Source organism: Cornus florida, unplaced genomic scaffold (genome assembly GCF_030987335.1).
Source record: "Cornus florida cultivar Cherokee Brave unplaced genomic scaffold, ASM3098733v1 CherokeeBrave_3.0.0_Hap2_Chr06, whole genome shotgun sequence".
NCBI lineage: Eukaryota > Viridiplantae > Streptophyta > Magnoliopsida > Cornales > Cornaceae > Cornus > Cornus florida.
In genome coordinates this window covers 71,110,452-71,176,655 of record NW_026775576.1, presented here as the reverse complement: position 1 = coordinate 71,176,655, position 66,204 = coordinate 71,110,452, and the positions used below count along the sequence as shown (strand labels likewise).

The window sequence follows — 66,204 nt, the reverse complement described above, 5'->3', positions numbered from 1 at the left end:
TCAATGAATGGTGAGGGATATTGATCCTTCCGAAGAGAAACAAGTTTGGTCCTAGGGGATTTGAGTATCTCTTGTAATCTCATTTTTTTTATTTTCAGATTTAAGCAAAGGTGTTGCTTGTGCGAGATTATGGAGTCGCTTTCAATGTTATTGTCTTGAATAACAACGGGAGGATCATGACCTTTCATATTTGCAATCTCCTAGTCACATACCTCGTTATACTCAAATGGTTCGTTCACATGTTGAGTATCTTTGACAATGATTATAGATTGGGCTGGAATGATAGGAAGAATTTCCAGTAAACTGTCAACATTCTCCTTACCCTTTTTCGGTGGTCCACCCTCAAAATATTGAGGTAACTCTGGTGGAGAAATGGAAGGAGATGGAAAATCCCAAGACAGAGATGGATTCGGTGCTTCCCGTGAAGGAGAGGGAAAGTGTAATGGAATATCAAGCAAGGAGTTGACTTCCCGAATTGATTTCTCCACATCAAAATCCTCAAAATCAAAGTGGACCAAGCAAGCTTGTAGGGGATCTTCCGTTGAAGGAGGTGGGATTGGATTTTTAATAAGTTCATCAGCAATACTGACTGTATAACACTCACTGTTATCCAGAGAAAGTTACACAGCATTGAAGATATTGAGCTTAACATTCATATTCCCAAAAGAGATATCCATCAATCCGGTTCTACAGTTAATGGAAGCATTAGCTGTAGCTAGGAAGGGACGTCCGAGAATTATGGGAATGTGTGTTTTTGGGTCATGGACTGGTTCCGTATCAAGAACCACGAAGTCTACCGGGAAGTAGAACCTATCCACCTTTATGATAACATCTTCAATGATTCCCCGTGGTTGCTTAATAGATCTATCAACAAGTTGCAACACTATCAGAGTTAGTTTAAGCTCTCCCAACCCAAGTTGTAAGTAGACTGAATAAGGAATCAAGTTCACACTCGCTCCTAAGTCAAGGATATCTTGTGGTCACCAATGACACACAAGATTGTCGGGGCGCCCGGATCCTTATACTTTAGAGGAGTGTTGTGCTGAATTATTGCACTCACTTGTTCAGTTAGTCTTACTTTTTCGGTAAATGACTTTTAGAAGTGTGTTTTTTAGTACACGGATCCTTAAGAAATTTGGCATAGGAAGGAATTTGCTTGATAGCATGCAAGAGAGGTAGGTTGATCTTCACTTGCCTAAAGACCTCACATATGTCCTGAATTTTACAGCTTTTGTTCCCAAAATGTGTCGACTCTTGAAGACGTTGAGGAAATGGAGCCTTAGGCTCATAAGAGGTCTCCACATTTGGGGTAATAAGTTTCAAATTTTCAGTGCTGAACTTTGGATTTTTTTGAGTGAAGTTTGGATTAGAGGAACTGAGATTTAGATTTTTAGGAGGAAGAACTGTTTCATATTTTCCTCCATCAACCTTGTTGTCCACAATTCGACCACTCCGAAGGGTGATGATTGATTGGACTTGTTCATTTGTAGGCCCACTCAGAGGAGGGTTTCGTCAATCACATGAATTGTAATACTCCTAATTTCAAAAGGATAGTCTTGGTATTTAATTTATTCTTTTAATTGAATTTTAAATTATTTAATTGTTTATTTGACATACTTGTTACTTGTTTAAATTGGTGTTTATGTTTCATGGCGTGTTCAAATGTCTTATTACTTGAATTGCTCGCATTATTTGTAATTAGTAAATTTATTATGACTTGTTTTATTTAATTGTTGTATTTAATTCTTTATTTTTGTTTAAGTGGTTTAATTTAGTTGTTTTATTTGAATTAATTTAATTGAATATAATAGTTTAATTATTTTAATTTAATTGTTAATTGTCTTGATTTAATTATATTTAATTAGGGTTTTGTTTTTAGAAGTCACGTTTGTAGCCGACGTAGGTTTTTAATTAAGTATCTTTGGGCCGATTAGGATTCAGCTTGGGGCTTGGAATTAATTTAGGGTTTGGTATAACTTTATAAATATATAGGTTACCTCTGTTTAGGGTTTTAGGAAAAGAAAACTAAGCCTATATACGTCTGTGGAGGCAGAGGAGGAACGGAGGAATTTTTCAGTAGGAATTGCTGGGAACCTTCGAAGACGGCGTAGAGATTTTGAACAAAAGTCTTAAAGGCAAGTTCTGTCTTAACTCTCTCCCTTAGGCTTCGTGTTCTTTGCATACTTAAATAGTTCCAGGATCAATTACATGTTTAAAAAAAAAACGTGGTCTGTTTTCATGTTTAAACCTGGTTCTTAAGAATATTTTGTGTACACTAGCTAAATTGTTTAAACATGAATGTTTCTTGCATAAATCTCTGTTTAAACTCATGTTAGTCATGTAATAAGACTCAAACAAGGGTTAGAACCTATTTATATCAAGCTAGAAATTTTGGGAACCCAAATACTGAAGTGCAGAAAGCGTAGACGATGCCGAAAAGCGAGAACACAGAGCAAATGAGGGAGAGAGCCGGCTCTCCCTTGGAGGGAGCCAGCTCTCCTTGAAGAAGAGGTGGCTCCAAAACCTTTGGAACCGGCTCCAAAGCCAATGGAGGCGGATCCAAGGATTTTTGGAGCCTGTTCCATTTTGGTTCCTTCAGTTTTCCACGTTCTGTTTATTTTCTTTTTAGTTTTTAGTAAGGAAGGTTTTTGGTGGTTGATTTTCTAAATTATTTTGAGAAGAATAGATATTGTAATGGATGTTCAGAGACTGTCCAGAGGAAGATTAAAGTCTAAAGGAACAGAAGAACATAGATTTAGACACCGAGTTTTAATCGTTGAAACTGTATGGAATTTGTATGTGCTTGGCAGACCTATTTGGTTTTGGATAGTTTATTTCTTAATTATTTTAGAAGTTTCTGTGAGAGTTGTTCACTGCTAATTTCATATTCAAAGAATATAAATAGTTGCTAGGAATCTATGTTTTCTTAAGATTAATTGATGATTAAATTTCTAAAATGCAGTGCATCAATCTGTTGAGCAGAAAATTATAAGTATGATAATTTACTTATATTTATGTTGCATGCCATGGAATTGAATGAGACAATATTTATTTAGGCTCTGTTAATTCTGTGGAAACTGGGAATAGAGTTATAATACAGATACAATCCTGTGTGCTCAAGTTATGGTTTCTGTATTGGTTTAATTAAGCATGTTTGTTAATCTGCTGTAACATGCTTAGTTTGGAATTCTTGGTATTGACATTTATATGATCAGTATTTTATCAACTGTTAGTTTAATTAAGCATGTTTGATAATTTACTTTAATATGCTTAGTATGGAGTAGTTGATATTGATATTTCTATTTTCAATGTTAATTAATTATTGGTATTATTTAAGAATGGTTGCTAATACATTCTAATATGCTTGGTATGGAATTGTTGATAATGTTATTTAATTGTAAATACTTTATCAACTATTGGATTGATGAGATTGTATGCACCGGTATGGGACGGTGTCATACTAGGTTTGGATTAGCTCAAATTGCTAAGTCCTACCTATTTTGGAATAAGGACACGGGTTATTAAATAAAATCCTCTTTATATTTATGAGTCGGTGCGGTTGAATACACCGAACGACTTACTGGATTTATTGTGGATGGTTAGGAACGGAGTTTAAATATAGTTTTATGATACCGCGATGTGAGCTTGAGTCTCAGCGTCGACGGTTAGGGTGCATATATGAAATAAGATGCGTAGCTGGCTGTGAGGGTTGAGGTATACCCTGTTTAGGTTTAGGTACTCATACCCACTCAGGTGCGTTCTGTGTAATGTCTTCTACTCAGGTTGAGATCCTCTTCATAGTCTAGCGAGAGTCCAGTAGTGTGGATATATTTATGTATGGATTATTAGTTATTGTTGAACTATTTAGTATGTACATGCGTATCGAGTCTCTGCTTGGATTGTAGTAGGATAGAACTTGTTCGTGGGCCTGACCCACTCCTCTTTTTCAGGTGTACGTCAGTTCTAGGCTTGAGTTTGTTCATGCTGAGCAGAAACGATCTTCCACTCTACTGACAATGTAGGACTTCTTTCCAGATAATAGATTTGGATTTTATCTTCAGCTTTACTTTTATTCAGTTTGGGATTTTTATTAGGGGTCCACTGGAGATGGATTCTCGAGTTGTTTAACTTATGGAGTATTTGGATTATTGAATTTTTAGTATTTAAATTATTAAGGATTATCTTTTAGTTTTCTTTCAGCTCTTAAATTTTATTTTTAAATTCATTTTGTATTCCGTGTTCGTTATTTAAAATACCTTAATTGTTCGATATCCCTCGGGTTTGGGCCTGGGCCTGATCAACCGTGTCTTGGATCCGAGGGGTATCACATGAATCCCTCTAGGAGTCTGAAATGGTTGAGCGAGAAGTTTTCCCTTTTCTCTTTGAAGAAGTTGGTTCACTGAATTAACTATTTGTCCCACTTGGTTCTCAAGTTTAGCTATTGACTGAGTATGTGAATGAACCATTTGGAGAGTGGGCTGCAAGGATGCCAAGAGTTGCTTGTTGGATTCCATTATTTGCTTGTTAAGGGATTCCATCATTTGCTTATTTGGAGTGAGAATCTCATCAGTTGGAAACATAGGAGGTGGAGTAGAAACATTTAGATTATAGGGTGGACGGTAACTTGAAGAGGCCTGAAATTGCCTATTTGGAAATTGAGAAGAGGGCTGATTTTAATGCCCTTGATTTTGAAATGTCGAATTTTATGGGGCAGGTTGCTTCCATGAAAAATTCGGATGATCTCTCCATCCCGGATTGTAGGTATTGGAGTATAGATTATTTTCGGGCTTAGAAAACGTAGCATTTGCTTGCTCTTGATTGTTACTAGGAAATTGCTCCAGTGTGGGGCAATCTTCCGGGAGATGGAATGGGCTTGTGCATGATGCACACACCGCACTTGCTGAATTTTGAGACAAGGAAGGAGAGAGATGTGGTGCCATTATGTAACGACCCAACTAGATACCAAAAGAATAATAATAAAATAGCTAAAATTTTGGCATGACCTCCGCAGAAAAGTCCCTCTACAACCTGTTGAAATACCAAAAAAAAATACAATGGCCTCACTGGGCCTTAAAAATAACATGTCCTGTCCCAATGCACAATACAAGTATTATATCACATTCCCAAAATAATTACATACATATCAAAAATCCTCTTCCACCACTTCATCTAAACAGATACACATCTTAGTTACATCAAGTTACAGTCCATAAAATGTAGCTAGAATTTAAAAATCCATAGCTTATAACATTGTACCCATTAAACTAGAGTTCCACAAAATAGTTAAGAGTACATTTCAAAATATTAAGGTTCTAATACAAAAGATAGCAAAATAAAATGGGTTTTCAAACTCGTCTAAACTTGTGGTGGATCGTCGTCCACCACCTCTTTTTCATATCCTGAAAAATGTTAAAAAATAATGGGGTGAGCATAAGCTCAGTAGGAAGTGTCTAAAGACACAATTATTATATCCCCGTGAATCCCACACAAAGAATGGATAAAAAGCATGGTATAAATAACATCCAACCACAAATTTCCCACATGTACCGTGAAGTGCAATGTCATGCCTATACCACTCCCCGTTTATGAAACAATTCCGTTTCAACAACCAAACCGTTAGTGTAATCCGACCTAAGGCACCTCCAAGGCGTCACGAAAGGAAGGTTGGTTAACTATCCACGACCACAAGGCACCTCCAAGCTAGTTAACTCAACTACATTCCCTTCTAGACTACACCAACATCATGGACCACTAGGCGCCTCCTAGGCGTCCGGTTATCGCAACACTTTTAGAAAATATTTTCCCCAAAATAATTTCGTTTGTTCTAAAAATATTTTTCCCCCTTTCTCTTTCCCAATGAATGCATGAATGTGTGTGTTTCGATTTATCAATTCAACTATAGGCTTTTACACATTCTATTTACATCATCATCACAATTTAATAAGAATTTCTAGACATTCATTTATTTTATTTATTTATAACTATAGCATCAATTTTTTTTCAAGGCAATAAATAAATAATCATAGAACATACAACATATCAAACATTAAGCATGCTCATTTACCGTAATGAAAATAGACATGTAAATGAACTCAAATAACACATGGAACACATTTATCATTTTAATTACACATAACTACAACAGCAACAAGCTAGGTAATCAAAATTTAGCATGTTTAGGATCAAATTTAAGGGGAAAAATTCACAAAATGCCAAGAAATTGTAGATTAGAACACCCCTACCTCAATTTGATGAAAACCCCCAATTTGAGCCCAAGAACCTTAGAATTTCAAACTTCCTAGAATGCACCAAAACAAAAATTGCTTACACTCACTTGAAGATCTCACCGTGCTCTCCGTTTTGCCGCAAACGGCTCCCAAAAATTCCAAGAATGGAAGGAGGAATCAAAGCTTGAAATTGTAAAAGAAAAAAAAGAAAAGAAAAGGGAATCCACTGGACGAGAGAGATACGCAGAGAGAGAGAGAAATGGACCTGGTTAATGGCCATTAGGACTTATGTGGTGTTTAAAATGTTAGTGGGGCCCACTACCTTTGTTGTTTTTTTTTTAAAAAAAAAAAAAACTAATAACTATATATATATATATATATATATATATATATATATATATCCGTAAAACATTACACATTAATTGATAGAATTTGTGAGTTATGACATCCACTTGAGAAGATTCTTCCCTCATTGTCTTTGGTTGACATAGATTGGTGTTCTTTGCATTGGTTGAGGTTGGAGCCCTACGAGAATTATGTTGCAATGAGTTTTCACTCAAATTCTCGGGTAAGGTCCGAGCCTCATCCGCATTTTTAGACATGAACATCCCTCCACATGATGAGTCAACCACAAGTCTATGTGGTTCAGTTAAACCATCATAGAAAGGTTGCACCAATTGACATTTAGGAATTAGGTGGTGTGGACATTTCCTAAGGAGGTCTTGATGTCTTTCTCAAGTCTCGTGGAGTTGCTCCCATCGATTTGTGAAAAGCTAAGAATAGAACGCCTCATTTGATTGGTGTTACTCACTGGATAACATTTTTTTTAGGAATTCTTGTTGCAATTGTGCCCATGTAGTGATGGAATTTACAACAAGGAAGTTCAACCAATATTTTACCGTATCTTTTAAGGCGAATGTGAAGAGACGCAAATGGAGTGCATTTTCAGGGAAGCCCCTAAGCTTGATGGTAGAATAGATTTCAAGGAACTCGTCAAGATGCTTATAGGGGTCTTCATTTTCAAAGCCATGCAAGGATGGAAGCATTTGAATTGTGCTAGATTTGATCTCATATTGGGCTGCATCGATGTTTGGCATCACTATGCAAGAAAGAGAGGCATAAGTGGTAGGGATGAAATGGTCCCTAAGAGTCATAGGTACAACATTTGGAATTTCAGCCCTATCATTATTGATTCCCTCATTCCCAACATTTTCTTCATTTCCGGCCATTGTATTAAATTCAAGTTCAATTCCTCTTATATTTTCATATTCCCTAAGGTTTCTTCTAAGAGTCCTTTCAAGTGAATTTATGTCAATTGGGGCTTCAAGAGTTGGCAAAGATAATGACCTACGTCTCAACATTAACAACACAATTTACAACAAGTACAACACTTCTTCACCATGACATCCACATACAATGTTCTCTTTCTCCTCAATTATCAACAAGACAAAATAAATGGCCACGACAAGGACCGATGCTTTGCAATACAGTAAAACAGGAATAACCTCGACCAGGGCTTCACAATCAAAAATCACTAATTTAACACATGCTAGATATTCACAATTTTGAGACTAGAACTTTGAAAAACTTATTGGGAGTCTCTAGACTTACGATTTTTTCAGTTTTCCCTCGGCAAGCTTTGAGTCCCTAGAATCTCACAAGAATACTTAAAACACCATATCACCAAAACCAAACAAGATAATATACACAAAACACAATATTCACAATCAAACCAAAGTTAATCTTTGAACCTCGGTTACAAAACCGTTTGCAATCCCCAGCAACGGCGCCAAAAATTGGTGGGTCTCGATATATGCTACCAATTATAATCAACCATTGCAATAGCACAAATCATTGTAAAATAGGACTATCATAGGACTATCACAGGGGTAAGTCGAACCACAAGGACTGTGAGTTTATGGCAACCAAGGTCTTAAAAATCACTTTGTTTGATGAAAGAGGTGTAGAGTTGTTTTTGTTTGTCACTTAGAAACTAGAATTAAAAATTGAATAAAACAATAAATTGAAAGAATTTAAGAGGAGAGAACTTATGTAGAGAAGACTAGGGAAGTGAATCAATTACCAACCCTACAAACATGCTAGCTTGTGATTAATTTGGGAAACAACTTAAGTACATGGCAATGATATGTAGCAATACAAGATTGCTACATTATCTTCAAGAAGTTCATAAAGTCAAGAATAATGTATAATTCCTCAAAGTTCCACATGCTTGAACTACCTAAATTAGAGTGTAGCTATAACATGCTTACTAAACTAGGGACTATCAAACCCTTCACTAACTATGGTAATAGCACATGAAATCAAGAACCAAGAATAATCCATCAAAGGGAGGCCCTAAGCTATGGACTATCAAACTTCTCAAACAACATGCTATTAAAAGCCATTTCATGATCTCATTTCCATTCTCACTATGAAAATGCAAGCCATACAATCATGAGAAAATAAGATCTAAGACAAGATAATAGATTCAACATGATCATTTATAGAATTTAAGATCCATTACAACATGTAAAGTGCTCTAGATTATGAAAATACTATATACACACTTTATTCCCCAAATTAAACAAAACTAAAACATGCTTACAAAGAAGGGATTCCTCACCTCCCTAGAAAGGGAGTTAGTTACCCATAGAAGTAAGGGAGGGGGAGATTGAGAGGATCAGCCCCTCCATTTTCGCACCTAGAGGCAAGCTCCAACCCAAAGCTCTTAAGAATAATATTTCTCTCTCTAGAAATCCTTACAATGTGAGATCATTCTAATCCAATGCTTCAAGCCTCTAATAAGCAACTATATCCTCCCAACAACTCTAAATTCGTGGCTCATAATCCCTATAAAAGAGTGGAGCCATTCATTTAGTCAAGGGGACAACTTTGAGCAAAACAATAGAGTTAGTAACCCGCTGTCTATAACTTGGCAGGGGCCTGCAGGGTGTCACAGCTGGTTTCCACGAGCTGGCAAGGGGGCACTTGGCTCTACTGATGGCCAATAGCGGGGGCCTGCAGTGCATGGCGGGGCCCCGCCAAATTTGAAACCTACTGGAATGTAATTTTTTCTAACTTTGGAATTTAAATCCAATGATCACAAAATGACGAGCACCCGTAGGAATTGTGCATGAGGCTGGCGGGCGCCCGCAATGCTCTTGGGCACAAAACACCTCTCTAAAATTGTCTTTTGGCTCGACCCGATGACGTTAACTTCCTTCTTAGCACGATGCAGATAATGCCCTGAGTTCAATGGCAAAAATTAGCTCCGCAAAACAGTATATCCCCAGCCCGGCATGCTTTAATCTTCGAGAACTCATCAAAACATTATTCTTATTCCTTTTTGGGAAACAAACCTGAAAATAAACAAAGACATGCAAATGAAGATAACCTATACAATAAAACTAACTAATAGACTTAACTAATGCAAATAAGGACGCTTAAATATGCAATATTCGGTGCTTATCAGAAGGGAGAAAGAGTTTAACGAGAGACAGAGCTGCAGAAATTTAAAAGAGAAGGTTGAACAAGAATATACTGAATAATATTTTGCACCCCGTTTGAACAAAACCCCTAATTTTGTAGGCATATATACTGGATTAGTTCTTTCCAAAGGGTGGGGATATCCTCTTGAGAATTTTAAAAAGAAACTAGAATAAATTACACTGGACTCCCTATTTCGTAAACGTCTTCCTTATTTGTCAAATTACATTTACTTTTCTTAAAATCTGTATATAAATAATATATACCTCCCATTCGTTAATAATCAATGATGAAAAATGTTATTGTTAACAATTTTGTAACTTTCAAATTTCAATCTAACATGTTTGTTGCAATAAAATATAATATATATGTATAAGGACAAAAAAGTACGAGTAATTATAAATTCGACAAGTCTACCAGAGGAAGTTAATGCAATTTGACAAACAAGATGTGAGATTAATGTATATTTGATAAAATTTCAGGAAGTCAGTGTAATTTACCCAAGAAACTAATGTTATCTGAAGTTCAAAGAAACTTTAAATGCTAATTTATTGAAAAATAAGACTTTTAATCAATAATTCATCAATTTAAGAAAAATATTTTCAAATTCAAATGTAAAACTTAAAATAAATTTTTTATTTATTAAATATTTATTTTTTAAAATTAAAAAGAGGGAGATTAATTTATATTGACAAAACTTTATATGAAATCAGTATAATTTATCAAAAAAAAACTAACGATATCTGAAGTTCAAAGAAACTTTAAATGTTAATTTATTGAAAAAAGAATAACTTTTAATCAATAATTCAAATTTTAAGAAAAATATTTTCAATTCCAAATGTAAAACTTAAAATACAATTTTTTAAATATAAAATGTTCTTCCTTTTATGATAAAAATAATTATTCAAAACTATTTAAAATTTCAACATAAAAATATCATATATATATATATATATATATATATATATATATACACACGCGCGCGCGCACACATTTAATTTTAATAACATGTGGATATTGTTTATTACAACAATGCTGACTCTATGCCTCAAAGTGTTGCTTAGTAACTCAATTAATTTTATTTTTAATACTAAATAAATTAAATACTTATTCAATTCATCATCGGACACTGAACTCTTTCTTCATTTCTTTTTATTTCCAATCATCTCTTTTAATACATGTCGGCTAAACGTTAACTCTTTCATACAAAAAATTTAAAGATAGATGAAAGGTAATTTATGGTGGTCCCTTAGGATCATCTACCTCTTTAGCTGGTTGGCTTAGGATCAAGCCCAAGTCAATCATAGTCGTTGGGGGTGGAGATGGTGGTGGTGGTTTGGGGGTGGGGATGGTTGCGATTGTAAGGTTATAGGATTGAATGAGTGCTGAGGGTAATTTGGTCATTTAAATATTTTGATATTTTATAATTAAAATTAATAAAATAATAAAGGGTAAAATGGACTTTTCACATGTTTTAGGTTCTGTTTGGATGATAAATTTCATCATGGGGTGTGATTGTCCCAAAATAGGTAAACTTTCATTTAGGTATCCTTTTGACAAACCTCAGGAGGTGTCTATGTACTTTGCCCATTATTTTATTAATAAGTTTAAAACTATTAATCGGGCATAATGGGAGACGTCAAAGATCAAATGGATTCGTTGGTCTACCTTATGCAATCCTAAATGTCATGGTGGGTTGAATTTTAAAAATCTTGAATGGTTCAATGCAGCTCTGCTCTCAAAAATCGCTTGGAAATTTCATATTGAAGAGAATTCCTTCCTCTTTTCAGTTTTTAAAGCTCGTTATTTTAACTCGTGTTCCTTTTTGTCATCAGTCTGTAAACCTTCATCTTTTTGGGCTTGGAAAGGAATATGCTCAGTTAGAGAGGTTATTGCTCTTGGTTGGGGGTAGAGGGTGGTTGTTGGGACTAATGTTGATATTTGGACGAACCCATGGTTGCCTGATCCTAAGAACCCTTTTATTTCCTCACAACGTCCCCCATTATGCCCGATTAGTAGAGTCTTTGACTTAATTTTTCACGAGTTGAAATTGTGGAATCTTTCTCTGATCACAAGGTTTTTTAATGACAAAGATGCCAATCTTATCCTTCAAATTCTTCTGAGGTCTTCTAGGCTTTCCGACTTTAAAGTTTGGAATGGTACATCAACTAGATCCTTTACTATAAAATCGGCCTACAAATTAATTGAAAGCTTAAATCCTCCTCATATCCTTTCAATGGATAAACCGGAGAGCAGTCACATTCAAGAATTTAAAACACTTTGGAAGGATTTATGGTCCATTCAAACATAGAGGAAAATCAAGTTCTTTTTTTGGCAATGTGCTCATGATAAACTTCCAACAGGCTGAATTTGAGAAAATGGAGGATTTTTTACGATCCTATACGTAGAGTATGTGATAGGGACGTGGATTTTGTTTTACATCTCATCTTTCTGTGCCCATCTTCCCAAATTGTCTGGAAACTTAGCTCTCTCATATTGGATTTTTCCAATTCAAATTTTAAATCATGGAATCATCTTTGGTCCTCCTTGTCTGTAAGCTGGAAGTCTCTTCCTCATTCTGGCAAGCATTTCAGTTTAGCAGCTTTTATTTGTTGGCAAATCTGGAAGAGCATGAATGATTTGATTTTTAGTTCTGTTAAGTGGGATCCGGCTCACATTCTTGAACGAGCTCTCCATAATTTTTCTGATTTTTTTCACTTTTTTTACCTTGATGGGCGTCTTCAACTAACAATGATTTCTAATTCTAGACCTCAGAGTTGGTGTGCTCCCCCTACTGGAATGTTTAAACTTAATTTTGATATAGCCTTTTGTAGCAACTCTAAAGAGGTTGGGGGTGGCCTCATTCTCAGAGATGATGAAGGTCGGCCAATACGTGTGGCATCTTTTTTCATTATAGGGTTTCATCTCCGGAAGTAACAGAAGCTTTGGTTCTTAAAGAAAGCCTCCATTTTTTATCCTTTTGGGGATATGAATTTTGTATTGTTGAGGATGATTGTTTAAATGTGATGCGCAATTCCCCTTCTTCCCCCATCTCAGTTATGGTCATGGAAAAAATCCAACTTATCTGCTATTCACATCCTCGCTGGTCCTTAAGTTGGATCCCTCGTCACTGCAACGGTGTTTGTCATAAAATTAGTCAATGGGCGCTGGCCCATAAATGTGGCTACCTGCATTGGTCTATTTGGCCTTCATGGCTTCTTCATGCCATTCAGGAAGATCTTTCTTTTGTTTGTTCGGGTTCTCTTCGCCCTGTCTTGTAGTTTCCTTTTGATTTGAAAAAAAAAAAAAAAAAAGTAAAGAAAATCAATTATTTTATAATCTTTACGAGTGATCAAATCATTTCTTTAGTAAAGCAAATTTAAATATAACTTATTTTTATTTTTTTTTTGTGAAATACCTCACTAATAAAGAGAGAACACCTAAATTGAATTATTATTATTTTTACAAACTTAAATATATATATATAATGATCACGTGAGTTTGACACGTGATAACATATTAACATCACCACTCTCAGTTCATATAGGTCGTCGTACATATGTTATGCCCTGCGTCTCAGAAACCAAACCTCCAAAAGCCAAGTTGAGAGAGTGAGCAAAGCGAAGATGGCGACCAAAGCCATGGATTTTTGGGTGAGAAATCATCCATTATCAACTGGCATCGTATCAACTGGCATCGCTTCGAAATCACCCAAATTTAGGGTTTCAAACGTCAGGTGCTACTCTGCTTCTCCCTCCATGGACGGTGCTGCCCTTGGTAACACTCACACACCTTTTCCTCACTCTCTCTATCTCTCGTGTGTGTATATAACTATATAAATGTATGGATTCATTACTTCATTTGTTAATTTCTCTGAATATGTGTATATATTTAGTACACCTCTTTCTCTCCCTGGTGTTTGTGCTTATAGAGCAATAGTTTGAAGGAATATTAATTTATTCTCCATAATTTCCTCAGTAAAAATGCTTTCTTTATCTGTATGATATATTGTTATTGCTTTTGTATCTAGAATTCGTGTAATCAATGAAGTGAAACCTCCATTTGCTTATATTGAGAAATTTTTTTAGGCAAGAGTGAATTTCAGGTGTACTGATATTTAAAGTTAATTGGAGCTGTGTAATAATTTTCCTCAAGTTAACTGTAATTACTCATCAAGAAACAAGGGGCTCAAAAATATGAAATTTGCACTTCATTTATTGTGGAAACTAAGAGTTGAAATTAAAGGAGCTGAGAGTAAATTGATTGGCTCATGATATTGGAAATTGAATGGAATGTTCAGTTTGAGCTGACTGTGCTACAAAACAAGAACAGTTGATAACTGTATAATTGATCACCTATTCTGTGTTGCCTTGTAGCTTGGCATCTCTCAAAGACTTAGGGCCTGGTGGTTTGCAATTTAGGTTTTTTTCTTTACTGTTTCAATTTTCAAATGATTGTTTTCTTTTTATTTTTTATGATCCACATATTTTTTTGTTGTTATTTTCCTCTTTTTTCTTTTAACTAATTTTTTTTTTTTTTTTTTCTTTTAAAAAAAAAAAAAAATTCCCCCTCATTTCTGAATTAAATGTAATATAATTGTTGAATTGATTTTGCAACTGAAAAAAGAGTAGGAATCTAATGGAGTCTATATACCTATTCCTTCCACGAAGGCATGTCCTAGAAAGTAGGGAGCTATTTGGGTTTTGCTTCTTGTGTTTTTTAAAACGTTTTGTTCTTTTGGCCAATGAAAAAATGTCAAATGAACATAAACAAATATTTGTGGTTTAATTGAGACTAGACCCTATATAGAGTAGAGCGACAAAATAAGATTCATGCAGCTATCTCAAATAGTTGGAAAAAGACTTTGTTGAGCTGTATTCTTTTTGCCTCTAATATTTGCATTTTTTTGGAATGTTGGACCGCCACAGTTTATATATAGATATATATAGTTGTACACGCATACACATATAAGAAGAACTCCATTGCTATAAAACAAGGAATACAGTAGTACAAATAGCCACAAAAAGTCAAAAAAGAAAAAGGGAAGGAGGCAAGGCACACCATATATTACAGGCAACAACTATACAGACAACAGATTCAGTTGATTAAGACTGGCACAAGGGAGATCAAGTGTAAATGGCACCTCTATCAAATACAACTGTGCATAAGGGCTGATAGAGAAGTGTCCATTGTCACCAGAGATATAGGAAGGTTTGAGTCACTATGTCTGCTAACATGATAAATATCATGAGATAAACCCCACTGAGGAGCATGAAATGTTTCCGTGGCCTGAGCAGAGAGGAGATATGAGGCATGGCCAGAGACCAGGTCTGGAACTCTAATACCTGCCCCAATTTTTAAGAGTCAAGGATGGAACTGTTTTTTTTTTTTTTTTTTTTTTTTTTTAAATAATATTTAGGTTATCTGTTACCCGTGTTTGCTTTTATTTTCATGTATCTCTTACAAATGTAATTAAGAGATATTTGTGTGCAAATGTACAGGTGATTCAACATTCAGAAAATCAAAATCTGTGGTAACATTTAGTACATCATGGTGTCAAAGCAACTTGGGAAACAAAGATAAATTACTAATTGCTTGGGTGCTTATTATAAGCAAGAATCTAAAGGGGATACCTAATGACATGGGTTATATGAAAAATAAACGTGATATGCTTATTCACTGATCGTGATGGATTTTAGACATTGCAGATTTTAGTTTGATTTCAATGTTATACTTAGTTGAATAAGATACATAACTGGTAAGCCACTAGTTGAGCAGTCTAGATTGGGGAGTAGGTAACATGTTACCTAAGGTTTTGATTTAGTTTTATATTGTTGAACTTTAACAGAGTATCTTCATCATTGTGACATTGGCATATGGGGTTTCTTATGTTAAGGATAAAAAACTAAATGTTATCTTCCACTAGGGATCAAATAAATGGGAGTCATCTTTCCTACCTCTGTTGCATGTCTCACATTCATTGGATTCTTATACCATTTGATGCATCAAACTTAGGGTGATCTAGTCCAGCAGAGCATATTTCAGCTACATGACCTGCTTTTCATTCCTTTGGACAGTTTGTAATAATTGGTTTTGATTTGGGTTCCTTTAAGAACGGAAATGTGGCTGCCACAAATCATCTTAGGCATGCTTTGCATAAAAATTGCATCCTTACACATCAGCTCTATGCCACTTCATGGCAGAGGAAGCTAGTGTGTTCATTACTTAATGACTTTATCTCTTTATTTCTGTTATTAGATAAGTGGTAGTGCAGTGTTTGATTCTTCTTGCAGATACATGGTTCTTTTTTGCAATTTTAGTTTTGATCTCCTTGGCTCTCTCCATCTCTTTGTGTTGATACAAAGTTTTCTGGATGAGCCTTAGGTTTGGGGGAAAGACCTTGGAAGTTAGCAGATGCCAGACTTGTCCTGGAAGATGGTTCTATTTGGAGGGCGAAATCATTTGGTGCTTCTGGAACCCAAGTTGGTGAAGTGGTTTTCAATACATCTTTAACGGGGTGAGATGATTTTAGTTGCTTTATATGTATAATTCGTGAACTTAAATTCTTCTCTTCATATCATAATTTTGTGTTCTGTTCTCCATGTAAGACCAAAAAAGGGGTGGAGATGGCCCAGCTGGGATATTGGCATTTTCATTGTTTGAGTGTCTAATGCTCTTCTTATTTGATTTTATACACTATGGATTCTAAATTGACCACAGCTTATTCTTTCATTGACTTCCCATGTTAATTGGAATCCTTAGACAATGTTGGCATATTTTATTCTGAATATATTGAGATCCCTCCGGAAACTTGTCTCTATAATCCATCAGTTATTTGTGGTTTATGTTCTGATCTGAAAAAAATTATGTTACCATCTGTGAGACATCGTGTCGTGCACATTGCACCTGTGATTGCGTTCAGCCAGTGTGACATGCTGCATATGATATGAGGACTAGTGCATGATTATTGCAATAGGACATGCCGACATGGATGTGAGGTGTTAGTCACTCAAATGTCTTAAGCTGGAGATACAGACATAGTATAATGAAAAGGTTGGCCTTATCACAAGCACATATAACATTTGTGTCTGGGCATTAATGCATCATAAGCTATCAAATAATGGAGAGAGTGGTTAATTTCATAGGATTACAATATAAATGTTAGCATATTGGTCACATTTACTAAAAATAAAGTTGGCCTTGTTTATTAAGTGCCAAAGCTGGTATTGAGTGCATGCAGTTGCATGGGTCATGTTGGCAAGTGTTTAATAATATGTTGGGAGTAGGTTTGTTATATCACTTACTCAGGAGTTGATATGTGATGAGCTAGTTTGAACAAAATAGATATTATATTTATTTTTATTAAGGAAGAATGGAAGATGATCAAGAAAACATATATTAAAAATGCCCATGTTTTCTGTTAATTTCAGCAGCTGGGTTAGATCTGTTCCCTGCTCAAAAGAATATAAATAAAAAAAGAATTGAATAAGTAAATGTAAAAAGGTATGGGGTCAGGGGTTCTATGCTCTATCAAGTTTCAGTTAAGATTCTCTTCTTGTTCTATAGAAGAGAAATATAAGGAGGCAAATAGGAAGAGGTTGCTAATATTGTAATGTAGAGCGGAAGTGAAACATATTCCTGGTTGTGGATTCTGCTCATGTTCGCTTGGGTAGCAAGGGTGTTTGGTAAAACTATTTTATATTATTAAGAAGTTTAAGACCTAAAGAAGAAAAACTAAAATGTAATCAAGCCTTCCTATTAATTAAGACAGTGCAATTCTATAGGTGTATTTTTAATACAAGTCATTTTGAAACCTATTCCATATGGTTCCTCTCTGCGCGGCTAATATCTTGTAGAGTTGTGTCATGGTTCCTCCCTGTGCAGCTGATATCTTGTAGAGTTGTTGTGTTAGGTTGCACATAAATCCTGCTCTATAATGCAACCTGCACCATTCAATTTATGCACTTCTGCCTCCGAATTTTTTATTTTTATTTTTTAATTTTTTATTTTTTTTTTGACTTAACGTATGTTTGGTTGGAGGGAAGGATGAGAGGGGGGATAAAAAAAAAAAATTGTGTTTGATTTGAGGGAAGGGAAGAGGGGGGAAACAAGGAGGGATGTTGTATCCCTCCTTCCTTTGTACTTTTCTATCCGCCCAAAATTGGGGGGAAGAGGAGAGAGAAAGAATGATAATAACCAACAAAATATAATTTCCATTTTTAACCTTCCTAAAAGTTTATTTTTTAAAACCCTACTCATTAATAAGGGTATAACAGTGAAAAAAAATTAAAAACTCTCTTTCCCTTCCTTCCAACCAAACAAAAAAAAAAAAGTGTCACTCTATCTATCCTTTCTACTATCCATTCCATCCAACGAAACAAAAAGTGAGGGAGACACCTTCACGTCCCTAGGGATGCCTCATCCATCTCTCCCCTTCTCCCTTCCATTCATTTTTCCATCCCTCCAACCAAACGGAGCATTAGAGTCGTTTGTGCTTCATCAGGGAACTTTATAACTATCAACAGCTCAAGAATATGGGAACCAAAGTTACCAAACTGATCCTGCTGGTTCAGTGGGGATAAAATTTGGTTTGGTGATTATTTTATTCGTTTGTTTCTTTCTTCCAGTAGAAAGGAAAACCATTAATACTACAGCGAAGAAAACATACCAGCTGTGTCCACCAAAAGTTTACATTTACTGGGAGATAGAGGTGAACAAAAAAAAAGGCTTGATGAGTTGACAGGTTTTGCCTGATCATATATCATGTATGATTTATTGTTTCATACTGCAGGTATCAAGAGATTCTTACAGACCCCAGTTATGCTGGCCAGTTTGTCTTGATGACAAACCCACATATTGGCAATACCGGTGTTAATTTTGGTGGGTAAATAATTTTCATTCATAGTTTTACAAGTTATGTGTTGCAAACTATGTGGAATCTAAATTAGGTTGCCTTGCATATCAGATGATGAAGAATCTAGACAGTGCTTCCTTGGTGGTTTGGTAATCAGAAGTTTAAGTATCAGGTATGTTGCTTCCATCCATGTGGCTTTATTAATGTGCTTGTTTTCCAGTTGAATCTTTTTAGAATTGCAAATATTTTTATGTATCCGAATGTCTTTCAGTACTTCAAATTGGAGATGCACAAAAACACTTGGTGATTATTTAGCAGAAAGGAACATTATGGGGATATGTGAGTTATAATTTGCATCATAGAGAATGCTTTACTTCAAAGAAATCATTGGTGTATTTGTAACTTTAGCCTGTGAATAGCTTCTGACCTTCCCTTGGCTCATTGCTGTTCCATTATGCAATAGATGATGTTGATACTCGTGCAATTACCCGGCGAATAAGACAAGATGGAAGCCTTATAGGTGTACTCAGCACAGAAGAAGCCAAATCAGACGACGAACTTTTGGAAATGTCTCGTACTTGGGACATTGTTGGTAAGGATTTGTTCCAGCTTGTTAGGGTATTTGGAAATTTAGTACACTGTAGAGAATAGTCATCCTTGTTTTTCTTGCGGTAATATTACAGGTGTGGACTTAATAAGTGGTGTCTCCTGCAAAGCCCCTTATGGCTGGAGTGATAAAACAGATCCAGAGTGGGATTTTAATTCTAAGGAGAGAGATGGAGAGACTTTCCATGTTAGTATTATTTTGTTGATTTTGTATTGGAACTACAAGAAATATACTTACAATTTGGGAATTCACCCATCCTTATTTGTGCTTGAATAAAGGTTATTGCATATGATTTCGGTATCAAGTATAATATACTGAGGCGTTTGGCATCCTATGGATGTAAAATCACTGTTGTCCCTTCAACATGGCCAGCATCAGAGACTCTAAAGATGAAGCCGGATGGAGTCATATTCAGCAATGGCCCAGGAGATCCATCTGCTGTTCCTTACGCTGTTGAAACAGTCAAGAATATAATTGGAAAGGTTCCTGTTTTTGGAATTTGCATGGGGCATCAGTTGCTTGGTCAGGCATTGGGTGGTAAAACCTTTAAAATGAAATTTGGTCACCATGGAGGAAATCATCCGGTCCGTAACATTAGGAAGAACACTGTTGAGATCAGTGCTCAGGTGTGTTTACTTGAGAAACTCTATTTATACAATTTTATGATTTCATCTATGCATCCTTCTTTGCCAGGGAATATATATATGTATATATCCATGCACAAGTCCGAGATTCCTCCAGGCAGAGACCATGGAATGGGGGACCTCTCCCTACTACCACCACCAAACCAGTTGTATTTCTTGAATCAACCCCTTCAATATTTAAAGACTGCTTCAACAAATGTTTTAAATTTCCAACAATAATTCCATATCCTATTCTAGCATAGTTTCCTAATTGTTAATTAAATCAGAAGAAATTTATATATGATGCTACAATTTTCTCAAATGTTGTTGATATCGTTGCATCTTTAATTTGGGTTTTATTAGAACTTTGGTAACGAAGGGTGGTCCTTTTTCTTCTTCTTTCCAGTAGACATCTCATTAGATTAGGGCTTTTTATTTTTTATTTTTATTTGGTGCTCTCTTTGGTGAGAACCTGGTAGTCAGGCCACCAGGAAAGACAGACCTTAAAAAGGAAGGGAGAGCCCTCAGTCCTTTGCTATCACATCATCACTGTCGTCATCTTTCTTGCATTCTCACTATGTCTTTCAGATTCTTTTCTTAATCTTCTTTTGCGTGAGTCTATAATTCTTTAATGGTTTCTTTAACTTGAAAAATAATTAGAAATCACTATTTTTGTTATTACCATCATTTTAGGTTCTCTTTTTTGTTGTTGTTGTTGTTGTTGATGATGACTAGAACAAATTATGTGATTATAAAAAAATGTATATTTATATAAACAATTATATCACATCATCACTGTCGTCATCTTTCTTGCATTCTCACTACGTCTTTCAGATTCTTTTCTTAATCTTCTTTTGTGTGAGTCTATAATTCTTTAATGGTTTCTTTAACTTGAAAAATAAATAGAAATCACTATTTTTGTTATTACCATCATTTTAGGTTCTCTTTTTTGTTGTTGTTGTTGTTGTTGATGATGACTAGAACAAATTATGTGATTATAAAAAAATGTATATTTATATAAACAATTATATCACATCATCACTGTCGTCATCTTTCTTGCATTCTCACTACGTCTTTCAGATTCTTTTCTTAATCTTCTTTTGTGCGAGTCTATAATTCTTTAATGGTTTCTTTAACTTGAAAAATAATTAGAAATCACTATTTTTGTTATTACCATCATTTTAGGTTCTCTTTTTTGTTGTTGTTGTTGTTGTTGATGATGACTAGAACAAATTATGTGATTATAAAAAAATGTATATTTATATAAACAATTATATCACATCATCACTGTCGTCATCTTTCTTGCATTCTCACTACGTCTTTCAGATTCTTTTCTTAATCTTCTTTTGTGTGAGTCTATAATTCTTTAATGGTTTCTTTAACTTGAAAAATAATTAGAAATCACTATTTTTGTTATTACCATCATTTTAGGTTCTCTTTTTTTTGTTGTTGTTGTTGTTGATGATGACTAGAACAAATTATGTGATTATAAAAAAATGTATATTTATATAAACAATTATATGTATGTTACCATTTTTTTGCACTTGTGGGCTATGTTACAATGGCTTGGGTATGAGTGTTGGGTCAGGTGTTTGTCTAAGCTTTTGATTAGTGAAATCTCCAAACCAAAAGACATCATCACACTAACATATTCAAATATTCATAGTCATATTATTATATAATTTTTGTTTATATTCTAGAAAAAATATTGTTTTTGTTTTTGTTCTTGTTTTTTGTTTTTCACCCCCCTTGTTTTAAAGCAATGATGCATCAGAAGGAACCTAATAGAAGACATTCAAGTACAAACGTCTAATAAACTTGAATTATTGTAGATGCAAGCCCAACCATACTTTTTGGACATAAATCCAATACGCATGTCTGAGTATTCATGTGTCCGACTCGGGTACTTCACACTTATTTTCAAGAGCGCATGTAACATGGCTTATCTTACTACTGACCAGTATCCCATGCCCATGTCTGAATATCATGTGTCCGACTTCTTGTTGATTATGAATTTTGGCAAATGTGACTTTTTGTTAAACTAAAACTTTTTTCTAAGAAATATATATGCTTGACATACGCTTTATTCAATTTAGTCTGTGTGTATGTATACTCAACTACAAGGTTTTAAATAATCTTACAGTTTGTTAATTTGTTTTGGGCAAATTCTTTTCTTTGGACTCTCTCCCCAAAAAAAAAAAAAAGGAAGGAAAAAAAAAAAAAAAATAAAGAGAAGAAGAAGAAGAAAGAAAAGAAAAGAAAAACTTGCCAAGTTACAGACACATTTATATGGTTTCTTCCTGGTTTACCCTCTTGATTCCAATAATCTGAAGCTTCTTTTGACATTCTCCTTTTTTCTACCTTCATATTGACATACATTTATAGTAAAATCTTGAATGTACCGCACATAATTTCTTGAAATTCAGTGAGATGTCCAACTATTCATTTTTTTGTGGCAGAATCACAACTATGCTGTTGACCCTACATCACTTCCCGAGGGTGTGGAAGTTACCCATGTCAATCTCAATGATGGAAGCTGTGCTGGTCTTGCGTTCCCTCAACTAAAGCTCATGTCTCTTCAGTACCACCCTGAAGCATCTCCAGGACCTCATGATTCGGATCCTGGTAATGGGGCTCTTTTTACGTGTACACATACATATGCACCATCAAATGTCACATATTATTGATATGATGCACTCACTGATTAGAGTAAAGTCTTGCAATGAAATCCGAAGCAAAAAATGGAAACCTAAATGTAGATCTTAAAATTTTCTTTTATTGAACAGCTAAGAAGACGAGATCATGACTGGGAGTACGACTCCTATAGCTTTTCTAGGAGCCAAGATGATGGCTTTCAGTTCAGCAAGACATTAACTACTAATAGATTTATTTAGTGAGCTGGCTCTCAGTTTCCTTTGGCCAAATACTTGATCAAAAGGACGTTAGGGGCTATTTTATGCTTGAAAGTAGACATAAACATGTATTTTTAAATCTAAGGTCAACATTTATACGTGGAACGTGTTTTTTTTTCTCCCTTTGCTTGGCGTGCACTGGTGTATGCTCTGTGTGAAGGAAATTCTTAACTACCAAAAGGCAAACAAGAAATTTGGTCCTATGTCGGTTCATATATTATGTTTAATGTTCATTATTAGGTCACTGGAACATGTAAAGAAATTTTATTCTCCTTAGTGCTAACTCAATGTATTTATTATGCAGCTTTTGGGGAATTTATAGGGCTTATGAAGCAAGAAAAACAAAAAGCAAGCGGAAAATCCGCACGAATTTCGTACATGGTTTGATATTGGCTTCGGTGGAAATAGTTGGAATGTGATGATGATGAAGAAGGTGATTAGGGGAGAGACTGGTACTGAAAATCAAGCAACTTATTCACACAATGAGTTGCAGTGGTGGAAGTTAATGCTCCTTGTGGTCAACATTGGCTAGAGCATGCAGAGAAATTTTGTTAGTGTCTATGATATTGTAGTTATTTAAAAAAAGAAAAAAAGAAAAGAAAATAGTAGTAGAAGCTGAAGATTATTACCCAGTGTTGTTTTTATGAATCCAGGGATCTGGGAGGGTCAGGTTGGATACATACCTAACATTTGCTTGTGGAATATTTTATTATTTATGTCATTTGCTACGATTAACCAGTCCTTGAAGATATGTATTATGATTGCACAAGGTAGTTTCTCTCCTGATAAAGAGTTTTGAGTGGTAATTCTATTAGATTTACCTTTCTTCTGTTGTAAATTTATGACCTATCAAAAAGACAGGCACTAGAAATAGATATATTATTGTTCTTAACATTTGCTTGAACTGTTCCCTCAGTGAATTTTTCACACCCAAGAAAAGAAAATTTAGCTGAATAAAACATATTTTCAACTATTTGGATCAACTTTTTTAAAGCCAAGAAGAAATAAATCATGGTCACAAGAAAGCTATTGTTTATGGTAATTAACTGGTTTCAATCTGGTGTGAAAGAATAGAATGGAATGAAAAGAAATGAAATAAATATTTTCGTTTCATTATTTGATTTGATAGCTGAAACAATTAGGAAAGAATCATTGGACTTACTTTGTTTAATTATTTGAAAACAATTTCGAAAACCCTCTAAAAGCAAAATATTTTTAAAAGACTACGGGCCTGTACCCTCGTAACGGACTTTAAGGCCTAAAAAGTCTTTTACCAATAATAAAGAGCATTTGGTAAAATTTCTGAAAACGGACTTTTAAAAAGTCTCAGTGATTTAGAAGTCCGATTGATTAAAACCAATAAAACATGCTTCCTGATCGACTTCCCGCAAGCTACACACTTTTTTAAGTAATAAATATGAAAATCCTATATTGTCCATTATTTAATCTATTTTTATTTCTGAATTTCATTGCAAATTTTATCTCTCTTTTTGTACCATCTTCTTCGTTCGTTCTCTAACCAAAAAAATAAAAAATAATGTTGAACAAAATTTCACAGAACTTTATTTAAAAAAAATATTATTGAAAAACGATTTAACAAAGGAAGAACAAATAGATTGAGGAGTTGCAGCAAAAATTACTATTAACTCCTATTTGACTTCAAAGTCAGAAGAGTTCCAAGATTTATGAACTCTCGTCCAAAATTCAACCTGATGTAAAATTCTAAATAACTTTTATTTCTCCCTCAAAAATGTATATATATATACACACACACACATACACAGTAGTGTTCAATTGCTCCCTGGTGAGTAGGGAGCAATATACTCGCTCTTACTCATAATCTTAGGATCTAATCTAACGACTACCGGGAAAAATAATTATTTTAGGAAATTAACATTATTTTAATTAGCCATTAATTATGAAATGACTATATTTGATACATTCTTAAAGAAAAAAAAATATTTAACCATGAACTGTCATCACCCCACTGCCACTATCACCTCTACCTCGCCACCACCTCCACCCAGACAGATTTGGTGGCTAATTTTGACTAAGAATTATCAAATCTACAAATTAATTGACGTCCTTATAATTATTGGTGTGTGTGGTGGTGGTCGGTGACAATATGGGGGTGATGGATATGGCAGTGTTGTGGTGTGGTTGGGGGAGGTGGGTGGTGGTGACGGATGGACAGTGGTGGAAAGGGACATAGTTAAAGTTTAATCAAATTAAAAAAAATTATTATTATTATTTTTAAAAAAGTATCCAATAGTCATTTAATAATTATTGGCTAATTAAAAGAAAGACAATTACCTAAAATAACTATCGTTTCAATTAGATCCTAAGGCTATAAGTACAAGTGAGTATATTACTCCCTGCTCACCAGGGAGAAATTGAACGCTATTGTATACATATAATGTATATATATATATATATATATATATATATATATATATATATATATATATATATATTGAAGGTTACCCGTTCGCTGTTAAAGTGATATAGTTATAAATAAGAATAAAAATGAGATATTTTTGCTTCCATATCTCTCATTCATTTTATTTTTCCTTCATTTTCTTTTTCCATCTCTTTCAACTTCTGTCATGTAGTAAACGAAAAAAAAAAACTTCTAGCATGAAGATTGGATTAAATTTGTATACCTAGAACGTCACTACGGCAATTAATTGTTGGTGCATCATTGATAATTTAACTCAATTACTTTAATTATGGTTTTTTTTTTCTTCCTTTTTTTGTACATCCCAATTCAACTCTTTGCTATTATTCATGATTTATTAAGGATATAATTGTCAAGTTAAATTATGTTAATAGTTAAAAGAGTTTCAAAAAATTTACCCACCAAACAATTTTTTAGTTTTAAATTCCTTTCAGCTTCGTCAAATCCGATTCAATGGAAGGAATTTTAAAAATTGAAAACTCCACCAAATGGGGCCTACAAAAAATAATTTTTTTAAACCAAGATATGTGACATAGTGGTATCTCTTCTGCTTTAAAACATGAAACATTTAAGTCCCTCCAAAAATATTGTGGGAGTTCTTTGTTAGAAAAAAGAAACAAATAAATCTGGACATTCTCTTAGGCGCCTGTTTGGCATGCATTTTGTTTTTATTGTTTTTATTTTTGGGCTACTACAATACTGATTTTGGCAACAAAAGTATGTTTGGTGCGGCCTTATTTTATTTTACACAGTATTAAAACACTTCGTGAACAGTGGTCCAAAACCAAAATATCAAAAAAAAAAATTTCTTCTTATTTTGACAACTATTCGTGGCCCAAAACCATAACAGTAGTGAAACACGGGCCAAAAATAAAAATACTTACAACATCATTCCCAAACGTGCTTCCGATTTTTGTAAATGAACTTAAGCTCAAACAAACAAAACCTACAAAATTTGTTTAAAATGAATTGAGCTCAACCAGAAATTTTAGGCTCATTCATTAAAAGAGCTTAGGGCTAACATCCCTCATTGTTGTTTGTGACTATGTTTGTGAGCTTTTTTTCCTTTTTTTATTTTTTTCTACCAAATGTGCCATAGTCCAATTGGTACAAACTGACCTCTTCGAGGTCCGAGCCTTCATGGAGGTATGGGTGTCCTAATTACACATAGGTGCGTAACTAATTAAGGTCCAGAGGGGGCATGTGCCCCGCCGTTGCTCTAACCTATTATACATAGATACATATTTTTGTTATATACATATACTTATATGATAATTTTAAATAATGACCCCCTAAAATTTTCAAATTCCTCTAACCCCCCGGGGCCGCTACTCTTTTTGTAGTGAATGAGAAGGAAATCTTGTTAGAAAAAAATCATTTTAAGTTAAAATTCTTCAATAAAATAATATTATAATTTGACAAGTATATTTTATTTTTAAATTAAACCCAATATGATCAAAATCTAGTAAGCATTTAATTTTTTTAATTTTTATTATTTTTTATTTTAGAGAGACTTGTCACATTATTTTTGCGTTACATAAAAGGTAAGCATGCACTTTTTTTCTACTTACAGTAGAAAGATCATGTTTACATATTAACCATTTTAACTTTCTATTAACCGTTGAGTAGGATTTTTGTACTTACCGGCGCAAAAACAATGGGACAAGTGTCCCTAAAATAGAAAATATTAAAAAATGAAAAAACCGGCTATCTCAAGCCCATGACTACACCCAATTCCCATGAAATTCCAATCCAATTTTAAATCCAAATACCAAAAGATTTGGTTCCAAACAGAGCGAGCTTCCAGTCTCATTATATCCCACGATCTGTTCTCCACTTGCGTTCCCAGTTTCATTCGCCTACGAAACGGCGCCAAACCTAGCCGCCGCACCAGTCTGACACTCCTCGGCGATCACCCACCGATATCGGTTCTCATCTATTTTCTCTCTCCATATCTCAACGACGACCGGCATCCTCCACCAACAATCCGAAAGATGGCTCGAAACGAAGAGAAAGCTCAGTCGATGCTCAATCGATTCATCACCATGAAGAACGAAGAGAAGAAGAAGCCCAAAGAACGCCGCCCCTTCTTGGCCTCAGAGTGCCGAGACCTTGCCGAGGCCGACAAGTGGCGTCAGCAGATCATGCGCGAGATCGGCCGCAAAGTCGCCGAAATCCAGAACGAGGGTTTGGGCGAACACCGCCTCCGAGACCTCAACGACGAGATTAACAAACTCATCCGCGAAAAGAGTCACTGGGAGCGCCGAATTGTCGAGCTCGGTGGCCCTAATTACTCCAAACAGTCTGCCAAGATGACCGATTTGGAAGGCAACATCGTCGACGTTCCAAACCCTAGCGGCCGTGGACCGGGGTATCGGTACTTTGGTGCGGCGAAGAAGTTGCCCGGAGTGAGGGAATTGTTCGACAAGCCACCGGAGTTGAGGAAGAGGAGGACGAGGTATGATATATATAAGCGGATTGATGCGAGTTATTATGGGTATAGGGATGATGAGGATGGGATATTGGTGAAGCTGGAGGGGCCGGCGGAGGAGAGGATGAGGGCGGCAGTGGTGGCGGAGTGGATGGCAGTGGAGGAGGTGAAGAGGGAGGCGAAGAGGGCGGTGAAGAGTGGGGAGGAGGCGAGTGTGAATGTGAATGCGGCGGATATATTGCGTGAGGGGGAGGAGGATGTGGTGGAGGAGGAGAGGATGGCGAAGGAGATTGAGGAGAGGGAGAAGGAGAGCGAGTTTGTGGTGCACGTGCCGTTGCCGGACCAGAAGGAGATTGAGAGGATGGTGGTTGAGAAGAAGAAGATGGAGCTTTTGAGCAAGTATGCAAGTGAGGATCTCTTGGAGGAGCAGGTTGAAGCCAAAGCTATGCTCAATATTCAGAGGTAGAGATAGTGGTAAGTGTTTTCGCATTTGGTTAGGTGTGGTTATGGACCTTATGATGCTGATTTTAGGGTGGGTCATTGAGTAAATTGAAATACTTTAATCTGGAATTTACTTTTTTTTTTTTTTTTTTCCCTCCTCTTAACTGTGGAATGCTTGTTTATGCTCATGGTGGTTATATTTCTTAGCTTGACGAATTGCAATGGAAAGAATGCCTTGGTATTTGATTATTGAGTTTTTGAAATATATTTTACTTGTTAATTTCATTGGATTTTTTCTCTCAAATATATTTATTGAAATTTAGATAAATACATGTGTAGGGAAAATGGGCTGTTGTATTCAAATATAATTGTGTGTGTGTGTATATGTTCGCTTCTAGTGTGCTTTGAATCTTTAAGTGGATGGAAAAGATAGACATTTGAGCATAGAAACTAGAATGGGAAATAACTTGATCATAGGAAGGGTGCAGAGGGAAGCTTACAGCAAACTAGGCTCTAATAAATGCAAAGAGAAGTTGTCTCACTTGTTGAATAGACTCGTTCCAAGCAGCTGCTACGTTACAATAGTGTGAACGGAAGTCTGAGACCAATATAACACACAAAAGATTATTGGGGCTTTTAGAATCACTTCACTTGGTTGGCAACCCTCTCCTTGATATTTGATTATGTTGTGGAAGGTTTGGAATCTTTTATATGGGGGGTAATCTTTTTTAAGTAAGTAAATTAGTGAAGTGGCACACGGCAGTTGCACCAGATCGTAGATTTGAAATAACTTTGATACCTTCAGTACATGGTACAAGGTAACAAGAATGAGGCTCCATGTTTTCTCAAAATCTTCTTTTAAGATATAGGCTTCTAGGATTACCGGGCCCTTGGTCTAGGTGGTATGACTTCCACCTCCCCAAAAGGGAGTTTGAGGTTTCAAGCCCTTAGTGAGGCAAAGTGCGTTTGCCCCAAAAAAAATGGAAAAAATTTAAAAAGACTAAGGCTTCTAGGAACTGTAGGTGCACCTTCAGTTGAAGAGAGCTGTTCACAAGCAGTGGTTCTGAGCTCTTTGTTGTTCAGATTCAAAAGAGATATGTAGACCTGCTTTGTTAGAGTAGGTTTTTTATTCCTATCCTTCTAATTCATCTTTTTTTTTTTACTTGAGTTTCTTCTTCATGATGATTTGAGAGTGGATGTGATTGATTTAATTGGAACATGGTGTGGAATAATTTTATTTCCAGTAGAATATTTATGTTTTTCCCTTAACTCTTAGCAAATGAAAATTTGAGTCCATGAGTTATATCTTATGGAAAACCATGTATACTAGTTGCAATTTCCTCGTATATTAGTTCTTTGTGGGTAGAAAAAGGAAAAATTACTATGATATTTCTAAAGAAAATTTCTAAATATTCATACATATCTTAATGTCAGGACATTTGATACAAGACATGAACTAATTGATGTCTACAACTCAAGCAAATCCGAAAATGTCCTTACAAAAAAATGAATTTGTATTGGCTTTTTTGTCACCAGGCTCAACAACACTGATGGTAGTTTAGGTGGTAACTTGATTCCTGGAGGATCTGTGGCTTATTTTTGTCGTTATGTTTGATAGGGAGTCTCTTGCAACTGTAGAAGAAGCCTGCTAGCACTTGGCAGCCCCACCCCCTTCTATATTCGTTATACTTTTTGTAACTGTCGATTAAGTTTAGGAAATTAACGAAACTGGAGTTTTGAATCTTTGTTTTTTGTTATTTAGGATCCAAGAAAGCAAAGGCTTCTCTAGAGTGATCCTAATAGAACTACCATATATGGGTTGAGTTTTGCTTCGTACGAAACTAAAATGACTGAATAAGAGCCGTGGAGGTGGAGCTCATAATTTCATTTCATTTTCTTTTCCTCCATTTTTCTCAGGAAAGAAATCTAGTCTCGTTGGCTTGATCATTGCATTGCTTGCTTGTCTGGACTAGGCTCAAGATGAATATTGATTGGGAAAGGAAGATTGGATGGTGATGTGACCGCACTTAAACCCAATGAAGCAGGGTTTGGATGGTTAATAGCTGTTTTCCACGAATCTATTCTCAAGTTATATAATTTTTGGTATCATCCAAGCATTGCAGTCCCACAGTGGAATGCTCCTGCATGAAAAAATCTGTGCAAGTTAAAACTTCTGGGGGAAAAACAATTCATAATTTTTATTTTATTTTATCTTATCATGCTTTTGGTAAGGATTTACACTATTATTTTGGTTCGCTTACAAGTTACAATTTGACCCTTCTCCGTTTTAAAATGATTAAGATGCTTTTATATTTTAGGTGAATCTTTGGAGTAAAAGAAAGAACAATGACCTTTCTGGATCGTATATAAACATCTGGAAAAGCTCATAGGAAAGATCTCAATTGAGAAGTCGGATGGACTTGGTCATTCTGCTTATGTACATGGTGTAGGGTTGTCATGTTGGATGTATTCACATCTCATATCATGGTAATTTGTTTGATTATCATTGCTTTACACTTTAAAGGAGATAGGGCATGCACTATTGTTATGGTTGGTTCATGATCTTTTGTGCTTGATTTCTGATTTCAATTCTTCAATTGTCATCTTGGTGCTGAAAAAATGGGGCAGGTAATTGCTAAATTTTATCGACAAGGTTCTTGGTGTTATATATGTAGTTAGTATTCTTGTAAACTAGTAATTTTTAGTTTCATTTAGACCCAATACATAATTGCTATAAGTTGAAATGATCTGATGCAGTGTGCCATTTGTTTTGGTTGCGTTATCAATACAATGATAGATGGATGTGCCGTTTTAATTTGGTCCCATGGTTTTCAAATTATTGCTTTCTTGCTGCTGACATTACCAGTGTGATGGGTTTGGTATGCTGAGGAACTTTCTTTTATTTTACCCATGAGTTGTGACTTCAGATATCTAAGTTTTATTATTTTCAATATTTGGTGTTATTGGAAATTGTGGATTCCTTCTGAAATTGTTCCGCATCTACGAAATAAAGAACTAAATGAAATCATTTTTTTTTGTTCCTTCTTCGGAAGGTAACTAAATGAAATCGTTGTCATCACGTTTTTTTTTTTTTTCTTTTGAAAGATAAATGAGCACATCCCGTTTCGACCTGCTTTTGACCTCACGATTAGTTGGATAAGCCGGTTTTTTTTTTTTTTTTTTTTTTTTAACCCTTGTTGCTTGTGGGTGGGTAGAGAGAAAAACACTGGAAATCGCACAAAAAGAGAGTGAGGGGCTGAATGATTAATTTTTTGATCGAGTTTCGTAATTGAAGCATTACTTCCGGATCGTAACAAACTAATAATAAATGAAAACTATGAACCATATGGATTTTTAGATTCACAGTAAGTCCAGAACCAAGTAAACACCAACACCTGTTAAAGAAACTATAGTATGAATGGTCGAAACATATCATGAATGTTTAGGGCTCGTTTGGTATACGGTATATTTTTGTTGTAAAAGTGTTTTGGATAGAAATCTAAATCAAATTTGGTAACAAAAATTTATTTTGAAAAATTCAAAAATTTGCTTTAGTTTCTCTGTTACAATACCATTGTCATAAATTTGATGATATAAATTTGAGTCAAAAAAATTGATATGTTATGAATAATTTCAAAGCAGTATGGTTTCAAATATGTATGACTGGATACAAATTTGAATATCAATATCAGCACATGTCAAATGAAACTTAAATGAAAGAAAAGTAATTGAAACTTTCCCTTGCATTTTAACATCGAATCATTGTGTGATGGCCAAATTATCCTTTGTTAAAGTAACAAGTGACTTTCAATCTAGAGTACCATATTTATAATACATAAATATATTACTCGTAATGCATTCCTCAAAGGTTAGAAAAATAACTTTGTTCTATCGTTTTTTTTTCCTTCAAAATCATATTTACTTTCAAGAAATATATGAAAAGGATTTGTATTTGCAAGATCATAATGAGGGAGTAACACCAAAATTTGAAGTGATCATTGGCAAATGTTTACATTAACAACCCGCAAAACCGAAGGAACTAGTTTCCCATTTTCATGAAGGGTCTTGATTTTTTTTTTTTTTGGCTAAAGACTTGATGCAATATTCTAGAAAATTTCTTAGAAAATTCTTGACATATTACCCAATTTCTTGTAAACTCTTAAGTTAGATATTTTTCAGGGATGGGCCGGATGGCATACCAAAAAAAAAAAAAAATTGTGTACAATCTAGAACTGAAAAAAAATAAATTGATAGATTTTTATTTGTTTATTTTTTATAAGAGTAGAAAAATCTAGAGAAAGAAGTGGCCCAAGTGGGGCTATATATGTGTACATGGCTAGCAAGAACAACCCATCTCCTTATAGTTTTTCAAATCCATTAGGGAAAAAATGGTGTGAGGTATTTCAAGAGTAGTTCTTCAATTCTTTTCTTGTATAGCTTTTTATGTCTTAATTTGCAACTTATTGGGAGCATGTTAGTTTGTTGGATATATATTTGATGTATGCCAGGATTTCTAGTTGATATGTGATACAATGTTTTGATTGCATCTGTGTTTGCAATGGTTCTTTATTAGTCACTATTTGAAATTATGTTGTTGGATTCCATTGATTTGGTTAATCACAAGCTTGATGTGGTTTTGTTTACAGTCCTTAATGTTCTTATATATGCTATGTTTGACATAATAGAGGAATCTGATTTCTGTTCTTGTGTTAAATATGTGTTCTTTCTTGTACCAATCAGATGTAGGAAGCTTCTCTCATGTGATTTATTACAACCTATCCATGAAAAATAAATTAAGGAAAACAAAAACTCTCTCCAGCATTTTAACGTTCAATTTCAAATCAAAACAGTTGCAAATAAGAGAATTAGTGAAAAACACCAAACAAAACATCATTATAAGTTTGTTTGATTGGTTACTCAAAAATAAAAAATAAAATCTATTTTCAAGTAACTAGCAAAAGCAGTTATTTAAAAATAAACATTTTGTTAATTGAATTAATATTTGGATATTAGTTTTTATTATTTTCAATATTAGTCTAAACGATGATACATAAAAGTAACAAAATGGACGGTGGTGATTGATTACACAGGTCTTCCATGCATGCACGAGTCAAGGGGACAGGGCAACATCGTCAAACCACTCCACGTGTAATAACACAGAGCCCAACGTGGTCTGCTTCGAGTGCTTAGCATCTCATTAGCTGACACCTGTCCCCCCTACTTCTCTCTCATAAACACCTCCTCCACACCAAATCTGATCCATTCGCCCACAATATTCTCTCTCTAGAATCATCACAACTTTCTCTCACTAGAATTAGCAGTAAGATCAGCATCGGTCGGTGATGGGTTCAGAGACGTTCTTGGAAGTGATCCTAGCAATACTTCTACCACCTGTTGGGGTCTTCCTTCGTTATGGCTGTGGAGTAATATTATCTTAGAATTTTTATTAATTTTTTATATTATATTTATTTATTTATTTAGTGATGATTATATTAATATTAATATTTTGTGGTTAAATTGTGATGAAAATGCAGGTGGAGTTCTGGATTGATTTGCTGCTGACATTGTTGGGATATATTCCGGGCATCATTTATGCAATTTATGTATTAGTTGGCTAGCAACAATATATATATATATTTTTGTTAATTGTATTTTGTTGAAAAATTTGTAGAAAACGTACATGTGGTGTTTCTGGTGTTTTCTTAAAACAATTGGATCGTGTTTGTTTGGTTTGATCTGGAATTTAGGGTTTGTTGGCTTATTCATGGATGTTGTCGGCATGATCTTTTATTTTATTTTATTTTTTCAAATTAGTTTTACTTTATGTGACTTTTCTTATGCCTCCCATTTTTGTGACCTTTTGGGACTTGTGTGTTTTTCAGGAAAGTGAACAATTATGTGGATCAAATTATGAAGTACTGGCTAATTAAAATATTAGGATTTCATTGCCTGACTGTAAAATATCAGGGTTGATTGCAAAATAAAAAATAAAAAATCTCCTTAGTAAAAAATAATTTTAATTTTAATTTCATTATTATTGTTATGGTTCAAATGGGGGGTTATCTGTATATTTTTGAGATATTATAAAGGAGTTTTGTGCAAAAATAAAAGTTTTAGAATGATTTTTTATAAAATGGGGAAAGTTGAGATGACTTTTTGTTTTTTTTGCTTTTACCCAAATATTTATAAAACAATGAATTGTGACAGTTTCATCTTTGCCCTTTAAATTTATAATAGTATATCATGCACCAATTTGTAATTTATAAAGTCTTATGCAAACATAAAAGTCTTGAAGGACTTTTTTCACCAATTTGTAATTATCTTTTTTTTTTTTTTTTGGTTAAATTTTTTTTGTAATTATCTTGATAACAAAAGTTATATTACTACAAAGTTTAGAATTATTCTAAGAAAGTAATATGATTTGTACTTGTGAATCATTGTGTTGGTAATTTTCTCACTCGTTTTGTTTTGGTTGTGTTCATTATTATGTAGTTCACACTTTGGTTGTGTTCATTATTATTGTGTTGGTTTTATTATGTTCATTATAGGGATAAAGCATATATAAAATCCCAATAAAATTAAAAAAAACTTTTGAATTAATAAAACTTATCAAGTTACTTCAAAACACGTGAACGGTTGCGAAGTATCAAATTTTACATTACTATTTAATAAATAAGTTATCGATCTTTAGTGACATAACAACCTAACTAACATTGACCGGTTGTGAAATATCAAATTTTACATTATTATTTAATAAATAGGTTATCGATCTCTAGTGACAAAATAACCTAACTAACATTAAATAATATTATTATAAATAGACATTTTTATAATTATAAAATAATAATTATAGTTTTTAATTTAAGGTTTAATTTCACTAACACTCCCTAAGGTTTGGTCAAATATCACATAGAAATGTCTTTTGAAAATTACTATCACTTAGATCTCAAATGACGTTTCCGTGAATGACACCGTTACAAATGCTTGAAAAGACAATTTTACCCCTACTTTTTAAAATCATTTTTATTATAAAATATCAAAAAACTAAAAGGATTGAAATGCCCTTACCCCAAATTTCACGCTCCCCCTTTCTCTCACTGCAAACCCTAATTATCATAAACTCTTAAGGCTATGTTTGGTGCGCAGGAATGGAATGAGGCAAGAATGGAATGCAAGTGAGAATGGAACGGGAATCATATAGGAATGGAATGAGCATTCTCATTCCATTGTTTGGATGCAAACAGAGAATGAAATTATCATTCTCATTCCTATGTTTGGTTAGATCAAATAAAAAACTGGAATGGAATGATTTATAAATTGGTTTCTCCAAAATACTCTGCTTGTATTATATCTGTTATATTAAAACAGAGTAACATATTCTTATTAAATAATAAAACTAGCGTATATATATATATATATAATACAATTATCTTATAATGTGTAATGTATTTTTTTTTTTTTTTCAAAAAATTATCTTATAAAATGCCAGAAAAATGTATCACCTGCTTGCCATAGTATCAAAGATGTAACAAATATTTGTTAAAAATGATTTAATATATGTTTAAAAGAATTACTAATACTTTAATTTACACATTTGCATCACATGCCTGCCAAGAAAATAGAAATAATTAAACCAAGACACCATACTTATCCTAAAATACCATAAGCATTAAAAGGACCCAATAAAGTATAACAAGCTGAAAACATTAAATCTGTGATGTTAATTGCAAAAACAGATTGATCATTCACAAACCATATTATAAGAGTTACATAAATATCTAAAAAGAACCACATAGTTCATCCAAATCATATTCAAAAGTCTAAACTTAATAAGAATTAATAAATATCCAAAAACCATAGCAAGTTATGATTGAAAAACCGTATCCAAAAGTTTAAGTAACATTTAAAGAACTACTTCCTTAACCCATGCTTCCTTCTCCTTATCTTCAATTGTAAAAAAAAATATCTAGCAAGTCATGATTACGAGCAAGTTTAACAGTTGCTCTATGTCGCTCAACCATGCTAAAACCGGATAATTTCTTCAGTTCTTCATTTAGTTCGAATTTCATATCTTTCACTGATGCATCTTCAATTACTCTACTAATGTATTCATTAGATGAATCCATCTTAGAGCCAATGAAACTTGATGAACTTTTTACCACTTCTAATATCATTTTTTTACCATTTTGGCTTCTCTTCTTTTTAGAACTTGTTTCACTAGTATTGCCAACTATTGGTAGTATAAGTATATCATCTAAAGGGTCTTCAACATTATCATTATCAACCTCTTTCTCCTTATCAATTTCTTCATCTTCCAGTGCTTCTAAAACATTATTTGGTGTTGTAGCTTCCTTATTGTTAGCACGATCATTTCCAAATATTTTGCACAACTCCTTGTAGTATGGAAATAACTTATCTTTGAATTTTATAGCATTCTTATGACTTTGCATATTAACATAGAAAAATAACTATTGAGCACATCATAATGTAAAAAGATTTATCTAAATAAAATAATGTATAAACAAATACTTGTAAATAGGCATCCTGTATTGCTTTTTCAGCTACCATGCACTGTTTCGTTTCGTTATAACCAAATCCACTAACATTTAACATATCATGGACAACATCAACATGAGTTTTCAAAGTTTTCATTCTTGATTTAATATGTGGGTTTGCCTTTAAGCTTGAACTTGGTAAATTGTTTGCAAGTATTTTTTCCACAGCTTGAAAATGACCGGGTTTAAATCCACGATCAGCATTATACTTCCCAGTGTTATGTAAATCAAGAAGAGCGCCAAAAAGTTTCATATCTTCTTCGCAACCCACTTTCTTTTATTTTTACCTGGTCCACTTTCCATCCCTAATTTAAAACGCGAAACATAATTCTTTATACACAATCAGAAAGATGAATCTATTAAACATTGAAAGATTCAACAATAATCATAAAATCGCAGTGTCAATTTCTACCAATACAGGTTCTTATTGGTTTATCATGTCCTATCAAACTTATTAAACAATTTTAAGAACAATAAAATATAAATACAAAAGGGGAAAAAAATAATTCAATAAATTGAAAAACATGTCAAGAAGATAAATGAATTACATATTGAAAGATTCAGCAATAATTACAAAAGATAAATGATTCTACTGCAAATTCAAAACTACCAAAACAGCTGTCGAACTTATTAAATAGGTAAAAGAATAAGTCAAATCCAAAATCTCTCTCAAATAAGGAAAAAAAATTATTCTATAAGTTGAAAAACATGCCAAGAAAGATAAATCAATCAACAACAATCTGAAAATAACACAAGAAAGAAGGATGATTATCATTCCAAAAATGAAAAGGAGATGGCCCACCAACACAACACTGGAACTAGAAAAACCCATAGGATACGCAAATTTAAAACTACCAAAACAGCTGCCGAACTTATTAAATAGGTTAAAGAATAAGTCAAATCCAAAATCTCTCTCAAATAAGGAAAAAATTATTTTATAAGTTGAAAAACATGCCAAGAAAGATAAATCAATCAGCAACAATCTGAAAAAAACACAAGAAAGAAGGATGAGCATCATTCCAAAAATGAAAAGGAGAAGGCCCACCAACATAACCCTGGAACTAGAATAACCTATAGGATACACAAATTCAAAACTACCAAAACAGCTGCCGAACTTATTAAATAGGTAAAAAAATAAGTCAAATCCAAAATCTCTCTCAAATAAGAAAAAAATTATTCTATAAGTTGAAAAACATGCCAAGAAAGATAAATCAATCAGCAACAATCTGAAAATAAAATTGTTCTACTGCGATATTTGTTACAAAAACGATGATTGATAGCCCTAATATGCGTGTGTATGTGTGTGTGTGGTACCTGTTCAACTGTTTGTCCACACACACACACACACACACACACACACATATACACACACACATGGGTCGAGCTGTATGGATACAGGTAGAGCACAAATCAGATAAACACAATATATAAAAAGATCTAGAGAGAGAAAATTGTCTATATATATACATATTATATATATTTATATATTATTCGCTAAATATATGAAGACAAAGAAATCTAGGTTAGCGCTGAAAAAAGAAGGAAAGAGAGAATGTACCGTCACAAAGAGAGTGTGGAGGTGTCGTAGAGAGAGAGCAACCTTGTTGGTAGATTTGTCAGAAATAGGAATCCAGAAGGATTTTTGGTATCGCAGAGAGAGAGAGACCTTGGTGGTAGATCTACTTGAAACGAAGCAAAGGGTATTTTTTGTCTTTGTTTTTTGTTTTTTTTTTTAAATTTTATTATTAGTGGAAATGGAATGGTCATTCCACCTCTTAAGAAGAGGAATGTGCATTCCACCTTTTTGATGAAATGGACATTATTTTGGAATGCCTTGGAATGACCATTCTACTTTTAATATGACACACCAAACAAGAGAATGGAAACAAAAGTATTCCATTCCAGTTTCATTCCATTCACTCACACCAAATATGGCCTAACATTGATGATGATAGAAAAATGTCTTCACAAATCAAATTCAAAAGCAGGGAAATCGCTTTCAAGACGATTAGATCGGGGGATTAGTGGCTACTTCCTCATTATAGGGAAGATATCGCATTGTATTAAAGAAAGGTGTATCTGTCATTTCCGCAGAACGTGATAATGAAATCAAATCTGAATCTGGTGCTTTCATAAAATGAAGTTGGAACACATCTCATAGTTCCAATAACTAAGTCTTGGACGAGAATACTTAAATGAAAATTTCAAAATCTCAAATTAGTTAAGGCAAATTAGATGTAGTGGTTTTTTTCATTCAAAGTTCTTCTACCAACTATTTTGATCAAATTTTCTCCCCAATCTTTTTAGTTTTTGAAGAAGAAAAGGAAAATTAGTTCCGGCACTAATGAAAAAGAAAAGGAAAAATTCTTTGCCAGTGTAATACCCCTAATTTCAAAAGGATAGCCTCGATATTATTTTAATTATTTTAATTGCATTTCAATTGGTTATTTGATTTATTAGCTAATTGTTTACTTGTTTAATTGATTGAATTGTTTATGTGTTAATTGAATTATTTATTTAAATTAAATTGTGTGCTAAAATTATGTGTATTCGATTTATTTGTTTTAATTAAATTGTGTGTGATGATGTGTATTTGTTTAAGAATTTAATTGTTTTATTTTTATTTTTATTTTTATTTTTATTTTTATATATTTTTATTTTTAATTTTTAAAGGAATTGGATATGGATAGTAGTAGTGGACTAACCAATTGGGTCCCATGAATTACTTGGATGGGAGGTTAAATGGGTATGAATAGTTACCTATGGATAGTTGTATATGTGTGTGTGTGTGTGTGTATAAGGAATGAAATTTATTAATTAATATTATTTCTAACATTAAATAATCTAATGTGTATATATATGTATTTATATAATAGAGGATATAGATAGATTATATATATATATATATATATATATATATATATATATATATTATTTAATTAGTTACCTTTATATTTTATTTAGATTAACTTTTATATTTTTCTTTTAATTATAATTGGATTGGGAAAAGAATTATGATTATTTTATTTGCCGATAAATATATATCTATAGGGCTGTAAAAGGGGTTAAAAAATAAATCACGTAATATATTTTAGAAAGAGAAAGAAGGAAGACAAAGAGGAAGAAGGAGGTTAGGACTTTTATCAAATCCATTAAAACAAGTTTTAATTCTTGTTTTCTCCTTTGATTCATACCATATGCATGCTAGATTAATTCTAAGTTCTTTAAATAAATTAATTGAATCCGATTACATGGAATAACTTGGAAATTACATTTCATTTGTTTTAATAATGGGTTTTAAATTTTTCTTTCTTCTGCCGAACAGGATTTTTTTTTTTTTTTTTTTTTTTTTTTTTTTTTGAAGCAACATTCGTTTACCTAAGCAAATACCAATGGCTTAACCCCAATCCTCCTTATACGCGAAATGCAAATCGTCTAACGTGGTTTTATAAAGTAACTCAGAACGTCACAACAAAATACCAATGCTCTCCTGTATGTGATATAAAATCATAAATCTCGTTCTGATAAGAATCCATCAGATTCCCAAACTCCAGAAGAGTACTTTTTATCTACCTCTTTTAGAGATGATATGAAAGTTTAACTATATGTAGATTAATTAACACCAATTCTACTAATATCATTTGCTATATCACTAGTAAATAAGATCACCCTCGCGCGATTATTCATCTTCAAGATTTAATACCCTCTTTCTTGGATACGTTGAAATTTCCTCCATTAGGATCCTATTCGGATTTATACTCCTTGTTTGTCTCCTTTTTGAGATCACTGAAGTCGTGTTGGCCCCGATATGTGGTGACCTATCACGTACACCTAAATCCTTCCTTGGCTTATACTTTAATGCAGCACCAACCGGAACTAAACCTTCGATCCCTAATTCTACCTTCTGACAAAGAAATCGAAAATGTACTCCTTTACTTCTTTGGGTCTTTATCACTTTCGCCTTAGACCCCATCCTCCTCCAGTGTCAACCATTCTGTAACTACAGAATATAATTGACATCAGCTCCTCCTAACGAATCGTAAATAGAGTACAACAAATCCTAATATGGGCTCTAAGTTTTAAGAGACGCAATACTGAAGTCATATAACGAAAGATACTCCTAAGGACACTTGAACCCAGAGTGCTCTGATACCAACTGTGATACCCTGTGATACCTCCAGATTTCCGGATGCGGGTTTGCTAGGCCCACGCCCGATTACCCGAGGATATCAAACCAATTAGCAATAAATGAACACAGAATACAAATAAGGAAACAGGAATAAATAAAAATTTGCTGAAAAGAAACTAGAATGATGATCCAAATACTGAAACCTCAGAATAAAATTAAATTAATAAAGAATTATTTTGATACATCCAAATTCTCCATTTCTAATACAACTCGGGAATCCATCTGGTGGACCCCTAAAAACTCCAACACTGAAATCATCAACTGAAGAACTCCACTGCTAAATCATGAAGAAGCTTCTACGTCGTCGGAAGAATGAGAAGCCGTCTCTTCTCAGTATGAACAAGATCTAAGACCTGGAACCGTCCGTTATCTGAAAAATAATAGTGGGTCAGGCCAACGAACAAGTTCTATCCTAACTACAATCCAAACAGAGACCCGATACGCAGATACATCCTAGATGTCTCAACCATATCTATATAGTCCGTAATAGATAAATATATATTCACACTACAGGACTCTCACTAAACTATGCTGAGGGTCTCAACCTGAATAGAAGGTAACATGCAATATGCACCTGAGTGGGCATGACTACCTAAGCCTAACAGGGTATACCTCAACCAACATAGCTAGTTACGCATCCTATTGCATATACGCACCCTAACCGTCGACTATGAGACTCAAACTCAGATCGCGGTACCATAATTTATATATATAAATTTCCATCCAAACCAATGTAGTGCCGCTCAACTGTTCGTTGCCATGACACGACATAAAATTAGGATTTAAATGTTTTAATTAAATTCCTATCCCAATTATATATATAAGTTCCCTCCAAGTACAATGTTGTGCCGGTCAATAATTCATTGCTCAAGACACAACATGTAATCAGGATTTAAATGTTTTAGTTAACACCCTATCCTTCCAAATACAGAAATATATACAATCATCCAGTATGTCGTTCAACTATTTTAGTTGACAGGACATGAAACCATGTAGGATTTAATTGTTTTAGTTAATCCATTCCGTATGTATGAATGGGTAGGAATTAGCGTTGTGACCTAATCCATCCCTCCGTATGACACCGTCCCATTCCGGTGCATACGTGCAAATGATCCGTAAATGATGCAACATTTTAAGGAGTTCATCAAATAAAGTCCACATTATCAATATAGTTGATAAACACAGAATTTAAACAAGTCATCAACTAAAAATCCAGAATCCATCAATGTAATTAAACGAGGCAAAGTTTACTAATTCGTCAAGTTATATTCTAGCATCCATCTAGGTAATTGACAGAAAATATATATTTAATTCTTCAATTAATTCCAAGCCAACATCCAATTAGATTAACAAAACCTAAGTACTAGTTCAGCAATTTAAGTCCAAACTCTAATCCAAATAATTGCAGTGTAATGCTTAAAATTACTGCAACTAAAGTTCCAATCTTAAATCCATGCATTGCAGAAAAGTATTATATATTTCAACAATTAACATCTAGGATATGCATAGATCACACTTATTAATTAAATGATACTAGCATGCACCTATAACCAGATTTATAAATATATACATACTCCATTAAATTGCTAAAACTAAATTAAGCAATTAAACCTCTTCCATCCGTTAACAACCTGCACTGCTGTATACATTCCTACGGTTAAATCCATGAGTTCGGAGACATTAATTTATCAAGTGTGGCTCTAATGTAGCATGGTACAATGATTAGAATCCATGTTCTATCCCTTTTTAATTTTTAGACACTGTTTGCACCATTAAATCCATCCGGTCCGTCAAGTCCGTAAACTGTTGCGACTTGCCCTAAATTTTTCCTACAGTTTAAAACCTTAGCATATAAATAAGTTTATACATCATAGGGCATTAATATTCCATGGTTTAGTGTTTAAAACCATCACAGTAGCCTAAACACAGTTCTGAAACCCACAGTTGAACCAAACAAGCCCCAAATTGCTTCAGAACGCATAAAGGATCACAGAGCCTGCTCTTAGAATCAAAGAGCAGGCTCTAACCTGCCTAGAGCCGGCTCCTACAACCCTTGGAGCAGGCTCTAATAGAGTGGGAGCTGGCTCTTTGCTCTCAGAGCCGGCTCTCCCTTTCTGAGAGCCTTCTCTGCCCACTTTTCTTGCTCTGTTGCTCTGTTTTGACTATTAGCTTCGTCTCCGGCTATTCCCAACCTTCGGTTCATCTTTAATACTGAGTTTAAGAATCCTATTTACACCCAATATCATCCCCATGACTTGTTCATAATAGTTCAATTCAATTACAGTGTTTAAACCTTAACAGATTAAACATGCTTCCACTCTAAACTGCAACTTTAATAGAATAATTCCACACATATAGACATCTGATTTAGCATATAACAAACATAAATAATTTAATTATTGATCAATTAAAACCCTAAAGACAGTCTAAATATGCACAGAACACAGGCAACGGAAGAGAGAAATGAAAGAACTTGTGTGATACCCATCGGATCTGAGACACTGGTTGATCAGGCCCAGACCCAAACTCGAGGGATATCAAACAATTAATATGTAACCGAACACAGAATACAAGATAAAATAAGAAATAAAAATAACAAGCTGAAAGAATGCTAATCGAAAATCCTTAAAAATAATATAATTATTGGAAACTGTTAAATCCAAACTCCATAGGTTTACAACTTGGTAATCCATCTAGTGGACCCCTAATAAAAATCCCAACTGTAAAGTGAAATAACTGAAATAAGATTTCCAAAGCTAATAAGATAGTAGTCCTACGTAGTCGGTGTAATAGAAGTCTATATCTGCTCTGCACGATCCAACTCTAACACTGGAACTGACGTGCACCTGAAAAAATAAAAGGGTGGGTCAGGCCCACATGCAAGTCCTGCTCTACTACAATCCAAACAGTAATCCGATACGCAGATACATCCTAAAAAGACTCAACAATATCTAGAGTAGTCCATATATGTATAAGTACACACTATAGGACGCTCACTAATCCAAAAAGGTCTGTCTCAGCCTGAATAGAGATACCATGCAAATCGCACATACTATAGCCATGTGTATCTAGACCTACCAGGGAACAACCCCTCTGTCCAGTTATCCATCCTAGGCGATATACGCACCCTAACCATGGTCCTGAGACTCAAGCTCATACCATGACACATATAATAAATATATTAAGTCTGTGCCCTCCTATTACAAAATACCAACCATTTGAAAAGTGGTTTGATAAATGTAAAGCAAAACCATCCTGAAACCATATTAAGTCATTTAACTATTTGATTGATATGACACAAGTAGGTGATGGACTTAACTCATAGGGTTAAATCATACCTTAATCCAAATTAGGTAGGATTTAGTGTTTGACTAATCCACACCTAGTATGTCACCGTCCCATACCGGTACATACAAATCCTCCATATAGCATAGTTATTAAAACTACACTATATAATCAACAACCATCCTCCAGGATATGCATTTGTATAAATTCATACATATATATCAATATTAGGTATTCTTTACAGAATCTAAATATTATGCTCCAATCATTTAAACTGCTAAAATAATATCCTAGCGTTTATATCCTGCAAAACAGCCATTAAATTGTTACAAATTAAATATCAATTTAAATCCAAGCTAAGTATAGATAAATATAATTATTTTACCATGCTTATAACACTGTAGAAATATAGGGCTATATATAATTTATATATAAAAACTTTACCAAGTTTCAGTTATATAAACCTAGCAAAAACAGTGCAACGTATAGCCATTATTTGAGCTGTTCATTACTCCTTTCCCTAAACCATTATTGTATTAAATGTTTTCAATATTTATTTAAGTCCCCAACATTTAATTATATCTCACAGTAGCTTTTAAACAGCCTTAGAAAACACTGTGCAGCCCAAACAGCCCCTAAAACTCATTTTAGTGCATTTCAAGAAAGAGCAGGCTCAACAAAAACATTGAGCCTGCTCCACTTTTGACTTAGAGCCGGCTCCTTCAACATTGATCCGGCTCCAAGTCCCTAATAGAGCCGGCTCCATCATCTTTGAGCCGGCTCTAAGGTAATTCTAGAGCCTACTCCTTTTCCTTTGCAGCCGTTGCCCGTTCCAGCTTCGTTTTCTCCAACTCTGGTGATTACAGATCCTCTGTGGTATGTTTTAATTCTTATTCTAGGTTCAATCTTAGTCCTAAATAAGTTTAAACCACTGAGATCCAATCCTAACATGTGTAGGAACACAAGTTTTAAAGCAACAATTACAACACCTCTGTTAACCAACTTTAAGCAAGCTGCGACAGATTTAATTCAGATTAATTTGATGCAATTAAATACTGTTCCAAGCACCTGTTCTAGAGGTCAAACTCAGTCCTAGATTAATTACTAGGCAACCATATGAATCGTTGATCTCAATTAAATAAGAAAATAAACATGTTACAGGAAAAACCAACAAACAGCAACTTAAAGAATTTTGGTATAATAGTTCCATTCAACGAAGTTAATTATTAGTTTAAACATGCATAATAGATTGTTTAAGCATTAGTTTAATCCCTAGAGTCTTCCTAAGCATGCACAGAACACCAATTAACGGGAAAGAATATAACAAAACTTGCATTTAAGTTCAAAGTTGAAACACTGAATCCACGTCTCTGAGTTTTAGTTTTCATTGCTCTGCCTTCCTATGCCCTCTCTGTAAAATTACTCACTCTCTGTTTCTCTACCCTCCCAACTCTCTGTATCACTGTGTACGTGACTATGGTGAATAGGGTTTATAAAAACCCTTAGCAGGTGTATACATATGTATTTATAGGCTTAAGTTGAAACCCTAACCTTAATCATAAACCACCTACAGGTCGGCTCAAACTAAAACATGATGAAATTAAACAAAATCCTAATAATTTAAAACAGTTAAGTTGCCTTCAAAATAATTAAACCAATTACAAATAAATCAATTAAAAAAAATCAACAAAATTAAATAAAACAATTAAAGCTGTATTAACAATTAACCAGATAATAAATCCAGTCACAAAAAAAAAGCACTTAATGTAAGTTAAATAAGTCTAAGAATTCAACAATCTATTAAATCAAAGAAAACAAATAAACCAAATAATTAATTCAAATGATACAAATAAGTTAAATAATTAAAAATTCAATTAAAACATAAATTAAATACCAAGACTATGCTTTTGAATTTAGGGGTATTACAACTTGCCTGTGATTTCAATTATGAAATTTCGGCGTCGTGTCCACTGTTCCGGCAACATGAACCACTGTAAAGCCTCCTAGTGCTCTGGAATAATCCACCAAAATCCCACCTTGGTCCCCTGTGTTCTTCTCTTTGCCACCCATACAGTGTTCTGTTCCTTCTACCCTCTGTTTTTACAGAATTATCTTCACGTTCTTGTGCTATGAGTTATGAGCGTAAACCCTAGGTTACAGCATAATGGTTGTATTTATAGACTTAATCTTAAAACCCTAATCCTTGTAATATGAGAGACAGAGCCCTAATGTTACCCCAAGTCGGCCCATAAAGCAACCAAGATTTATCCATGTCGGTTAAACAAACTGTCTTCCTAGAGACCCTAGTTAACTAACGTAATAACCAAAAACTCATTTAACTTATTTGTATCAAAATTAATAATTACTAAAAATAAACCATTTAAACATACAAGCCAATTAAATAACAATTTATCAATTAAAAATACAAGTAAAGAAAATAATCAATTTAAATCAACAAAATAAAACAAACAATTAATTAAAATAAAATCAAGCACATAACCAATTTGACACATAAACACCTAGCCACACAATCAAAATAAAATTTCACACAAAAATAAATTTTAAATTCCCATTTTTATTCTTTTGAAAACTAGGGGTATTACATACCCCTGGATTTTCGGATGCCGGTTGGCCAGGCCCATGCCCAAACACCGGAGGATATCAAAAACAAATCGGCAATAATCGAACACATAATACAAATATGATAACTAAGAATGGATAAATTGCTGAAAGAACTAAAATGATAATCCATTAATAAAATCCTCAGAATAAATTTTCGTTAAACAATAAAATATTCTGATACATTCAATCCTCCAATCTACAACTCGGGAATCTATATTATATAGATCCCTTGAAAATTCCAAACTGAATAAGTAACAGCGATAACTGTCTAACAGAAAACTGAAACATAAATAAATCTCATATGTAGAAACGGAAGAATGAAGTATACTGATTCCTGCTCAGCACGAATAACCTCTACTCTTGACAAACACCTGAAAAATAATGGTGGGTCAGACCCACAAATAAGTTCTACTTTACTACAATCCAAGTAGAGATCCGATACACGTATACATCCTTGTCAATCCAACAATAACTAATAGTCCGTATACACACACACACACACACACACACTATAGGACGCTCATTGGACTATAGGTCTATCTCAACTTGAATAGAAGACAACATGCAAATCGCACATAAACTGGGCATGAGTACCTAGACCTACCAGGACACCCAGATGTCTACTATATCCAGTTATCCATCCTTGGCAATATACGCACCCTAACCATGATCCTGAGACTCAAGCGCATAGCGCATATCATGGCACTATAACTATATGTATATAAAATTTATCATATCCATCCATAAATAATCCAAATAGGTCATTCAACTTATTTAGTTGACCTGACACGAATATAAGTAGGACTTAACATTTTTAGTTAATCCATTCTCTTATACAAAATAGGTAGGACTTAACTTCTTTGATTAATTTGTCCCTAGAATGCCACCGTCTCATATCGGTGCATTACAATGCATATGGTCCATAAATGATGTAACAGGTAAAGTAATACATCAAGTAAATCCACAGTTGATGCAATAATTTGAATACATCAAAAATCCAGAAATAAGCATAATAGAAATCAGATAGGTACATGATCATATTATGCATCTAATAAATGATTAAAATCATAATATCCATATTAATTGCTAAGTTAATTTTAAGCAATTAAATCCTCTATTATCAACACGCAAATTCAATTAGAATTTCATACTGTTATATCCTTAGCATAATAAAAATCAGATAAATAACTGAGCATATTATACTACTAATACATAATCAAAATCATATAATATCCATTTAAATTGCTAGAAGAAATTTAAGCAATTAAATCATCAATTAACCATATGCAAATTTATATAAAATTTCATATTGTTCTAATCCTTAGCATATGCATGTAAATTATGCTTTTGGGGATTTAAACATGTCAATTAATATTATTTTAAACCACCCATCATCAACCAACCATCACTGGAATCCCAAAAATCCCAAACAGTAGCCAAATTTTGCATCCCAGGTAAAGCCCCAGGAGTAGAGCCTGCTCTAATCCAAGTAGAGCTGCCTCTACTTTGAATAAAGCCTGCTCTGTGACGGCCCAATGTTTTTCAACCTGGTGCGTCAGTGATGAACCGAAAGATGACCCGTTAACGGATCAAATTGCAGAAGCAAAAGATGAAACGACATCCCTAGGGACACAACATGTTTCTAGGACACCAAAGAGACCCTCAATGAGATCACGGAACCCAAAGAAAACAAATGCGGAAACAAGATTTCAAAAATGGACAAAAAGGAACCCAAGGGTAAAATGGTCATTTCCATCATAAAAGTGAGTACTACCGAGCACACCATTGGAAAGACAACGAAAAATTAATGAATTTAGATTCAAGAATCACTTGATTCGGAGTCCGGACGACAAAGATATCAAGTCTTGAAGTCGAAGGAAGAAAAACCCTATCCCGGTTCGAGCCAAAAACTGATACCCCTCCACTAAAATTTGAATATATTTAGCTACCAAAGGAATCTGAAACTCTAATTGGTATCATTAGAAAGCTTATTTCGATGCGGTCATTTAGACTCAAGAACGGACCAATTTGGAGTTAAAACGAGGAAGATATGACAATTTGAAGTTGGAGGTGCAGTGCTGAACCAAGACACACAAACACACACCTATGAACAGTACTTCAAGCGCTCGAACAGTACATGCCCAAGGCCAAAACTTTCTGCCCAAACTTCGAGCATTCGAACTCCCCTTTAGAGCGCTCGAAATCCTGTAGCTGCATCTGAAATGCAACATTGAAATGCAATTTTGAGGACTTTCTGGGCCTTTTTTGAAAAAAAGTTGTGAAGTAACCCCCCTTAAAATCATGTTTTCTGGTTAACCATGTCAAGACCAACATTTATTTTTTAAGTGAAATACCAAAAATTCCCTTGAGGTCTGATTTAACAAAAATATGCAAATGAATGCTACTCTAAGTGTTCATTTCATCAAGAATGGTGTTGTGTGCCAAAGTAAATATGCATACATATGTAAAATGAGTAAATACACATGTTCCAATAACTCATGGTCACATAACATGTCATATACAAAATACAACCTGTCAAACCTCGAATTCTCATCATTTCATAAGACAATTATGGGATTAAACTAGCATACATGTGATATAAATGTACATCGCACTTGGCCTCATGTTATGCATACAAAATAGACATCTTCAAGTGTTCTTAGATATACATTACACATTAAGGAAGCCATCTTAGCTTCTACAATACCATACATCCATGGTATACAAAATTTAACATCCAAAAGGAATGCATGCTAAACAAGTGCATGTCAACATACAAAAATGCTTCAAATAACTCAAAATCTTCTAAGGATGATGAGCATCCAAGAACATGGTCTCTTTACCTGAAAAACAACCCAAACCACTAGGGTGAGTAATCAAGTTACTCGTAGGAGAAGCATATGCGTATACCTTAAAGTTTCAATATCATTGCAAGATTAATATAGACGAATTCAAGGGAGCATTCCACTTAACGTCTATGTTCAAGGTATTCTAAGGGATCATCTTAAACTTAATGCAATGATTTTATTATAACACAATATCAAAATGATGTACTTAACAACATCAAATCGCATGAAACAAAAATTACAAGTTACAACTTAAGCATTGATTGTCAACTTAGAATTGAATGCAAAATCAAAAGTGGAATCCTTGGACACCTAAGCTCGGAATTCTGCCGAGACCTCAACGGTTATTGAGGGCATTAACCCGCAGGGAAGACCACCCTAAGTGCGCACTATTTCAATTGAGGAGAACTCATACCTCCCGCACTAGAGCCAAACTCTAGCCATGTTACTAGTAACCATGTCCCACAAGAATCCAAAATATATATCAAGTTTAAAACTTATATATATAAACAATAAGGCATATCAACCACCTTACGAGCACAAGAACTTCAAAACCACACAACCATGTCTTAGGGTTCTAAGTCTAGAATGGCATGATAGATGACAAGTTCTTAACATGATATAATACACAAAACAATATCATTAACTTATCAATTTAAGCATGCCTCAACAATAAGCCATATATACTAAATGTTTGCATTTTAGCAAATAGCTTCTAAAACAATCATGATTATTAATAGTAATCTACTAGAATGTATTACCATCACAATAGCATAGTAATTCAAATCATTAAGAATTCTATACAACTTCAACAATCCTACTCAAGATATATACACAACATACCTGCTTGATCAATGAAATCCTAAGTCAATCATAAGGATTTCCTATAGTATGCAATACTACAATTCTAAAAGCATGTATACAATATATATTAAACCCCAAAGGATTTCAAAACACGTAGAAAATAAACATACTACCACCCCTACTTCAATAGAGAATTGTATCTCTATAATCCAAGCTACCAAGCACAAAATGGAAAACAAGTTTAGGATTCTTGAAAAGGAGAATGAGAGGAAACTTTTCTCTCCTAAGGTTTTTAGTCTAAGGTGTATGGAAGTGAGTCAAATTGAAGGGTAAGCTATGAACTAAGCTTTCCTCCAATGGTGGATTTGTTAGGGTTCATGTGAGATAATGAAATGAAGAAAGTAAAGTGTAAAAAGGTGAGTGGAAGATCTAGAGATCCTCCACTCACTATGTGCTCTTGCACTACCTTTCACACACATACAATGCAAGACTACATCATGGCCTTACACTTGTCACTAATCCAATGCCTCTTCCAAGACTTAATCCTAAGCTTACACTTGTCAACAATCCAATGCCTCTTCCAAGACTTAATCCTAAGCTTACACTTGTCAACAATCAATGGTTACATGTGCACCAATCTAAGGCTAACACATGGATGAATCTCCACCCACCAAATGTCAAGAGGTCATGGTGCCAAGTCTCTTCACCTAAATGCCAACAAATGGCTCCATGAGAGTGTGACACTTGTCACACTTTCCAAAAATTACAAAATGGTCCTTTTTCAAAATATCTTCTAAAATAAATTTCAAAAAGGTCCCTCAAATGAAAAATAATAATTTTACATAATTACACTAAAATTCCAAAAGTTATAAATAATTACACTAAAGTAAGCATTCATGCCCTTTGTGAAAAATAAAAGCAACTAGCATGCTTTTCAACAAAAGTGAAAATACCAATGTCATGGAAATCAAGAATCATGAATGCCTGCAAACCGGAATCAAATCCGAACACCCGAAGTAAGGTTAAGTAAGGAAAAACGATAAACGAGTAAAAGACGAAAAAGAAAAAAAAAATGAACAAAAAGAAGATCACCGAAAATGGAAAAGGAGGAAAAAGACCGGGTCATTACATGCTCTACTCCAAGTAGAGCATGCTTTATTCTAAGTAGAACCGTTTCTACTTCTGTTATCCTCCGTCTTCTTCGTCTCCGGCGACTTTCAGACATTCCGATCGCCCCGTTAAGGTGCCTAAAGGTCCCAACGAAGTCCCATACAGTTCCAAATAATTATTTGAATATATTATGCATCTTAAACACCAATTAAAATAAGTTTTCATGTAATAAAATTCAAGATTTAGCAAGAACACAAAAATAATACATAAATCTGTTTTAATCCAATTCAAGCATGCATACAGAGTTAATTTATTATCTAATTAACCCTGGAATCACCTAGGCATGTATAGAACACGAAATCTAAGGGAAAAAATTAGAAGAAGAACTTACCTCTAGGTTTCGGATTGAAACCTTAACCTCTTCTTCCTAACTTTTTCGGCGATCCTTGTTACCGTCAAAGCCTCCTACTGTTCTGGTTCCAACTTCCGAAAAAACCCTCAATCTTCCTCCTTGGTCCGGCCTTAAGTCCTTGGCCAAAACCTTAGTTTCTTCTCTCTCAAAAACTCTTTTTTTTTCTCTCAAACCTATTCTGCCACCAATAACATGTGAATAGGGTTCTAAACCCTTGGCAGACATATATCCTATGTATATATAAGTTAAATTCCAACCCTAATCCTATATAAAAACCACTTCCTCTAATAAAAGAAAAATAAAAGAAAAAGAGAATAGAATAAAATAATACATATATACATAAGGCATAGTTTATATACGTGATATATTATATATAACTATAATATAATTTATATTATATAAAATATATTAGTCATCCTAGTATTATTATTATTACCTTTAAGAATAATAATATTACTCTATCCTTATATACATATATACTCAAATATATATATATATATATATATATATATATATATATATATATATATATATATATATATACCACCATCCATATATGGGTAGATATCCGTACCTATCAAACTTCCTATCCAAGTAGTCCATGTGACCCTTTGGGTTAGTTCATTATTACTATCCAAATCCAACTCATTTTTAAAATAAAATAAAATAAAACAAAAAATTTAATCTAACAAATAATTACACTTAAACAAACACCACACTTAAGTAATCAAACCAATTAAACAAATACATCATAAATAATTTCATTCAAACAAAATATTTAAGCACACACAATTTAATTTAAATAATTAATTCAATTAACCATATAACAAATAGCCAAAGAAGCAAATAATTAAATAAAAAAGCACTTAAAACAAATAAATAAATACCAAGACAATCCTTTTAAAATTAGGGATATTACATACAATTAATTGAGACGCATATTAATTTCTTATGAGGTAAATTAATTGCATGATACTTAGAAGTGTTATTTTTGCTTAAATAAATATAAATGATGTATATATGATTTATATCATGTTTGTATAGATTATTAGATGTAAATGTTGTTTGCATCTTTATATGGATATGAAAACTTTTATGTGGTTATATTGTGAATTAATGCACCATTATGGGATGTGGGCATATAAGGAAATGGATTAACTAATAAAGTTAAATCCTACTTATTTTTCTGTCAGGTCAACGGAACAGTTGGATGACATATTATTAAAATAATATTTGGATAGTTTATTTTGATGGTTGGATAGGATGAATTATATATATATATATATAAGTATGCCATGATATGAGTTTGAGTCTCATGATCAATGGTTAGGGTGCGTATATTGTCAGGGATGTGTAGCTAGATATAGTGTAGTTTTGTGCCCTGGTAGTTCTAGATAGTCATGCCCACTATATATACGTTTTGCATGTTGCCTACTATTCAGGTTGAGACAATTCTATAGTCTAGTGAGGTTCTTTTAGTGCATATACATCTATATATGGACTATTTAGTTATTGTTAAATTAACTAGGATGTGTACATGTATCGGGCCTTCGTTTGGGATGTAGTAGATTAGAACTTGTTTGTGGGGCTTGACTTACTATTATTTTTCAGGTGTTCATCAGTTCCAGTCTCAGAGATTGTTCGTGCTGAGCAGAGACAGTCATTCACTTTTCCGACTTTATGTAAAACTTTTCTTCATGTTTTAATTATTGGATTTATTTCAGTTCAGTTATTTCAGTTAGGGGTCCACAGTATGGATTCCCGAGTTGTAATTTAAATAATTATTGGTATCAGAGGATTGGAGGATTTTATTATGGGATTTTTAATTACTTTTTATTTGAGGATTATTAAGTGAGGATTTATTTATTTAGTTTTCTTTTCAGCTTATTTATTTATTCTTAATTCATTTTGTATTTAAATGCTTGCTTAAATATTAATTATTTGATATTCCTTGTATTATGTGCTCGGACTTGATCACCCGTGGTTTTAGAGTCGAGGAGTATCACAACCGGCACTAATGAAGAAGAAAATGAAATTAGAATATATATATATATATATATATATAGAAAATTTAATACCCCTAATTTCAAAAGGGATAAAAATGGAATTTAAATTTTATTTGTGTGCATTTTAAATTGATTTTGTATCTACATGCTTATGTGTCCAATTGTTTGTTTATTTTAATTCATTGTGTTATTTTTTTTAATTGTTTGTTTATTTTAATTAAGGGTTTAATTCTTTATTTGTTTGTTTATTTTAATTAATTGTTTTATTTATTTTATGTGTTTTAAGTGATTCGTTGCTTGCTTATTTGATTTAATTAATGGGTATTATTAAATTAATTATTTATTAAGTATTTAATTTTTGAACAGGGTAATTATGTAATTTCCATTAACTAGGGTTTTAGATACGTTTTAGTTAGGGTTTTTGGAGCCGTCTCAGAAGCATCTGATATGTAACTAAACTGGGTTACTTTGTGGGCCGACGAAGTTAGGGCTCTGTGGATTAGGGTTTTAATTTTTGCAATTATAAATACCTCAGTATATGTTAAACCTAGGGTTACATATTGTCGTAACTTTTACACGGAAAAGTCTACCAAATAGAGAGAGTTACAGAGGGAGTTTTGGTGAGAACAGAGCAGTTTGTGAGAATTTCGACTGGGGTTCCAAGGTTTAACCAAGGAGAAGGAAGGAGCAGAGGTTCTAGGAGGTTAGACAAGTTTCAGTGGATGTCGGAAAAACTGAGACCAACGGCAACAAGGGTTTGTTTGCAAACCTATTCAGGCAAGTTCTATCTTCCTCTTTCCCTTTGAACCGTGTTCTGTGCACCTAGATATGCTCTAGGGTTTTAAGGAAATTAATAACTAAATCATTCATGTATGTTATACATCAAATTAATCATATGTATGCTTTGAATTATTTCTGTGATGATTTCTGCAATATCTGTTACAGTGCATGCAAGTTGGTTCAGTTTTATGTCCTTTGAGCATGAGGGTTCTGGTCGTAGTTTTGTCTCTGTTTTTATTGCAACTACTGTAAACTACGTATGGAAAGACTACGGGAGTTATGTAAATCTCATAGGAGGGTTGCTATTAATATTTTAGATCTCTGTTGCTTTTAGCTTCGTTGTAATCTATGCATGAGGTTTCAGTTTTGCACAAGTTTACTTCTGTTAATTGATTTAGATTGCTATAATCAAACCTTGGGGATGCTATCAGGAGGGTATTAGATCCTTTAGATCAGTTTAAGAAACAAGCAGAGGGGTAGGAATTGATCGGAGAAGGAGCAGATTGACGGAAACGGAGCAGAGACTGAACTGGAGGCTCTCAAGAGGGAGAGAGCCGGCTCTAGGAAGTTAAGAGCCGGCTCCCCTTCAGCAAGAGCCGGCTCCTGGGGGATTGGAGCCGGCTCCAATAGGGGAAGAGCCGGCTCCTCCATTCCAAGAGCCGGCTCAAATTTGTTGTTACGTCCAGAAAGTGGTTTTAGGGCTCTGTTTGGTGTTTTGAGCACTGTTTGGGCTTTTGAGTGATTCTAATGAACTGTAGGGACTTAACAGAGGATCTAAGTAGTTAATTTTAAGTGTTATTAAACTTAATGTTGCATGGTTTAAGTCTTTAAGACAAAGGAGGAAGCAGTGTAAAAATATACAACGGTGCATGTTACTAACAGAGAAAGGAACTGAATGGCTTGATTAAATTTTAGAAATTTAATGAGACTTCACGGAGGGATTAAATAGTTAATTTTTGGGTGTTATTAAGACCCTAAATTAATTTAAGGTTAATTCTAAATTAACGGATCAAACTGTATAACACTTATGTACAATTGTATACGGTTGGTGGATGGATGAAGTTTTAAATGCTTAAGTTTATTTTTAGGCATTCGAGTGGGATGTAATATATTTATAAAATGGTCTTAAATATATTATGGGGTCATTGATGTGTTAGATGTAATCTATGCAGGCTCTGGAAGTTAGTTGTTGATTTATTAATTCATCCCCTACAAATATATGGTTAATTTGGTTGGATTTAAATTGCGGAAACATTTAAAAATCTTCTGTAATTAATTGGATATTGGTTTTGGATTTTAAATTGCTGTACTATCATTCGTAGTCTGTAATTTACATGGTTTTGGTTTTAAGTTGTTGAAATACTAAATACTATTCTACAACGATGTGGATGGTTGGTTTTGAACTATAAATTACATGCCTATTATTTATGCCTTGTAATTTACCTGAAATTATGTATTGGAGCATAATTGCTGAATTCTTATACTTAATTTGGTCAATTATTTGGAATCATATATTGGATTATAATTGTTGAATTCTTATATTAAATTTGACCAATTATTTGGAATTATGTATTGGATTTTAATTGCTGAATTCTCACATTAAAATTCTGTCAATTATCTGGGTTTGGTTTTGCATTGTAAATTACTTGCTTATCCTCTGAATGTTGTAATTTACATGGATATGGAGGATGGTATGCACCGGTATGGGACGGTGGCATACTAGGTATGGTTTAGCTCAAAATTCTAATTCCTACCTTATGGATTTTAATTGGTGAACAGTATGACTGGTTCTATCAATTATATGGACTTTGTGGATTGTATGCACCGGTATAGGACGGTGGCATACTAGAGACAGACTGATTTAAATACTCAGTCCTGCCTATTTTGGAATAAGGGAACGGGTTGTTAAATAAATCCTCCTTATATATTTATAAGTCGGTACGGTTGAATACGCCGAATGACTTATTGGATTTCTTGTGAATGGTTAGGAACGGAGTTTAGATATATATGTTTATGGTACCACGAGTTGAGCTTGAGTCTCAAACTTGTTGGTTAGGGTGCGTATATGCAGTGGACGTGTAGCTGGTTATAGTAGGTTGGGTGTACCCTGTTAGGTCTAGGTACTCATGCCCACCTTTGGGTGCGTATTCGCATGTTGCCTTCTATTCAGGTTGAGACCCCTACTGTAGTTCAGTGAATGTCCCATAGTGTGGATATATATATGTATGGACTAGATAGATATTGTGAGGTATCTATGGTGTATCTGCGTATCGGGTCACTGTATGGATTGCAGTTAGATTAGAACTTGCTAGTGGGCCTGACCCACCCTTTTATTATTTTTTTCAGGTGTTCGTCAGTTCTGGGCTGTAGAGCTTGATCGTGCTGAGCAGATACAGTTATTCACTCTACTGATGGCGTAGGATTTTATTTCATGTTAAGACTTGGGTTTTGTTCCAGTCTTTTGAGTACCATTGGATATTTTTAGGGGTCCACTAGATGGATTCCCGAGTTGTATAAATTGGAGAACGATTTCCATTCGTGGTGGATCAGTTGTATCAAAATAGTTTTAATTATCAATGAAATTATTTATTCTGAGGTTTTCAATTATTGGATTATCATTTTAGATTCTTTTCAGCAAAATTTTATTCATTCTTGTTTTCTATATTGTATTCTGTGTTCATTAAATTGCTAATTGTTTTGATATCCTCGGGTAATCGGGCGTGGGCCTGGCCAACCCGCATCCGGAAATCCGGGGGTATCACAGAAAAGGTGGAGAAAACTGGTGGTATCCTCCCAACCTTCAAGTCTAAATAGATCTTAGGCTGGTCACTTACCCGCTTTAAGCACTCATTAGGTGATACCAGTGAGAATGAAGGTCACCCATCTCCAATTTAAAATTATCACCCATCTCCAATTTAAAATTATTATATATATATATATATATATAAAGAATTATTATAAATTTATATAATGAAGGTCAAAGGGTATTTAAGTCATTTCAACACCTTTTTTTTTTTTTTTATTTAAATTAACATATAGTTAGAAGGGTAGTAATATCATTTTACATACAAAAAAGTATCTGACACACCTGAAAAGTAACTTTTGGGATGTAAGCGAAAAACGGAACAAACGTTTATAATGTGAGTGATAATTATTTTCGAAAAATGTTTCAATGTGATATTTGGCCAAATCTGAAGGGGGGTCAATGAAATTAACTCTTAATTTAATATTAAATAGTAAGGTCAAATTTGACATTTAACAACCTCCTTAACGAGTCGACCACAAGTTTGGGATCACTTGATAAATTTTGCTAGTTTTGGAGATTTTTTTTAATTCGACTGAAAATTTATGCACGATTTTGAAAATAGAAGGTGATTTTATGACTTTAACTCTTCAAAATATAGATTTTCGTGCAGGCAAAACAGATGTGGCACACAACCATTTCTTCCTATAAAAATATTTGAGATTAATTATGTTAACTCATTTTTGTTATTATGTCTTTTTTATTTTTTTAACAGCTATTATATCCAAACAAAACAATCACCAAATAATTGAAAGTCTTTATCCATATCTATACCATTTATGAAAAAAAAAAAATAAGGCTTATCATTTTTATTTCTTCAACCAAATATATATATATATATATATATATATATATATATATATTTGGGTGTAATCATAACTATGAATTTTATTTTTTAATTTTATTTTTGTATTTTTATTTAACAAAAATATGTGTATTCAACCAAATATATATATTTTTATTTAACATAATATTTTAAACTAAATTAGCATAATTTAACAAATTGCATATAAACATAATTTCTACTTAAAAAAACCATAATTGTGCCATTACAAAAATTGCTATTTAAAATATCCTCACAGGCAAGCTCCACCGACTAAATATCCGACTAAATAGCTCGAATTTGATCTTTTTTTCAAACAGACGAATCCGAACCGGATCGTTTTCTAAGCATCCGAAGCCTGGGGACATTTTCGTCATATTATGCAAGTGTACATGCTTACAGAAGAAATACTGTACATAGAGACTGTAGTGTATATATCTCTCTATATATATATCTCCACGAAAACAAATTTAGGGTTAGGGTTTCATAGAGCGGCTTCTCTCTCTCGCTTACTCGAGCTAGCATCGTCTGTCACAGGCCAGGAACATCTACTTTCAGCAACCATGGGGTAAGAACCCTTGCTCTTCTGTTTATATATTCACGTGTGCGCACACATACATGTTAGATAGTTTCTGAGATCTCAACGTTTGTTTGAATGCTCGGTTTAGACATTTCGATTTGAGTATGCAATTATGTAATTAATCATTTCCTATGAAAAGATATGAATTTGGATATCTGAGTGTTTCGTTATTGTAGTTCCCAATGTAAATGGATGTATAAATTCAATGATTTGACGTTGTTAAGCTGTTTTTGGGGTTCCTATAGAACTGAGTAGCTGAAATACAAGGCATTTATTCCCCCAGTTCTGGATCAAAATTTTCTTTTAGGTTCTGTTTGCTTCGAAGGAAAATTGCTCCTGGATAAATATTTTGATACTTATTTAATTCAAATTCATGTGAAAACTTGACCATTTTATCTGGAGGTGTAATTTTTCAGAGCAACTGTATGTTTTTATGTGAGAATTTGAGCTCAATAAACGGCAGTTAGCTGACTCAGAACTGGAGTGATATATACTACGTATATATATTTATATATTATCAATGAACGGCAGTTGTATTATTCTTGTTGTGTGAATTGTGTTCCATGAGAAACCAGTGTTATATAATTTAGATGGAAAATGAGAGGGAGAATGACTCAACAACGAGAAGTGATTGTTGGATTCGTAAATGCTGATGATAATTGTTTGATTGGAGACCCTTTAATGGGTAAGGTTCTAGAAAATAACCGTAGCATCTGAAGGGGTATATGCATGTCTCTCCCTCTAATGTTGTTGGATTCTGGTGGGAGCTGCAGTAGGAGTTGTTGGGACAGTAAATAGTGAATTGTATAAAGACTTGAGCAAGTTCCAAAGTTTAAATCACTGATTGGATTACCCTTGTTTGTGTTTTGAGTTACACTTACAATTAAACGAGAGAGTTAAGTGGTTTAATCACGTATTTGCGAGTCACAATGAAATCAAGTTAAGTGACTTATTAATGTACGTTTGAATATTGTTTCTTTATGGGTTTGTATTTTTGTCATGGATTATTAATCAATGCTAGATTGGTGAATGGTACATGATGCAAGATAGTGTGTGTGTTATTATTGCAGAAAGACACGTGGAATGGGAGCTGGGCGTAAGCTGAAGTCCCACCGTAGAAGGCAAAGGTGGGCTGACAAGGCTTATAAAAAGTCCCATCTTGGAAATGAATGGAAGAAGCCATTTGCTGGGTCTTCGCATGCAAAAGGCATTGTCCTAGAAAAGATGTAAGTGTAACGGTCAAGTATCTTTAGTTAGTTGGCCATAATTATGATAATGTTAAAGTCACTTATCAATTAGGAACTTAACAGCACTTAACTGATTTATGCAGTGGTATTGAGGCTAAGCAGCCGAACTCTGCCATCAGAAAATGTGCTCGTGTGCAGCTGATTAAGAATGGGAAGAAGATCGCTGCATTTGTACCCAATGATGGTTGCTTAAACTATATTGAGGAGAATGTAAGTCTTCGAGAAGACTAGTGTAAATCATCTTTAATGGCTTAATAAAGTACTTTTCCATATAGGTAGTCCTTGAAATTGAATGAATTCCCTTTCCATTTATCCATATCTTGTGTACCAACAAATTTATTATTCCCTTGTGGCATGCTGCATGCAGTTTTATTTTTAAACAGAGGATAACTTCATTTGAAAATTGAATTTCAGGGTTGATTCAAGTGAAGTTTGTTTGAGGCTTTATTTTTCTAAAATCACGTAGTATTTTCTCTCTTTGCATAACTTTATTTGAGAACTTGATGTTTGCAGGATGAAGTGCTGATTGCAGGGTTTGGACGGAAGGGGCATGCTGTCGGAGATATTCCTGGGGTCAGATTCAAGGTTGTTAAGGTATCCGGAGTGTCCCTTCTTGCTCTCTTCAAAGAGAAAAAGGAGAAGCCCAGGTCTTAGGTTTTGTTGGGAAAGCTTATCTTTACCTCTTGATTTGCTATGCCATATTGATTTCTTTTTCCTTGACTATTATGTCATCTTGATGGAGATGTTGCACTTCTACATAGTGCTTTTGGTAGACAATTACAAAGAGTGATTTTGGCACACAAATATCATTTCATTTCGGTTGCTTTAAAATCCACGATCATCATATTTGATTTATTATGTTGTTGTGGACGGTTTTGTTACTTATAAGCTACCAGGTCTCATTGAAGTGTCCAAAGTGAAGTCGCTCACAACTCTTGGTAATGGAAAAGTGATATACTTCATTCAATGGCATGTTTAGACTACAAAAAGGACTCCAGGACAGGTCTTCATTTTTTTTTGGGTTTTGTTGTCTTTAATGAAGTAAACCTTAACAAAACCCTTGGATTTGAACCTCATTTGTATGCAAATCAAAATAATGATAATATCCTATTCAAGAGCGTTAAAAGATTTATGAAATTTTATTGGGTTTAAATTGAAATATGAGGTTTGGGTCCGAATCTCCTGCAGGAATGATTAGGAAGTTGCAAAACAAAAAATAGTGGTATTTGCTAACAATAACATAATGGAGTCGGTCAATCTTAAATTTAAGTATAGCATCAATATATTGAATTGATTTTTCATAATTGGGGTTGACTACTTTTTTCATTTTGAATTTTGTACCAAAATAATAATAATAATAATAAAAAAAAAATAAAAAAAGAGTTTACCAGAGTTCTAATCAAAATACAAATCCACCATCTCAGTATTGGGGTTGACGACCTTTTTCATTTTGAATTTTGTACCCAAAAAAAAAAAAAAAAAAAAAAAAAATAGAGTTTACCTGAGTTCTAATCAAAATACAAATCCAGCATCTGAGTGGACTTTTGCACAACTAACCAATCTCACAAATTCACAATCAGAATGAAAATATATGAAACATAGAACAACTACAACTCAAAACACATGGAAAAGTCATCAATTCGGACTACAAAAGTTTAAAAGCCTTCTGATGTTTATGCCATTTTCATTGCATTTCCAAATAAATCATGAAACTACTGATTTTTATTTCAAGAAATGACCTCTTTTGTTTAATATTCCATTCGAATCGACAAGAGTATGTGCAATCTGAAAGTTTTCTCATATCCAATCTCCAATGCGTGTCCATATTCATTACTCCAATCTCCAAAGTCCTGTATTGAGCTCGAAAGGCTCAGCTATTCTCCTTCTGAGTGCTATCTGAAGAGGGTAAAGCTGACGCCTTCTCCGCCGCCTTTTCTGTCGTTGATTCTGTTAAACCACCAAACACCCCACCTCCATTGCAAACAGAATTCTTCTCTGCCAATGGAGTCCTTGTGCGAGGTAAAAACTCAACACTTGTGGGAAGATAGAGCGTGCTTCTATTTTCAAGGGAATTGTCATAACAATGGGAGTAAGAGCAACCCCTTTTCCGTTTGTGCTCGGTCACCAAGTCCTTGCTGAGATCAATGACTTCTAAGTATTTTCTTAAACCATCAACTTGATCTTCAAAATCAGATAAATTTTCTGTTTCGGTTTTTTGAAGTAAATGCAGATCATTCTCAGGATGGTTCTGGCTGCTTTCTTCACTGTGGACACCAGTTTCACCTTTGTTGGTACTGATCTTATTGCCTCTTAAGCGGATGTGCCATTTGCTCTCTATGATTGTTTTATTCTTCAAAATCCCTCCATTTCCTTTCCTTTCTTCTCTCAAACTAGAGTGTGGGCTAAATTTTCTTGCATCCAGTCCTCCTGCAGTCACTTTTCTAGTTTTCAAGCATTTCTCACTGTCCACTGCAGGAGATGTATCGATTTGAGCTTTTAGGGAGGTGTCTAAGCAATTTCTTTTGGTCCTTGATGTGCCGGACACTTTAGAAGCATTATCTAGCTCTTGAAATCGTGCTGCATTCCTAGGCTTCATGCCCGAGGAAAGATGTAGCACTCCAGTTTGCTGAGAACCGGGCTTCATATGCAGAGTCTCGAGTAAAGTTCTTGCTGGTTGAAGCATATCATCCGTTTTGTTCTTTGTATCCCTATCAATACAAGGCAAAGCACTTCGTACTTCAAAATCAAGCTGAGAACTTCCTCTTACTGTTGGCACCATGTGTTTCTCCTGACAACCAGAAAAATTTCATGCACTTGAAAAATACTCTCTTCAAAAGGAAAATGGGATGGAATATGACACTTCTAATGGTATATACTCATCAACAAAAAACGAAATAAAATTGACCTCATCAAAGAATCCAATCTTCGGTGATGGCAATCGAAGCCCTGAAGGTTTGAAATCCCTTGTTGATTTTGCTGCAACAGTATCGGTTCCCCTTGAAGCGTTTTGGACACAAACAATGGATTGACTTCCTTCACGAAGAGAGGATTGATCACGAGGGTGATTCTGCAACTGTAGTGGCCCTCTACTAGTAGTATTAAGAATAGACTTTGAATTGCTAGATCTTTGATTGGCAGTGGAAGCCGATGATGATGATTCTGAGGAGCAACCATCGATAGAGCTAGCAAGAGAAGTGCAAGAGGAAATGGATTTATAATGCGTTGAGAGAGGACTAGGATTTTCCGACCTGATTTTGCTTCTTGCGGAGTATCTTGAAGGAGTATTAGAGGTTGAAACAGATACATCCATTTTAGTTTTTCTGGAATATGTTTTTCTTCTCAAAGAGTTCGAGGAAGATTTAGAGGATGAAGCACCACCAGGCGTGCCAGGTGAAGAACAAGAAATTGTTAAATTGTTGGCGCCAGTGAAAGAAACTGAAGAAGATGGTTTAGGGGATGGTGTAGAGCTAATGGCATGACTACAAGAGTCCTCAAAACCAGATTTCTTGAACACCATTGAGCTTTGACCTGTAACATTCGCATCCATTTAATGCAAAATTCTATTTAGAAACAGAAGAAAGAATCTTCAGTTTTTGTGAAAAAACCAATCTATATCCACAGAAAATTTTCTTACCAGATCCAAACTTTGCAGTTATGTTTTCCATTTTGGCTTTGTATGCATCCAACATAGCACTTTTGGTTCGTCGTGTTGAGGGGGAGTTCGTACTGGATTCTCCACTTCTAGCTGTCTGCTTCATGATCAATGATGAATTCAAGTGAGTTAATTCGTAATCTGGAGTTCTGTTTCCATTTTAGCAAATGCCAAACTTGTCATCTATAAAGCATTGTGTGGTACAAAATACAAATACAGTATAAAAGAAGCAAACATCATACTCTACTCAATTGACACGTACCTTGAGAATTCGTCGACCAAGAGAAGCCTCCTTAGTTTTCTCCGATCCTGGCAATCTTGAAGCTGGCATGGAATTCACCTAAAATTTGAAAAGAGAACTTCATTTCTTCTGGAATTATTCAAATAGTTTTACAACGAAAAAGCTACAATCCATTAACACATACCATTCCAGAGCCAACCTTCAATTTCTTTAATGCTGAAGAAAAAGAAGCCACCACATTATTGAGCAAAAATTTTATGAACCTCTAAAAATATGACAGTAAGCCTAAAAAGCCAGTTTTAGACTCACGGCACATATATACACGATCATTCAATGAAATCTTTGCTATCTCCTGATTAAATAATCATGGCAGGACTGAACTGCATTCATACAAGAAAGCCCAAAATGAATGTACGAAGTTACGAATCGAGCAGGTTCTGATACTGCAGCATACTTACAGTGGATATTCTGTATGCCTGTATTAGCAACAATGGATGTTTTACTGGATCTCTGGATGTTGGACACTCTTATATCTTCAAAAATGTCGAGCTCAGTGCTTTCCAGACAGAAACCATCACAGTCGAATGTAGAATCGGAGTCAGCAGGACGCCTCACTCGCACATCTTCTCGAATCCCAGGTAAAATATGGGTGGTAGCTTTGTCAAATCCTTTGTTAATGATGTGCAACTCTTCAGGATCCAGAACACCTAAGTAGTAGAAAGTGTTTATTACTTAGAATTTACAACTTACTGCAAATTTATGAAATGAGGCAATATTGTATTTGATTCATAGTCATCATCCTCGTATTAATCACTATATGAATGGAGTCGGACACCCGCGAATTCTCATTTTTTATTCTTTTCTATTACTTGTCATCTCACCTATTATGTTTAATTTTTTTTAAAAATAATTTCTAACAGCTTCATCCTATGATAATTTTGGTTGCTTCTCTTGCCTCAATGTTATATGGGATTACCAATGTGCATTAGCCCTCCTGATGATGTTACGATCTCTCCTCTCTTTGAGGTTTAGGCTTTTGTTTGTTTGGATTTAAAATCTTTTTCAGATTTTTTTATTTTTATTTTTTATTTTCTTGTTTAATTTTCAGCAAGTTATTTTACACGCCAGATGGACTCCACCTCAACCTAAACCTTTGCCGAGCACTGAAAAAGTAAAAATATTAATAAAAAAAGAAAACCTGAAAAAGAAAAATCTTTTTCGAAAAAAATATACTACATTTGGAGCCTAATTAGTGTTAATATTGCGGGGGTTTGTTCGTTTGCTTGAACTTTCTATATATATATATATATATATGATTGATGATACTAACTAAACATTGTGGGTTTTCTATGGACACAAAAGCATACCTGCACAAGTGAAGAAGGCACTATCCCAAGCTAAACTTTTGCGAAAGTTAATTGCTCTTCCTGGCTCCATTGATTCAGAAGATACAAGAAGCTTCTGTTCTCTTTGCCCAATTACATCTGCTCCATTTTAATTTTTTTGCCCAATTACACAAATATAGACATATATACACACAATAATTATAGAGGGAGAAGAAGGAAGATTAAGAGCACCTGAAAGTCGAAAGTCCTCCGGAGTATCATCACGGAAGGGAGACGCTACAAGAAAATCGTCCTCTGACAAAATATCTATCAGTGGAAGCTTTTCTGCTTCAACATTCTTCTTACTACCACCTTCGTCCATTGCAATAAGTTGATCATACATCAAAATTGAAGCCAATTTGGATATATATATACACACACACACACACAAACACACACATATATCATATATGTATGTATGTATATATAGAAGCAAATAGAAGGTATAGCAGACGGTGTAGAAATCAGAGTGAAAATTTGAATTTGAGAAGACGAAACTTAATTGATCAATTAATTGTGAATAATAAATGGAGATTTTGAAACCACGAGGTTATGTACATATATATATATTCTTGTGGCCTATTGTAGTTATAAAATACCTTGGTGAAAAAATATGTTTACGGGTACATGTATAATTTTCTCTTTTGGTTTAAAAACATTAAAAAAATCCAGTACAAAATACAAAAATGGAAAAATATATGTTTGTTATATATATATATATATATATATATATATATATATATATAATTTCACCAATAAAAATTTGACCACATATAAACTATTTTTTATTATTATAACTTATATATTTTTTCTTTAATAATATAA

General features: G+C 34.0%; 6 protein-coding genes across 10 annotated transcripts; 4 read left to right on the top strand and 2 right to left on the bottom strand.

The window, feature by feature from the left end:
• Positions 1-13,263: 13,263 nt before the first annotated feature.
• Positions 13,264-23,447, top strand: LOC132311961 (carbamoyl-phosphate synthase small chain, chloroplastic-like). 2 transcript variants are annotated; one of them, XM_059810142.1, is made up of 10 exons: positions 13,264-13,490; positions 16,098-16,230; positions 18,505-18,593; positions 18,679-18,739; positions 18,839-18,906; positions 19,031-19,159; positions 19,251-19,360; positions 19,453-19,800; positions 22,257-22,422; positions 22,584-22,959. In XM_059810142.1, the coding sequence occupies exons 1-10, from the start codon at positions 13,340-13,342 to the stop codon at positions 22,601-22,603; spliced, it is 1,275 nt and encodes a 424-aa protein (XP_059666125.1). In that variant the 5' UTR covers positions 13,264-13,339; the 3' UTR covers positions 22,604-22,959. The 2 variants fall into 2 exon arrangements, with proteins under 2 accessions (XP_059666125.1, XP_059666124.1); XM_059810141.1 differs by lacking the exon at positions 22,584-22,959 and adding an exon at positions 23,014-23,447 and having other exon boundaries at positions 13,266-13,490.
• Positions 23,448-26,873: 3,426 nt separating this feature from the next.
• On the top strand, positions 26,874-30,788 carry LOC132311959 (uncharacterized). 4 transcript variants are annotated; one of them, XR_009483142.1, is made up of 3 exons: positions 26,875-28,072; positions 29,957-30,266; positions 30,358-30,788. XR_009483142.1 is itself a non-coding variant. In XM_059810139.1 (2 exons), the coding sequence occupies exon 1, from the start codon at positions 26,907-26,909 to the stop codon at positions 28,062-28,064; it is 1,158 nt and encodes a 385-aa protein (XP_059666122.1). In that variant the 5' UTR covers positions 26,874-26,906; the 3' UTR covers positions 28,065-28,072; positions 30,358-30,788. The 4 variants fall into 4 exon arrangements, 3 of the variants coding, with proteins under 3 accessions (XP_059666122.1, XP_059666123.1, XP_059666121.1); XM_059810139.1 differs by lacking the exon at positions 29,957-30,266 and having other exon boundaries at positions 26,874-28,072; XM_059810140.1 differs by lacking the exons at positions 29,957-30,266; positions 30,358-30,788 and adding an exon at positions 29,802-29,944 and having other exon boundaries at positions 26,874-28,072.
• Positions 30,789-33,271: 2,483 nt separating this feature from the next.
• On the top strand, positions 33,272-33,800 carry LOC132311958 (low temperature-induced protein lt101.2-like). Its single transcript, XM_059810137.1, has 2 exons — positions 33,272-33,462; positions 33,574-33,800. Exons 1-2 carry the CDS (start codon positions 33,382-33,384, stop codon positions 33,655-33,657), a joined length of 165 nt encoding a protein of 54 aa, XP_059666120.1. The 5' UTR covers positions 33,272-33,381; the 3' UTR covers positions 33,658-33,800.
• A 24,900-nt stretch (positions 33,801-58,700) lies between these two features.
• LOC132311957 (small ribosomal subunit protein uS12) lies at positions 58,701-60,932 on the top strand. The gene is made up of 4 exons (XM_059810136.1): positions 58,701-58,842; positions 59,925-60,080; positions 60,185-60,311; positions 60,615-60,932. Exons 1-4 carry the CDS (start codon positions 58,838-58,840, stop codon positions 60,753-60,755), a joined length of 429 nt encoding a protein of 142 aa, XP_059666119.1. The 5' UTR covers positions 58,701-58,837; the 3' UTR covers positions 60,756-60,932.
• Positions 60,933-61,570: 638 nt separating this feature from the next.
• On the bottom strand, positions 61,571-64,297 carry LOC132311955 (uncharacterized). The gene is made up of 5 exons (XM_059810134.1): positions 64,179-64,297; positions 64,016-64,093; positions 63,736-63,850; positions 63,007-63,629; positions 61,571-62,889 (listed from the first exon to the last, which is right to left on the bottom strand). Exons 1-5 carry the CDS (start codon positions 64,179-64,181, stop codon positions 61,972-61,974), a joined length of 1,737 nt encoding a protein of 578 aa, XP_059666117.1. The 5' UTR covers positions 64,182-64,297; the 3' UTR covers positions 61,571-61,971.
• A 35-nt stretch (positions 64,298-64,332) lies between these two features.
• Positions 64,333-66,024, bottom strand: LOC132311956 (uncharacterized). Its single transcript, XM_059810135.1, has 3 exons — positions 65,572-66,024; positions 65,362-65,478; positions 64,333-64,701 (listed from the first exon to the last, which is right to left on the bottom strand). Exons 1-3 carry the CDS (start codon positions 65,720-65,722, stop codon positions 64,340-64,342), a joined length of 630 nt encoding a protein of 209 aa, XP_059666118.1. The 5' UTR covers positions 65,723-66,024; the 3' UTR covers positions 64,333-64,339.
• Between the last annotated feature and the right edge of the window lie 180 nt (positions 66,025-66,204).

What these genes read in the sequence shown, in the direction of transcription:
- LOC132311961 (XM_059810141.1), top strand. Translation starts at nt 13,340, where the DNA reads ATGGCGACCAAAGCCATGGATTTTTGGGTGAGAAATCATCCATTATCA. An exon ending in AAGGAACATTATGGGGATAT is followed by an intron (nt 18,907 to 19,030) that starts GTGAGTTATAAT and finishes ATTATGCAATAG; the next exon opens with ATGATGTTGATACTCGTGCA. An exon ending in CTGTTGAGATCAGTGCTCAG is followed by an intron (nt 19,801 to 22,256) that starts GTGTGTTTACTT and finishes TTTTTGTGGCAG; the next exon opens with AATCACAACTATGCTGTTGA.
- LOC132311959 (XM_059810139.1), top strand. Translation starts at nt 26,907, where the DNA reads ATGAAATTCCAATCCAATTTTAAATCCAAATACCAAAAGATTTGGTTC.
- LOC132311958 (XM_059810137.1), top strand. Translation starts at nt 33,382, where the DNA reads ATGGGTTCAGAGACGTTCTTGGAAGTGATCCTAGCAATACTTCTACCA. An exon ending in TCCTTCGTTATGGCTGTGGA is followed by an intron (nt 33,463 to 33,573) that starts GTAATATTATCT and finishes ATGAAAATGCAG; the next exon opens with GTGGAGTTCTGGATTGATTT.
- LOC132311957 (XM_059810136.1), top strand. An exon ending in GGCATTGTCCTAGAAAAGAT is followed by an intron (nt 60,081 to 60,184) that starts GTAAGTGTAACG and finishes TGATTTATGCAG; the next exon opens with TGGTATTGAGGCTAAGCAGC. An exon ending in TAAACTATATTGAGGAGAAT is followed by an intron (nt 60,312 to 60,614) that starts GTAAGTCTTCGA and finishes TGATGTTTGCAG; the next exon opens with GATGAAGTGCTGATTGCAGG.
- LOC132311955 (XM_059810134.1), bottom strand. An exon ending in TTGGTCGACGAATTCTCAAG is followed by an intron (nt 63,851 to 64,015) that starts GTACGTGTCAAT and finishes ATCATGAAGCAG; the next exon opens with ACAGCTAGAAGTGGAGAATC. An exon ending in AACTGCAAAGTTTGGATCTG is followed by an intron (nt 63,630 to 63,735) that starts GTAAGAAAATTT and finishes CGAATGTTACAG; the next exon opens with GTCAAAGCTCAATGGTGTTC.
- LOC132311956 (XM_059810135.1), bottom strand. Translation starts at nt 65,722, where the DNA reads ATGTATGATCAACTTATTGCAATGGACGAAGGTGGTAGTAAGAAGAAT. An exon ending in GGAGGACTTTCGACTTTCAG is followed by an intron (nt 65,479 to 65,571) that starts GTGCTCTTAATC and finishes AAAATGGAGCAG; the next exon opens with ATGTAATTGGGCAAAGAGAA. An exon ending in TGCCTTCTTCACTTGTGCAG is followed by an intron (nt 64,702 to 65,361) that starts GTATGCTTTTGT and finishes TCTACTACTTAG; the next exon opens with GTGTTCTGGATCCTGAAGAG.